The sequence below is a fragment of the Budorcas taxicolor genome, chromosome 21, assembly GCF_023091745.1.
Source record: "Budorcas taxicolor isolate Tak-1 chromosome 21, Takin1.1, whole genome shotgun sequence".
Classification (NCBI taxonomy): Eukaryota; Metazoa; Chordata; class Mammalia; order Artiodactyla; family Bovidae; genus Budorcas; species Budorcas taxicolor.
Window position 1 is genome coordinate 52,369,710 of NC_068930.1, and position 72,089 is coordinate 52,441,798.

The following is a 72,089-nucleotide window of genomic DNA, read 5'->3' on the forward strand; positions in this document are numbered from 1 at the left end:
ACTCTAGCTCAAGCTCGTAGAATCCCAAAGTCTGAAAACACACGCTAGCCTACCTTGTTTAACCTTCCCTGTGAGTCACTGGTCCCTTCAACGCTGTGCCTGGTAAGGTACATTCTGTCTTCTATGTGAATGCTACTGTGACTTTGTCATCCAGGTGCTAGTTGACAAGAAATGCTTTTAAATAAAATAATCTTCAGTTGCATCAGTGAAAATAGAGCACTCAGACAAGGAGATAATGGTGCGGTTGTTCTCACCCCTGTTACAACATTTACCACGTTGTATTTTTGACAGTCATTTATTTCCTTTTTTAATGTCTCTATTACACTGTGGACAATTCTTTGAGGATACAGTCTCTGCCCTGTCAACTTTTATATCCCAGTATCTAGAGTAATGTACTCAATGATCAAACATTGAAAGAAAAACTGATGGCACTATACCTGTGGCAAGCACAGAGGATCACGTCAGAGAGTACAGGCTCGCAAGTCAGGCTTGAGTTAGAATATCATCCCTAACAGCTCCTAGCTGAGTGACCTCTGGCATATCCTCTAACCGCTATGGAGCAGTGGTAAAGACCCATATGCCAATGCAGGAGACACAAGAGACACAGGTTCGATCCCTGCATCTGGAAGATCCCCTGGAGTAGGAAATGGCAACCCACTCCAGTGTTCTTGCTTGGAAAATTTCACAGTCAGAAAAGGCCGGTGGGCAACAGTCCAAGGGGCTGCAGAGTTGGACACGACCGAGCACGCAGCGCAGCTAACCTCTCAAAGCCTTGGTTTTTTTGTCTGAGATAATGATAGGTGTTTTGAAGATTAAATGACAAAATAAACGTAAGCACACAGCACTGTCATTCTTCCAGAAATAACACTGACAAACCAAAGAGGCTTTAGAATGGTAGAGAAACATAAATCCATGTTGTACAGAGAAACAGCTGTGGATACCTGGCATGTTTGCCCTAAAGAAGGGGAGACTTGGGAATACAAGTTGAAGAACTATTAATGCAAATAATGACCTACGTGCATGGCAATTTATATTTCAGAAAGAAATACTTGCCACAGGCTATTTTTTATTTTCACAATACCTGCTTAACTCAGGGAGGGAGAGTAGGCATGCATTGCTATTCTTAATCTACCGATGAAGAAACTGAGGCAGAGTTGATGAATGTGATACAATCGGGGCCGACCTCAGGTGTGCAGGTCTGTGGTCCCTTTTTCTTTCTACTAGAGCTCAAAGCCTCTGCAGAGGCTTAATGCATGACCGGGAAAGCCAAAGTTAAGGTTAATGAGAGAGAAGTCATAAAGAGGTAGGTGATGTCTCAGTGGAGAGAGGAGATTTTTGGAGCAACTATCATCAACCCAAATCACAAGCGAATGAAGAGCCTTGTGAAGAAATGAGTTTCCTGTTACTTTTCATATTTAAGTAGAGAATGAATGCCTACCTACTGGAGAGACTGAGGGGGAACATTGGGCACAATGTCATCTAAGTGTCCTTTGAACACTAGCTCTGATTCTAAGTCACCTATCCATAAAATAATGAATTCTACACATTTAAAGAGCTTCCCAGGTGGTGCTAGTGGTAAAGAACCCACCTGCCATTGCAGGAGACATAAGAGACGCAGGTTCAGTCCTTGAATTGAGAACATCCCCTGGAAAAGGGCATGGCAACCCACTCCAGTATTCTTGCCTGGAGAATCCTCATGGACAGAGGGTCCTGACAGGCCATAAGTTTGCAGAGTCGGACATGACCGAACGACTTTCACACAATGACGACACATTTACAATTTCTCTACCTACGCCCCACAAGAATATTATTGAAACAACAGCAATGGCAAGTCTTTAGAGTTCTTGCAAAGGAAAATGTCATGTTAATTCAAAGTGACTTTATATTTATCAGGAAAAAACTTTACTATCAACATATCTAAGAGGTGATTCTTTGCTACTAATAACCCAGGAAAATTTCTTAACCTTCATATTGTTTATTGATATTCTTATACATTTCCTCTCTAAATAAGGCTAATCTCAAAACACTGTCTATGTAACAAGTCCCATTATAGCCTAAAATTTCTGGAATTATGGATATTACTTTAAATATGTGTTATGCAATCCCAGTTGAGATCCTCTCAACAGTGTTTATAGGCAACATACAAATTAGGCATAATTAAAGACGATGCTTCACATGTTTTAATTACTGTTCTCTTATGCAGTAGCTTGACTAAATGTGAAAATTATTTCAGGGCACAGTATTCCAAGAGAGGCACAATAATAAAACAAGTTCTGCCATTTTAATTTGCTCAACTATGTGAATGTCATTCATTTCTTTCTGGACTAAATATAATTTTTTTAAAATTCATTTTATGTAAAGTTATCAAGAGGAAAATTCATAAGGTAGAAAGAAAGATAGATTTGGATTCCCAGCAGCATGAAATGTAACTCCCAATGAAAGAAGTTTACTATTATTCCTTTCTAAGAGATTTTAAAAATCATTCCTTAATCTTCCTGCAGTTAAGTTTTTAAACTAAGAAAAACATGCCAAGTAAGAATATATTACATTAATTTAACTAACATATGATAGTGTAAGTACAAAAGAGAGTAACACATTTTCTAATTTTTATATGTGTATTTGAACACAAAGATTACAGAACTGGTAAGAGATTATCTAAATCACTCTCTAAAATTATTTCAGGCAATTCTCCAGTGGTCCAGTGGGTTAGGACACTCTGTGCTTCCACTGCAGGGGACATGAGTTCCAACCCTGGTCAGGAAACTAAGATCCTAAAAGTCTCATAACATGGCCAAATAAATAAATAAAATTATTCCCCCGATACTAAAACATCAATTTAAGTCCCACATCACTTAATTTTTGAAAACATATATGCTGATATATCTAAGAATGTATCAAACCTTGATTATTGGTGAAAATCAATCATTGAATATTTAAATGTTTAAATAGTCAAAGCTAAGTCCTTTGTATTCAAGGTAAGTTAAATGCTCTTCAACTTTTATTTAATCTTTAATAAGTGAATGTTCTCTTGAACAGGAATAGATTTCATTTTAAACTACATTTCATTCATTTATGTGCTGAATATAGAATGAAAAGTTTAAGTGATAAACCATACTGCCAAATGAAACAAAAAAGGTAGCAGTAATCTATGTCAGTTTTCACTGATTATCTGGCAAAACTCAGTCACAGATTTTGTGCTTTGAAGATGGAACAGCTATTTAAAAGGTAATTATTATATTTATAGATTTTTCATAATGCTTTGAAAGCACAAAAGCAAATAATAAAGACCTTTCTCCTGAATTACCTTAGCTCAGATATAAGCTCAAGAGCTGAGTTTTCTGATTGTACAATGAAATGTATTCTGTAATTGCCTTTTGTAAAGCTTAAGATATTTAAACTCACAGTTGGATGATCTGATTTAGAGGAAAAGTAATTGAACACACTTAAAAAATAATAGTGACAAAAATTATGCAATCCTGTGAAATAAGGGATTTGGGGTGGTTAAGGGAAGTTTCAGGGGGGTGGGAAGGGAACATATTTTGCTATTAAGAGCATCATAGAGGCCAATAGAAGAAATTTCTGCCCTTATGGTGATTGAAATGGACACATTTGGAGAAATAGTTCTGATCTTTAAAAAGTCAGCTCATTTTATTATCTATTTCACCAATACAAAGTTTCAGCAACTGTTTCTTCCATCAGAGAAAGGGTTCAAAATATTCTTGTCACTGAGAGTATCTTCCTTCAATAAGGCTATTTCTAATGATATTGAACCAAAAATATAGTTTACTAGAGTATCTGTTTCTGAGATTTCCTAGAAGATCATTTAGATGGAGCAGTGCATGTTATGCCTGATATGTATATATATATAAATTTCTAAGCACTTTCAAAGACACTGTATAATTTTATCCTTTCCAAGGAAAACAGTTTATGGCTACTTGTTACATTCTCTTCTCTGAGATGACTATGAGACTGGCCTACTGCAGAGGACGAGACACTGTGCTCTTTAGGGATTTAGTTTCACTCTTTTATTTTAAGAACAGTACATTATAGTAACTGTATTATGTTCAAGTTGACTTTTGTTTTAAATATAGCAAATGTGATCATTATATCAGATGTGAAGTACTGAGATAAATACAAACATATTTGGGTTTACCTCAGGTGGAGGAGGAAATGGCAACCCACTCCAGTGTTCTTGCCTGGAGAATCCCAGGGACGGCGGAGCGAAATGACTGGACACGACTGGACACGACTGAAGCGACTTAGCAGCAGCAGCAGGTGAAGACAGTTTGCAAAAATTTTATTTTTCTCAAGAAGAATGAGTCATACAAGTTAGAAACCTTGACACTGCACAAACGGGTAGATTATATGAATTAACTGAATTGAGAAGTAGAAGAATGATATACAGTGAAATATAATACACTCTTTCCCTCTGTGTCTGTCTGTCTCTGTCGCTTCTCCTTTCTTTTTGCTTTCAGCTGCTAAGGAAGTTCTTTCCCAGTTCTAAATTATTTTAATTTTTAAGTGCTAAATGATTATTAAATCTAGTCATTTAATATTTAAAATGGCATAAGTCCCAGAAAGAAGAAATCATGGTGGCTTTAAATGCACATATCTGTAAATTTTGCAAAGTAAATGTGGATATAGCAGGCAGAAAGGGCTTGAGGATATATGTGTGTGTGTGTGTCTGTGTGTGTAAAAATATATTTATATAATTGCAAATACATTACAAGAAGTAGCAAAACATTCTTTTTTCAAATCCATACTATGTTTTACAGGCTTGGTTTTGCTTTGGCTATTATTAATAAATATTTCTGACTCCCAAAGGCCACTGCTCTGGTACTACTGAGGGATGAAATCCCATCTGAAGAGTTCAGCATTGCCAGTTAGACCACCTGGGATCTGGAGTCCTTTATGTGAAGGTAAGTAAAGCTGCCATGTGAACACATCATGCTAACGTTCAGGGGACTAGGGTGCGGAGGAGAGTTCAAGAGACCATAGGAAAGTGGTTGGTCAAGGAATGTAAGAATATTGAAGTGCTGTGGATCTTTTATTCTTTCCTGATATTTAAAAACAAAAACAAGTTTTGGAATATACTCAACTCAACCTGGTAGGGAACTCCTAGAAATTTCATTGGGTACACATGGTTCAGAAAAGTAATGTGAAAATTCAAGATAAAGGTTATCTACGCGAGTGAGCCAGAGGGAAGGAAAAAGAATATAATGCATTCGTAGACACATAATCATTATATTGTTCTGGTCCTTTGGTCTGGACGGTGTGTCTGTGAGTAAATATTTTTATTACTGTACTTTATAATTCATGAGAGAGTGTGTGTGTGTGTGTGTGTGTGTGTGTGTGTGTAGACACAAAAAATTCTTTTGAATGTAATAACTATTATATTCCAAAAAGAAAATAATATTTAAAAATGAGTTTTATAAAATGTAATAAATACAGTTATCACTTGGAGGGTATTATACATGTTTCACAAAGATTCAAGAACTTTTCTTTCTGGGGAAATGCAAGATTAAACTCTCCACAATTGCTAATATTTTTAATTGCTTTCACTAATAATAAGGTTTTGTGTTCTGGTTTGTTTTCACTTTTCTCCTTTTTTAATGTGTCCTCCATTCTTATCAGGCTTTCAACAGCAATTTGCAGCTTACCTGCTCTCTTTGACCACTCCTCAAGTCTACCCACTAAGACTTCTGCACTCTCGTCCTTGCCTATAGGACTCCGTGATCTTCTTTGCCTGTATAAACACTGCTGAGTGCATGTCCTTCTCACTAAAATAGTAAACAAGACTCCCATTTCCCCTCCATCCTTCCCTCCCCGTCACTGTGCCTCTCTGGTGTTACTCTGAGTCTCTGCCTCTATCCTACTTCACCTGATCCTTTCCTTCACCTTTCCTTTCAAGTGGATATTGGAGGACATTTTGACCCTTTTGACATTTTCCTTCTGCACAGATAAGTTGATTTGCTACCTGCCTTTGGCCTTGAGAGAATGAAAGCTTTTGGGTGGTCTCTGTATCCGCAGTCAGCTGCTTGCAATGTTTATCATCTTTTATTTCTTGTCCCGTCTATGTGTTGTTGATTTGTCAATGGTTTCTTTTCAATTTGTTCTTCTTTGCCTCTGCAACTTCTGTTTCCCCAGGACTGTTTCTTAAGTTGTGCTGAACTGTGCATACTATATTCTTCTGTTAAAAAAACAGTCTGTCCCTTCTCTTTCTTTCACACACGTGTATTTTACAATAGTGTCCGAGATGTAGAATAGTCTTTTTAGGTTTTGTTCATTACACTTGCAAGTGTCTCCCTTGAAGACTGTGTCTGTCCTACAGTTGGAAGGGTCGGATCACCCAGGAAGACTTCTGCAACATGGTTTTATAGTCTACAAAGATGGATTACATGGTTTTGTATCTCACAGAAAAATACAATAGAATGTGTACGTCTTACACACACAGATCCATGTCTGCTGCTTTTGAATGAACTAAATAATTAGGAGGTTTCAGAAGCTGACATGCAATCTCTTACTCTTAAAAAAGTGAAAACTGAAATCGATGGCGTGGTAAAAATGCCTTTATTATATGCTGAAGAGCTCTTCATTTGCTTGACCTATGTATCATATCTGAGAGGGATTTCTGTTAAAATGAACTTCAGGAGATGATACTGTCTTCTGTGTTCCTTGCATGACTAAGTTAGCCACTGTCACAATAATCCTGTAATAAATCACCCTCACAGTATAGTGACAGACAACAAGAAACAAATACCATCACAGGGGCCGGTCTGCAGACCCCTGAGGCACTTGCACATCACATTCTCTTATTGCTCTGAGACCAGTAGACTGCCTGAGACCTTTTCTCATGGCAATGGCAGAAGTGGCAAATGGGTGAACAGAAATACCGTGCTGCTTCTTAAGACCAAGATCAGAACCGTCACACTGGCATTCCCACCTACAGTATACTGCTCAAAGTAATTCACAACTTCAGTGGGATGGGAAATACACTCCACTCCTACTAGGTGAAACCTCGACGTCAAAGGGTAAAGGGTGAGATTATAGGAAAAGATGAAGGGTTAGGAACAAATATGACATCTATCATTCTCTCCAATCCAAGAAGCTTGACACATGAAGCTCTGGGTCCTCACTTAAATATTTCCCAGAAAGGTATTTATAGGTATTTTTGAGTTTCTCTGGTGGCTCAGACCATAAAGAATCTTCCTGCAATGCAGGAGACATGGGTTAGATCCCTGGGTCAGGAAGATCCCCAAGAATACCCACTCCAGTATTCTTGCCTGGAGAATTCCATGGACAGAGGAGCCTGACAAGGCTACAGTCTGTGGTTGCAAAGACTTAGACACGACTGAACAACTAACACTTTTCTTACTTTGAGAAAACTTTAAGAAAGATATGTGTGTATGTGTTTGTTTGTTTTTGTATTTAAAAGAAACACAATGTTTAGCAAGAAATGTCAGTTAATTGAATGGAATACTTTTGGAATAAAGCATATTTCCTTTACCAAGTAAAGAGAATTCTTCTAAGTAACCATAACCTATATATGAATTATGGCTTTAAATAGGACCTTGTGTATGGCTCATAAATCATTAATATCCCTAGGGATGTTTGCTATTATGCTCTTTTCTGTTTTCTTTTCTCCAAGAGTTACATCTTCCATGAGTCTCAATTTCCTTTATGAAGAAGCACCTCACTGGAGGAAAGAAAAATTCAGCATGTAGAGAGATCATAATAATTGGAGGGTACTTTAGGTTCATTTATAAAGAATAGACACCTTTTACACGTCTTGCCTCATTAAGAAGGAAACAGATATTAAAAAGTCAATTCCCTAACCAGTAATAAAGCAGATTTATGGGCCTGTATATAGTTCCAAGGTAGACATTCAATATGTACTTGTTGAATTAAAAACTAAATATAAGAAAATCTTGGTTATTGTTAGAGTGCAAAAGGAAATAATTAACAATAAATGAATAATTAAATAGATTGGTGAATCAGATACAACTTGGTCTTCTTAACTAATAGACCTAGATTCTTAATTTTTAGGATATATACCAATTCTACACAATGGTTTAGAAACCACTGTATTAAAACTGGAAAGTCATTAGAGATTATAACTCACATTATAGGGAATGGAAGACTTATCAATGTTTTTTCATGTAGACTACAAATTAGTAAATTCTCTGATATCAGAACTTCAAAAAAGTGAAAATAGTGTCATCTAAGCTTATCCTTTTTATAGATGGTAAAAGTAACCCTCCCCCAAAGTTTGAAGTTTCACAAGCTGGTTTTTGAAGCTTAGAAATGAGGTCCCTGGATTTTGGGGCAGTATTGTTCCTGTGGAAATATATCAAAACCTGCATTTGACCATGATTATATTCACCTTAGTTTGCTTCATATGATATCTGTGAAATTCATCTATGGGGATATGTGTATCAGAGGTTTGTTCCTTTTAATTGCTGAGTAATATTCCATTGTGTGAATATACCATGTCTTGCCCATCCATTCTACTTCTGACAAGCAACGGAGTTTCAGTAGTCCTGGGCTATTGTGAATATAGTTTCTACTAACACTCACATCCTACAATCTTTGGGCAGGGGCATATGCTTTCACTTCCCTTGGAGGAGAACATGGCAACCCACTTGAGTATTCTTGCCTGGAGAATTCCCATGGACAGAAGGGCCTGGCAGGCTACAGTCCATGGGGTCACAAAGAGTCAGGCACAACTGAATGACTAAGCACAGCACATGTTTTCATTTTACCTGAGTAAATGCCTAGAAGTGGAATTTCTGGGTTAATTGTCTGATTACTGTATCCTGAAATTTATAAGAATCTAACAGTTCCCTAACGGAGAAGGCAATGGCACCCCACTCCAGTACTCTTGCCTGGAAAATCCCATGGACGGAGCAGTCTGGTAGGCTGCAGTCCATGGGACACGACTGAGCAACTTCACTTTCATGCATTGGAGAAGGAAATGGCAACCCACTCCAGTGTTCTTGCCTGGAGAATCCCAGGGACGGGGGAGCCTGGTGGGCTGCTGTCTCTGGGGTTGCACAGAGTCAGACATGACTGAAGCGACTTAGCAGCAGCAGCAACGTTCCCTAAAGGCATCAGAGCAGTGCCTATAAAAGTGCTCAAAGAAAGAGAGTAAAATGAGATTTATGTGTCCAGACAAAATGTAGATCAGGTATAAAGGCAGAAGATAAACTTTCTAAAACATGCAATGAATATACATTCCCTGAGATTCTTGAAAATGTGAAGAGAGTAAGTTTTAGTTTTTTATGGTAAAAGGCATGGCTGTGATCATTAAATTCAGTTAATTTCAGGACTTGAGGAACAAACAGTAAGTTTTATAATTGCAGACTGAAATGTAAATGTCTCAATCCCTAACACTACAAACAGTAAAAATCACAACTGTTAGCAAGAGAAGGGAGAGTTAAGGACAGTCAGTGTAAGTCAGCTGATCTTTCATAGCCAAGCAGTTAAAAGATATTAACTAGAGAAAGCAAGAAGTAAAAGTATATACATGAAGGAAATGGCAATCCACTCCAGGATTCTTGCCTGGAGAATTCCACGGACAGAGGAGCCTGCCAGGCTATAGTCCATGGGATCATAAAGAGCCAGACACGACAGAGACTAACACACCCCCCACACACACATACATATATTTAAAATGTAAGAATAACCACTAATAAAAATCTATAATCAATGTAAATTCAGGTAGTAGAGGGAAGAGAGAAGATAGCAAGCATGTACATGGCTTAAATTGATTCTTGCTCATAATAAGGAATCAACATATGAGGCAAAAATATGGAGGATTAAGTATACTGCACAGAGTCAATCATTAGGAAAAAAGGAAAGTAAAATAATTTATACACAATAAAAACAGAAGCATAACCTAAAATACAATGATGGAACTAAGAACAAACATCTCTGTCAGGTCAACAAGGTCTGCCTTTTCCAATGAGAAGAAAAAGACTCCTACTGAACCTCAAAGCCAAACATAACCACACACTTTCTACAAGAGAGACACACTAAGAACAAAAGGCCAGTGTCCTGAGAGAACCACACTAAAGAATCAGATGCAGAGTGAAAGTTCAGTCCATACCCTCCAAGGGTGACTGAAGTGAGGAAAAGGGCCTGGCTGCACAACATACACGTGACCTGGGCTGGATGAACTTTTCATTAATAAGCTGTGCTATTCAAATACATCCATCAAAGCTTGTGTTCTATCTGTTCTTTCCTTCTTCTCCCCTAGCCATCTTTTTGGAAATTCAGACCTCCTTTTCCCTGACAAAGAGCCAGTAGTGAAGACCAGTGAGGGGACATTGTCTGTGTACCTTCCTGCTCACCAGGGTTCTGAGCTGCTTCTAGATTCGAAAGACAAACCATGCTGGTGGTTAGCTGAGAACAACAGAAGACTAATGGGGATCTGCCAGTGACCAAACGATTCCTCCTTTCCTGGGCAGCAGCAGCTCCATCTGTCTTGAGCCCTCTGTGGATGAGCTACTTATGCTCTTAAGAACAAGAAGGGCAAGGTGGGCCGGGCGAGCAGCGGTGGAACTCAGCCTCCTGTAGAAGGATAGGACTAAAGGTGAACTGCATTGATATGAACAAAATATGGAGTTTAATTTGTCCGATTGTATCTTTCATTAAACACATGATATGTTCCAGCAGAGAGTTCTGCCTCCAGGGCATTTATCTTACTATTACTGTGGGGAGTATTTATGTTTTACAGCCTTTCGGTTGTTAGATCTTCCCCCCCCCCCCCCTCAGTTACACATATTAGAAAACTGATGATACATTCAATATGTGGCAAGCAGGGCTTTACTGAAAACACATTTTAGATATTTGGATTATCTTTGAAATGAAGAGCATAAGGCAGTAAAATGCAAAATACTCATCTTTCCTCTGAGCTCATTTGAATATTCCTTGACCAGAAAAAGAATCATGTAAGATTCAGTGTGGGATTTCTGCCTCCCCAAGGTGAATTTTATTTTATTTTTTCCTAAGGAGACTTACAGACTCTGAAAGAGTGAAGCATCTGAAATAAAAATACCCTGTGGAAATGATGAGGAATGAATGTTAAAATAAAACTGGTCTCAGTTTCTTCCTTCTTCAGTATAGAGACAGAATTCTGTAGGGTCTGGTGTCCGCACATTATAACTTATTACACAAAGACACAGCACAATAACATAAATTAAAACTATTCCTGCCAGATGCCTGGTCTGTCTTATCTGCTATCACAGATGTATCTCTGAAATAAGTGATCCTTAATTTAAAAAACATAAGAATTAGCATTTACTTGTGTGAATGGCAATGATTAGATAATTTTTTGTGGAGTCCTTACAATTAACTTTCATGAGCATCACCTTTCTTCAATCCCCTGTTCCATCAACACAGTACACTTTTAATAGTTAACATGGAATAGTGGGGGGAAAATTTAAGTGAAAATTCATCAATCCCTCCCAATTCTTTTGAAGGAGCTGTGACTCCTTCTTAGGACCAGAACTCAAGCAAATGTTGAGCTTTCTTCCACTGACTATGCGACATTTTGGTGGGGGTGACTCATGGCCAAGGGTCTACTATTTCTGAATATGTCTCAGGGAAGAGTGTCAGTACCACAGGCAGCCTGCCAGCTGGCTACCAGTCCCAATATGAAGCCAGTCTTGTGCCCCTGAGGCCTACATCAAAGGAAGCTTCTTTCAGGTCTTAAATGAAGAGTGAATCAGTGTGCTTCTCTTAAAGTGTCCACCACAGGTTCCTGAACTGTGGGACACCTGGCTTGACTGCATTCTGCCATCTGCCAGGGGTTCTAGAAAGCCCATGGATCTGGGGTAACCTCCACTTCTATACTTCTCTAGCCTCATGTCTTCTCTTTTCCTGGTCCTACTCTTCATTTTAGCGCACTATCCATCTGTGGCTCTCTGTCTGATCCCTGGGAACCTCAGCTTCTGATCTCAGTATTACTCTAACGTGTTACCTCACCAAACCCTGCAAGTACAAACCTTAGCACCATCTCCACTTCCAGCAGAGATCCAGATACCAATCCTATGCAACACACAAACTTCCAGCACTCCTCTATCTCAGAAGCAATACTCACAAAGCACTTTGAATGGCCAGGAAGAAAGAACACACCATGAAGATATGCACACCTGATGTTCTATGCTCAGTGGCTACATCAGAAACAGAAGATAAGCCCCTCTTCTTCACGTCCACAAAATGGCAGCCTTTGGTAATGGATCAATGGAGAGGAATGAACTTAGGCACAAGGGAGAGAAAAATCAAGAAAGAGTCAACTAGAGGATGAAGAAAGAAAATAACATGGAGAGATCAGAGAGCCAGAAGGGTGATAAAAGGAGCAGTGGTGGTGATGATTACAACTCAGATGGGAAAAAAATCTTCCTCTAATAAAAGTCAACTAGTAGAAACATGAGCTTCCCAGGTGACGCTAGTGGTAAAGGACCTTCCTGCCAGTGCAGGAGACCATAAGAGTGATGGGTTCAATCCCTGGGTTGGGAAGATCCCCTGGAGGAGGGCATGGCAACCCACTCTAGTATTATTGCCTGAAGAATCCCATGGACAGAGGAGCCTGGCAGGCTACAGTCCATAGGGTCACTAAGAGTCAGACATGACTGAAGCAACTTAGCACACAGTACAAACATAGGTAGGCAATGATCATCTAAAGAGAAAAGACACACATTTACGACTGGATAAGGCTGATCATGGGAAAAGATTAGCAGAGTCACAATATTCTTCCACACAGTGTATAAAGTATCAGGTAGCAGGATGGCCGATATTTAAAGGCTTAATAGATTTTCAGTCTTTTGAAGTGTGAAGTGAGCAGTGCCCCAGGATACACTCGCATAAATAAATTAGGGAAACTATATGGTGTTCTTAGTGAGTGGTTCTCAGTAAAAAGATAGAAAGATGTCCTTGTCTCCAACCCAGTGCTCTTTGAAAAGGCAAAAGAGTTTTATGAGCAAATGTAAATGACTGATTCATGTGTATTTTTGGAGGAGTATCTTTGGCATTTTAAAAAGACCCTTGGTATTAAGAAGGCTAGATATAATATGAAAAATAGTTAGCAAGTGACCACGCTGAAGCAGAATGCTATGGCATTTTCAGAGAGCTCATTTCTTAGAACAATCTCGTCTCTGTGCATTTCTATGAAGCTGCTGAAATCAAGCCCCTCTGGGATTCAATGGAAGGACTATTTTTACACGTGCAAATCGAACATGCTCTCTGAAATAAACTGGCTGGCTAGAAACTCCATTATCCTACAACTTCCAAAACCAAAGAACATCTTCACTTGCTTCTCACAGATTGCCAGTCATTGTGGGGATGAACAAATGCATTTGTTTTGCCTTGATATTCAAAATAGCTCAGACATATATTTATAGCCCTAGAAAGAAAACCACTTCCGAGCCATTTGTCGTCCAGGATTATGAAGTTACTCTACCGACTTAGGCAGCAGGATCAGTTTGGGGAACAGTTTTTCTATGTGTCTGTGTGCTAAGTCACTTCCAGTCATGTCCAACTCTTTGTGACCCCGTGGATTGGAGCTCGCTAGTCTCCTCTGTCCATAGGATTCTCCAGGCAAGAATATTGGGAGTGCATTGCCATGCCCTCCTCCAGGGGATCTTTCCAACCCAGGGATCAAACCCACATCTCTTAACATCTCCTGCATTGGCAGGCAGGTTCTTTATTGCTAGTGCCACCTGGGAAGCCCATTTTTCCTACATTCCTAAGCAAAAATGTCCCTTATTTACTTGACTCGTCATTTGGGAATCATTCAGAATAGCAAATAATTCTAATAACTGCTAACATTTACTTAGTTCAGGCAGGTTTAAGCATTTTACAAGAGTGTACCCATGTAATCCACTCATGTAGGGTGTTTCTACCTGGCATGATTAAGGTGAGTTCTTTAACTCTGACAACTGCTTTGAATTTTGATAGTTATAGCTTCCTGCTCTGATTATCAGAAATGAGGCAACAGTGATAAATTCACCTGTCAAGTCAGAAGGTCAGAATACATCTAGCCTTGAGCCTTGAACCAATGACTGAGTAATTAAGATGTTTGAGGCTGACAAGTGACTCTCATTGAGCCTGGTCTTCTTGGGAAGAGTGATATTTATTCTAAAGGCTATAATATTGGTCTCAATGCATGGGTTCTATACAGTATAATCTGCCCGCTGGTGCCACAGGATCAAGGGAATGATGAACCTTCTTCCTTCCTTCCTCGTGATATTTATTTTACTTGATATAATTTCTTAGCTCCATATGGGTGACACGCTCCACAGCTTAAAGAATATCTTCCCACATGGCAGAAGTGATTGTCTTAATGAAAAGTTTGTCTTAAAAGATTTATCCTTCCAGATTGGTTTGAGGTCATCAAAGAGTTGTTTTTTGTTTTTCTTGTATTTACATAACAAAATACTCTGCCAAATGTCTCCCGTCCCCGCACTTCTTAAAAATACATTTTGAATATTCTCCCCTTATGCCAGGGGACAAGGGTGGGGGATAGTGAGGGGTAGTTTGGGATGGACCTGTACACACTGCTATGTTTAAAATGGATAGCCAGCAAAGTCATACTGTACAGCACATGGAACTCTGCTCAATATTATGTGGCAGCCTGGATGGAAGGGGAGTTTGGGGAGAGTGGATACGTGTGTATGTATGGCTGAGTCTCTTTGCTGTCCATCTAAATCTATCAGAAAATTGCTAATGGCTCTCAGATCAGTTCAGTTCAGTTGCTCAGTCATGTCCGACTCTTTGTGACCCCATGAATGGCAGCACGCCAGGCCTCCCTGTCCATCACCAATACCCAGAGTTCACTCAGACTCACGTCCATCGAGTTGGTGACGCTATCCAGCCATCTCATCCTCTGTCGTCCCCTTCTCCTCCTGCCCCCAATCCCTCCCAGCATCACAGTCTTTTCCAATGAGTCAACTCTTAGCATGAGGTGGCCAAAGTACTGGAGTTTCAGCTTTAGCATCATTCCTTCCAAAGAACACCCAGGACTAATCTCCTTTAGAATGGACTGGTTGGATCTCCTTGTAGTCCAAGGGACTCTCAAGAGTCTTCTCCAACACCACAGTTCAAAAGCATCAATTCTTCGGCACTCAGCTTTCTTCACAGTCCAACCCTCACATCCATACATGACCACAGGAAAAACCATAGCCTTGACTAGATGGACCTTTGCTGAAAAGTAATGTCTCTGCTTTTGAATATGCCATCTAGGTTGGTCATAACTTTTCCTCCAAGGAGTAAGCATCTTTTAATTTCATGGCTGCAATCACCATCTGCAGTGATTTTGGAGTCCAAATAATAAAGTCTGACACTGTTTCCTCTGTTTCCCCATCTATTTGCCATGAAGTGATGAGTCCAGATGCCATGATCTTCGTTTTCTGCATGTTGAGCTTTAAGCCAACTTTTTCACTCTCCTCTTTCACTTTCATCAAGAGGCTTTTGAGTTCCTCTTCACTTTCTGCCATAAGGGTGGTGTCATCTGCATATCTGAGGTTATTGATATTTCTCCCAGCAATCTTGATTCCAGCTTGTGCTTTCTTCCAGCCCAGCTATACTTCAATAGAAAAAAATATTAAGAAAAATATTTACTCTGAACTGCAGAGGAAAGGATAGAGTGTATCTGGCATATCCAAAAGATTAAAAAAAAAAATAGTTTGAATTAACTCTGAGTTGAATGGTGTGTCAATTACTTCCTTCAAAAATCTCCCAATATCATCCACTCAGGGGTCAGATTTATATGGGAAAAAAACCATTTATAGCAGCTCTCCAGCACTTCATCATTTACAACTTTCACTGTGGCCACTGGGAAGCCAGTGGTAAAAGAGCAAGACCGTGCTCCCACAACCACAGTCTCAGGAGGGCTAGAGGGCTGGGGCTAGTCGCTCTCTGGGCACCAGGGGCAGGGAGTGTCCACCCTTCTGGGGTTTCTAACAGCCCTCCTCACACCAGCACCAGGCAATCAGATGGAATGCATTTTTTAAGTTGCTCCAATATATGAGAACGTAATTGGATTGAAGATATTTTAAATTTGTCCGAGGAAAAATTACTCAGTTTCATTTTTATTCTTGTTCAGATCAGTGATAATTAAATGGTATAAAAATCACTTCACGTTAATTTATTTTTCTAAGCCCTCTAAATGACCTTCAGGAAGAAGCAGCTTTCTTCCTTTCAAGTAAATCATATAATGCTTTCGCTTTATGACAGATTGCAAGAAATGGGAATAAATTTTACTGGTGCAACATATTAGAAAGTCACAACTAAAACAGGAGAGAAAAGAATGTTTCCTTCTCTCTTTCCAATACTCTAAGTCATAAAGTAAACCAAGTAGAGTATAAATAAGTACAAGTTACCTGAAGCATTGAATTAAACCTAGATGCCTTTCGACTATGCTATAAAACATTGCCTTTTAGAAAAGTCATTTTCATGGTTATCATTGTAGGTGCTTAGAGTAGCAATTTATTGAAAAAATGTATAGTCTTCAGCTTAAGGAATCAAAACTTAACATAGATACAACTAACCATGATTATACATGGAATGAGTCTAAAGTGGGAGATTCAAACAGAAACAGGTGTGCAGAGAATTATGTTCTGATTTTTTTTAGGTAAAGTTCCCTAGCTAACCCTGATGCTCTGAATGTCTTTAACTCAGACTTGAGCAGAGTTGTCCACTGAAATACTGAAAAAATATGAAAAGGAAACAAGCTACCTGTGAAGGATACATTAGAGTTTATTTACACCTTGGAATATTACTATGGTAGCTAGAAATGTGCCAGTATTTTTAAATTTCAAAAATATAATGTCAAGTAAAAAAAATCAAGGAAACTGCAAAAGAGATACATATAGAATTATATACGTGTGAGTACATATATATATATATATATATATATACACACCATATATAAATATACACAGATATATAATATAGTAATGTGTGTTTAGTCGTGTCTGACTCTGTGCAGCGCTAGGGACTGTAGCCTGCCAGGCTCCATGGGGATACTCCAGGTAAGAATACTGGAGTGGGCTTCCATGCCCTTCCCCAGGGAATCTTCCCAACCCAGGAATTGAACCTTGGTCTCTCACATTGCAGGCCAATTCTTTACTGTTTGAGCCACCAAGGAACCCCAATATAGCAACAGTATATATTATTTATGAATATGGTCAGAAATAGAAAAAGCACTAAAACATGCCTGGGAATGTCTCCCACCTTCTGGATAGTGATTCTTTGGGGAGGAAGAAAATGGATAAATGAATTAGAATTTAGGTACATTCATAAAATTTTATTTGAGAGAGAGTGAAGTGAAGTCGCTCAGTCATGTCCGACTCTTTGCGACCGCATGGACTGTAGCCTACCAGGCTCCTCCTTCCATGGGATTTTCCAGGCAAGAATACTGGAGTGGGTTGCCACTTCCTTCTCCAGGGGATCTTCCCGACCCAGGGATCGAACCCAGGTCTCCCGCATTCCAGGCAGACACTTAGAGATCAGAAACAAATAGGACAAAATATTAAAATCTGTTAAATTTGAGAAACAGATGAATGGGTGGGTATTAATTTTTCTAGTTGGAAATATTAAAAATAAATGGAATAAGAAATAAAATTCCTCCACATATATTTTATCACATTAGCTGAGTATACTGTATTCTTATGATTAGAATCTTATTATTATTAGAGTAATGTGCTTGTTGTTAGCACCTTAACCACTGAGTTACAACACTGCAAAGCATTTGTGACATTATCAACCCGTCTAAAAAATGTAAGGAGCAAATTCTTAGTTAATATCAGATTTTCCCAGTGTCTTCTTTTTTACCAGCATTTAAATTAGTAACCGATAGCGCAAGTGTCATGAATTATACCCACATGGTCTAAAATAAATTTTCAAATATGCTTTACATTCAAAGAGGAAGAAACTTAAACATCACAAAACTGATAAATGATGCACATAATTATAACAACTTATATAGGGAAATTCATAATTAAATCTGTCTTAGGTGAACGAGTTCTAAATGAATCAGCCTTGTATCAATGTAAATATTTATACTGGTGAGCTAATAGCTTACCCAACAGAATGATCAACTGCAACAAAAACTGAATATTAAATTAGTGTATAGAAGTGGCAAAATGGTCATTAGTACACTAAGAAAAAAGTATATTTTATGATAAGGTCACATCCATGCAATGCTAAAGGGCACAGTGTTAAAATTCACACATTTAAAATGGGAACATTAACTTTATTTGCCATTGTTTCACAAAATTTGGCAAACCCTGCAGAGGAAATTATTCTGGGAACAATATTAAATTGTGTTTTGCTTATTGTGGTAATTATAAGGGAAAAATCTTTGTTTCCAAGCAAATGGAATAGAAATGAGAGTCATCATTTATGGAGGAAGATTCTGTGATATTTAGGTTCAAACTTTCTGAGATAATCTACAGGAAACAAAAAAATTAGAAGCGAAAAGTAAGGGGCATTATCATTGCGCTTGTTGGTTCTGAGTAAGATGGCAGAAAATTTGATATGAGCCCATACATACCTGACTATATTACTTGAACCCACTGAATACACTGAATGCTTGAAAGTTACAAACTATCTGTCTGCCATTTAGTTGAACCATTTTCCAAAACATAAATGAATGAAGAAAGTGTAAAAACAAGTGGAACAAACTATTTTGAAAGATTTAGCCTTGTGGAGGTGTTAAATAGTGAAGCTCAGGAAACTCAGCCATGTGTTTTGTCCCTTATCAGCTCTGAACAAATAATGCAGCCTGTGTGCCAAATTAAGAGTCTCACAATAAGTTGTTCAGATGGTGTTCTTAGTGAGAGACGGATTGGGCTGTGCTCTCCAGGAGGAAGTGGGTAGATGACATTGGCAGATAAGGAAAACGCACATTAGTGGCAAGAACACAAAATTAAAAATGACAGAGTAAGTATGAGATAGGAACGGAGGGGATGAAAGGGTTTTAGAGAGACAAAGACGATTCTCTTAATTAAATGTGATTAAGCATCTGTTATTTCTTTAAAAAAGAAAATCAGAGTGGTATCAGGACATATTTTTCTGACTTTTATGATTAAGCAGCAAGCTGCCACAATCACCCTTCATCTCTTTTAAACTTTTATTTTTGGTTAAGTGAATTTTAAAGTAGGTGTCAGATATGAGTAATTTCAACCAACGAGCTATAAGAAATGCAGAGAACTTTGGAATGAAGGTTGTAAAGTCAGTCACTGAGCCTTTTCCAAGCAAAAAGAGCATGTTGTTTTATTAAATGTTGGTAGATTCCCCTCCCCCATTTTTTTAATCATCATGCATAACTCTCACCGAGACAGGGACTTTGCAGACTAAATTATTCTAAATAGCTATTTATTAATGCCAAAAACACAGAATAAGATTTCAACCTGCAGAGGACTCTTACATATTAAAAAAACAAATTAAAGCAACTGAAAAATCACATGATTATTTTTGCAGTAGCAACTATATTTGAATACTACTAATGGTGCTATTCATTAGATTGTTCTTCAGCTCAGTTCAGTTCAGTCACTCAGTCATGTCCGACTCTTTGTGACCCTAAGAATCGTGGCACGCCAGGCCTCCCTGTCCATCACCAACTCCCGGAGTTCACTCAGACTCACGTCAATTGAGTCAGTAATGCCATCTAGCCATCTCATCTTCTGTCGTTCCCTTCTCCTCCTGCCCCCAATCCCTCCCAGCATCACAGTCTTTTCCAATGAGTCAACGCTTCACATGAGGTGGCCAAAGTACTGGAGTTTCAGCTTTAGCATCATTCCTTCCAAAGAAATCAGAGGGCTGATCTCCTTTAGAATGGACTGGTTGGATCTCCTTGTAGTCCAAGGGACTCTCAAGAGTCTTCTCCAACACCACAGTTCAAAAGCATCAATTCTTCAGCACTCAGCTTTCTTCACAGTCCAACTCTCACATCCATACATGACCACAGGAAAAACCATAGCCTTGACTAGATGGACTTTTGTTGAAAAGTAATGTCTCTGTTTTTCAATATGCCATCTAGGTTGGTCATAACTTTTCTTCCAAGGAGTAAGAGTCTTTTAATTTCACGGTTGCAGTCACCATCTGCAGTGATTTTGGAGCCCAAAATAATAAAGTCTGATACTGTTTCCACTGTTTCCCCATCTATTTCCCATGAAGTGTTGGGACCAGATGCCATGATCTTAGTTTTCTGCATGTTGAGCTTTAAGCCAACTTTTTCACTCTCCTTCAGGGGGTGGCTTTAAACTGATCACTTGGGTTTCGTATATCACTGTCACTACTGAATTACTAATTCAAAGAGTGACTATTGAACAATTGATGCATACAAGATAATGAGAGAGTCATTTCCTAAGCAGGTTGATAAGCAGTCTAGGGGTCCCCAAAGAGAGAGGGGTCTGGAATTCTCAAGGAGGAAGAAATGACAAACCTTTTTTTTCCTGTACATTTCTTAGGATTATATAACAATAATGTCTCCTGCCTGAGGACAGTCTCTGGATTAAACCTTCTGGCTAATTCTGTTATTTTCCAGTAGTCATGAATGGATGTGAGAGTTGGACTGTGAAGAAAGCTGAGTGCCAAAGAATTGATGCTTTTGAACTGTGGTGTTGGAGAAGACTCTTGAGAGGGCCGACTCATGTGAATAGTGACTCATTGGAAAAGACTCTGATGCTGGGAGGGATTGGGGGCAGGAGGAGAAGGGGACGAGAGAGGATGAGATGGCTGGATGGCATCACCGACTTGATGGACGTGAGTTTGAGTGAACTCCGGGAGTTGGTGATGGACAAGGAGGCCTGGTGTGGTGCAACTCATGGGATTGCAAAGAGTCGGCCATGACTGAGCGACTGAACTGAATTCTCTTATCTTAAATGCAAATTACAGGAGTAGGTCTGGTCTTTAGAAGGATTATATAACAATAATGTGGTCCACTGGAGAAGGGAATGAAACCAATTCAGTATTCTTGCCTTGAGAACCCCATGAACAGTATGAAAAGGCTAAATGATAGGATACTGAAAGAGGAACTCCCCAGGTCAGTAGGTGCCCAATACGCTACTGGAGATCAGAGGAGAAATAACTACAGAAAGAATGAAGGGATGGGGCCAAAGCAAAAACAATACCCAGCTGTGGATGTGACTGGTGATAGAAGCAAGGTCCAATTCTGTAAAGAGCAATATTGCATAGGAACCTGGAATGTCAGGTCCATGAATCAAGGCAAATTGGAAGTAGTCAAACAAGAGATGGCAAGAGTGAACATCGACCTTCTAGGAATCAGCAAACTAAAATGGACTGGAATGGGTGAATTTAACTCAGATGACTATTATATCTACTACTGTGGACAGGAATCTCTTAGAAGAAAGGGAGTAGCCATCATGGTCAGCAAAAGAGTCTAAAATGCAGTACTTGGATGTAATCTCCAAAATGACGGAATGATCTCTGTTTGTTTCCAAGGCAAACCATTCAATATCACAGTAATCCCAGTCTATGCCCCAACCAGTAACGCTGAAGAAGCTGAAGTTGAACGGTTCTATGAAGACATACAAGACCTTTTAGAACTAACACCCAAAAAAGATGTCCTTTTCATTATAGGGGACTGGAATGCAAAAGTAGGAAGTCAAGAAACACCTGGAGTAACAGGCAAATTTGGCCTTGGAATACAGAATGAAGCAAGACAAAGACTAATAGAGTTTTGCCAAGAAAATGCACTGGTCATAACAAACACCCTCTTCCAACAACACAAGAGAAGACTCTACACATGAACGTCACCAGATGGTCAACACTGAAATCAGATCAATTATATTCTTTGCAGCCAAAGATGAAGAAGCTCTATACAGTCAACAAAAACAAGGCCAGGAGCTGATTGTGGCTCAGATCATGAACTCCTTACTGCCAAATTCAGACTTAAATTGAAGAAAGTAGGGAAAACCACTAAACCATTCAGTTCAGTTCGTTCAGTTCAGTTGCTCAGTCATGTCCGACTCTTTGAGACCCCATGAATTGCAGCACGCCAAGCCTCCCTGTTCATCACCAACTCCTGGAGTTCACTCAGACTCACGTCCATCAAGCCAGTGATGCCATCCAGCCATCTCATCCTCGGTCGTCCCCTTCTTCTCCTGCCGCCAATCCCTCCCAGCATCAAAGTCTTTTCCAATGAGTCAACTCTTTGCATGAGGTGGCCAAAGTACTGGAGTTTCAGCTTTAGCATCAATCCTTCCAGAGAAATCCCAGGGTTGATCTCCTTCAGAATGGACTGGTTGGATCTCCTTGCAGTCCAAGGGACTCTCAAGAGTCTTCTCCATTCAGGTATGACCTAAATCAAATCCCTTATGATTATACAGCAGAAGTGAGAAATAGATTTAAGGGACTAGATATGATAGACAGAGTGCCTGATGAACTATGGAGGTTCATGACACTGTACAGGAGACAGGGATCAAGACCATCCCCATGGAAAAGAAATGCAAAAAAGCAAAATGTCTGTCTGGGGAGGCCTTACAAATAGCTGTGAAAAGAAGAGTAGTGAAAAGCAAAGGAGAAAAGGAAAGATATAAGCATCTGAATGCAGAGTTCCAAAGAATAGCAAGAAGAGATGAGAAAGCCTTCCTCCGTGATCAATGTAAAGAAATAGAGGAAAATAACAGAATGGGAAAGACTAGAGATCTCTTCAAGAAAATTAGAGATACCAAGGGAACATTTCATGCAAAGATGGGCTCGATAAAGGACAGAAATGGTATGGACCTAACAAAAGCAGAAAATAGTAAGAAGAGGTGGCAAGAATACACGGAAGAACTGTACAAAAAAGATCTTCATGACCTAGATAATCACGATGGTGTGATCATTCATCTAGAGACAGACATCCTGGGATGTGAAGTCAAGTGGGCCTGAGGAAGCATCACTATGGACAGAGCTAGTGGAGGTGATGGAATTCCAGTTGAGTTATTTCAAATCCTGAAAGATGGTGCTGTGAAAGTGCTGCACTCAATATACCAGCAAATTTGGAAAACTCAGCAGTGGCCACAGGACTGGAAAAGGTCAGTTTTCATTCCAATCCCAAAGAAAGGCAATGCCAAAGAATGCTCAAACTACTGCACAGTTGCACTCATCTCACACGCTAGTAAAGTTATGCTGAAAATTCTCCAAGCCAGGCTTCAGCAATACATGAACCGTGAACTTCCAGATGTTCAAGCTGGTTTTAGAAAAAGCAGAGGAACCAGAGATCAAATTGCCAACATCCGCTGCATCATGGAAAAAGCAAGAGAGTTCCAGAAAAACATCTATTTCTGCTTTATTGACTATGCCAAAGTCTTTGACTGTGTGGATCACAATAAACTGTGGAAAATTCTGAAAGAGATGGGAATAACAGACCACCTGACCTGCCTCTTGAGAAACCTGTATGCAGGTCAGGAAGCAACAGTTAGAGCTGGACATGGAACAACAGACTGGTTCCAAATAGGAAAAGGAGTATGTCAAGGCTGTATATTGTCACCCTGCTTATTTAACTTCTATGCAGAGTACATCATGAGAATCGCTGGGCTGGAGGAAGCAGAAGCTGGAATCAAGATTGCCGGGAGAAATATCAATAACCTCAGATATGCAGATGACACCACCCTTATGGCAGAAAGTGAAGAGGAACTCAAAAGCCTCTTGAAGAAAGTGAAAGTGGAGAGTGAGAAAGTTGGCTCAAAGCTCAACATTCAGAAAGCTAGGATCATGGCATCTGGATTCATCACCTCATGGCAAATAGATGCAGAAACAGTGGAAACAGTGTCAGACTTTATTTTGGGGGGTTCCAAAACACTGCAGATGGTGATTGCAGCCATGAAATTAAAAGATGTTTACTCCTTGGAAGAAAAGTTATGACCAACCGAAATAGCATATTCAAAAGCAGAGACATTACTTTGCTGACAAAGTCCGTCTAGTCAAGGCTATGGTTTTTCCAGTGGTCATGTATGGATGTGAGAGTTGGACTGTGAAGAAAGCTGAGTGTGGAAGAATTGATGCTTTAGAACTGTGGTGTTGGAGAAGACTCTTGAGAGTCCCTTGGACTGCAAGGAGATCCAACCAGTCCATTCTGAAGGAGATTAGTCCTGGGTGTTCTTTGGAAGGAATGATTCTAAAGCTGAAACTCTAATACTTTGGCCACCTCATGTGAAGCGTTGACTCATTGGAAAAGAGTGTGATGCTGGGAGGGATTGGGGGCAGGAGGAGAAGGGGACGACAGAGGATGAGATGGCTGGATGGCATCACTGACTCGATGGACATGAGTCTGAGTGAACTCTGGAAGCTGGTGATGGACAGGGAGGCCTAGCGTGCTGCGATTCATGGGGTCGCAAAGAGTGGGACATGACTGAGCAACTGAACTGAACAGGACTGAACTGAGTGTATCCTGCCTGAGGACAGTCTCTGGATTAAACCTTCTGGCTAATTCTGTTATCTTAAAACATAAATTATAGGAGTAGGTCTGGTGAGGTCTTTACAATCTCCAGACATCATATCGATTCATTGGAGAGTATATAACTCCATTGCTAACACTAAGCAAGCAGGTACTCTTTCTACCCACTTCTGATGTCTACATCAGAAGCTTTCTCTATCTCCTTTATACTTTAATAAAACTTTATTACACAAAAGCTCTGAGCGATTAAGCCTTGTCTCTGGCCCTGGATTGAATTCTTCTCCTCCGGAGGCCAAGGATCCCTGCGTCTTTATGTGGTTCAGCAACAACCTTTCAATAATATGATAGATGTGGCAGTGGGGAATGAAAAGAAATTTATAGCTCAGCCCTTATTTTTAAGAAGCTTAACATCTAAATAAGATGTAGTCAGGAAAGTATGATCAGAAAAGACTATGGAAAAAGTAGAGTTTGAGCTGCACTTTAGAGGCGTCTTCACAATTTAAGAGCCAGGACTGTAAAAAAAGTGTCTAGGTAACACGAATCAGCTATTTCAGCTGAGCAAAACAATGGTTCCTGCCCAGCTACAAAACAAGAGGAAATTTAGTGCTAAAAATGAGTTTATAGCTAAGAGATATGTATGAATTAATTAAACCAAGATACTTGGTTTAAGAATATGCAGAAAGTTCTAAAATAAATTAGCAATTCACAGTCTGAGAATTTCTGACAACTAGAGGAATCACTGAAAAATTGCAAGCAACCTATGAATGGAATTTGAGTCCAGGCAACAGATTTAATAAAGAATATCACCGGAAAATATTAACCACTGTCTTTCAAAAGCTGTTTTGAGTGATAAAGAATATATCCACTTAATAGCACTAGTGAACTGAAAGAATAGCTGCTGAAATGTCACGTCACTTCTTTGCTTTACTCGGATTAAAGAAACCATGTATACATATGCATTAGACTACCTTTCCATTTTTGTCTATGTTTTTAGTTAATATATTATGACTATATTTTTATGTGAACAAATAAATATACAAGTTATAAACTGGTATTGGTATTTTATTCTGTTCTATAATTAATTTAAGCACTCCCCTACTGTGTAAGATTTAAGTTGTTCTATATTAAATGTTAATGATGCTATTAACAAACATTTTTGCTATAGCTAAATATTACATACATCCTTAAATTTTTTAGGCTAAATCTCTACATATGAAATCACTAAGTCAAAAGTATGCACTTTTAAGGATTTCAATATATCTGTATATTGAATATGTATAGTCAATATATGTATGGGGCTTCCCTGGTGGCTCAGCTGGTTAAGAATTGGCCTGCAATGCAGGAGACCTGGGTTTGATACCTGGGTTGGGAAGATCCCCTGGAGAAGGGAAAGGCTAACCGTTCTAGTATTCTGGCCTGGAGAATTCCATGGACTGTATAGTCCATGGGGTCGCAAAGAGTAGGACATGACTGAGCAATTTTCACTTCACTATGTGTATATATTGAATATATACATATATATATCATATTTCAATATGCTAAGTCGTCTTCTTAATGATTTTATCATTATGTGCTCCTTCCAGTAGGTTATAAGATCACTAATTTTCTTGCTAATATGCAACAATATTATATATTACAAAGAGGATATTCATAGTCAAATAGGTTAGAAACTTCTAAGATACAGCCATATGGCATGTGAAGTACACATGGAATCAAAACATATGTAAGTGTCTTGTGGATGCTTTTCAGGTTAGCAGACAGATCTACGACAGCTACCAAGAACTGTGTAGTGTTTCCTATCATCAACCACTCATACACTTTTCTAAGAGATATTCATCCTGTCAAAGGTTCTTTTCTGTAACTTCAGGGAATTACAACCCAAGATAAGCTGAAAAAGGAATGAAGACAGTAAGAAAAATCCTGGTTTCCCAATATGCAGAAACATGTGAGAAAGACTTTCCCTTGAAGAGGATCTTGTTACTTCGACAAAGTAGGAAATGAGAACAATGAAAATGTGATCTCTGTGAATGAGGTGGGGTTTCCCTGATAGCTCAGCTGGTAAAGAATCCACCTGCAATGCAGGAGACATGAGTTCGATCCCTGGGTCAGGAAGATTCCCTGGAGGAGGGCATGGCAACCGACTCCAGTATTCTTGCCTGGAAAGTCCCATGGACAGAAGAGCCTGGTGGGCTACAGCCTGTGGTAGCATCCATCCAATTCATCCAGAAAAAGAAGAAAGTAATAGAAATCCAATTTTTACCAGTTTGGGAAAATTAGAAAATGTGCCTTCTATACACACATTTACTGTTTTTTGTGTGTGTGCATGGCAGGAAAAGAAACTGATTTGCTGGATCTGATTACAGTGATTAAAAAAATAAAAAAGCTTTTCCTCTGTTAGAGTTCTTTAAGTGATATCTATTCCATTTGGGGATGACTGGAAACAATCCTTTGAAAAAAGAAATGTAGGGTTCAGGAGCCTGTAGGAGTAGTTTCTATCAACTATACTTTGAGATCTCTGACTATCCACACATTTCAATAGCATTCATTCACTTATGCCTTCAAAACAAGAATAAGAAATCTTCCTTCTAAGAAACAGAAAACGATGATGTTAAACAGTCAGAGGAGACATTGAGATTTCAAAAACTTGAAGTCCTTCAGAGTACTTAGATTCTATTTAGTTCTATTCCTATGTCTTCATCGTTGATTTGGTACTTGATTCTGTTTTCTCTCAAATATCCTGTCATCCTATGCTGATGCTGCCTTGTTTATTAGAGCTCTAGTTTACCCTACAAATTCACAAAGTTTGATCAGTATCTGGGGTTTTTTTTTTTTTTTGGACACCAGAGAAAGGAAGATAAAAAATTCCATTCAAGGATCCAAAGTCACACTATCCAAATAAACCTCCAAAGACACTGACCCTAGGAAAGGATTTGCCATTCTAAACCATTATTGAATTCTATCAAGGGTATGAGCAAATCAGGAGAGCAAGGGGGTTGAAACTAAGGCTCAAGGAAGAAGACGTGAACTAGTTAAAACTCAGCAAGTGTTATCTGGGCTTGAAAGTAACAGAGCAGCTAAGGGGATTTATGGGAATTCACAACAGAGTGAGATGTAGGAAAGAAAAATATCAGTAAAACTCCTTAAAATGAAATAATCTAGACAGATAACAGAAGTTGCTACCCTAAAATACCACTTACCAACAAATATGACATGAAATACAAACACGCATTGTTTAGCAGATTTCCCATCAGAATGAAGTAGATGCCAAACCTGTGCAGTACAGAGAGGTTGACAGCTGAGCTCTGTTGGGAAACTAGGAGGAAAACCACATGGCTGTTTTTCTACAAAATTTACAGAAAATCTCCAAAGATGGTACAGAGAATTCCCCGTGGCTCTTACCAAGCTGACATCTTATATTCTCAGAGTATATTTTTCAATTCCAAGAAACCAACACTGATTAACTAAACTTGATAATTTATTCAGAGTTTGCTAGTTTTCCCCTAAAATCCTCTTTCTTTTCCAGGGTCCCATCAGGAATACCACATTGCACTTGGTCATCACGCATCCTTAGACTCCTCCTGGCTGTGACAGTTTCTCAGAATTTCCTTGTCCTTGATGACCTTGACAGTTTTGAGGAGCACTGGTTAGGTTTTTCCTTTTATTTTTTTTTCTGAATGTCCCTAATTTAGGTTTGTTTGCAGTTTTTCTAATGGTTAGACCAGGGTCAGGGTTTTTGGTGAACAATATCCAGAGAAGTGAAATAGCATTCTCAGAACACTCATTTACTTTATTTAAAAGATAAAATTAATAGATTGCCCTAAGGCTTTTGAAAACATTTTCCCTATGATTCCACCTCCTAATTAACTGAAAATCTAAATAATAATAAAATGACATCACAAGGATGCCATGACCTTTTCCATCAAGAACCGGAACCTTGAAGTTGTGACTTTTCCTTAGCCATGATATTCTCTTTCTGAAGGGCAAATATATTGATACCATTCAGTGTATAAGTCAAAACTCAGCTATGTGAGTACAGCTGAAAGAAAGTAAGTTTATAATGACTGGATGATACAGCAGACACCACCCTGGCTGACCTCCTAGCATCCACTGCCAATCCTCCTTGCCCACCTCCTACCTTAAGGTCAAAAGGTCAGCTGCTCACCTTCCCAGCCTCCCTTGTATTTGACCCAGAGCTGGCCTACAAGGTGAGGTGAAGGTAAAGGTGAAGATGAAGGTGAAGTCGCTCAGTCGTGTCCGACTCTTTGTGACCCGTGGACTGTAGCCCACCAAGCTCCTCTGTCCATGGGATTCTCCAGGCAAGAATACTGGAGTGAGTTGCCATTTCCTTCTCCAGGGGATCTTCCTGACCCAGGGATCGAACCCAGGTCTCCCACATTGCAGGCAGACACTTTAACCTCTGCACCACCAGGGAAGCCCCTGGTGAGGGCTAAGTGTTTGGTGGGGGTGGGGGGCTCTAGGGGGATACTTCTTCTCTGATAGAGGGAGAGGGGGACACGGTAGGAAATCTTTCTCACCTGTTCTGATGTGGATGTGTGAAGATGAAATGCTAAGCGGTGTTTCAGCCGTGAGGCAGCAAATCAAAGGATAAAAAGCCAAATGCTGAGAATGGAAGAACAGAGGACAAAAACAGCCTGACTTCCAGAAAACACTACAGAGCCATAGAACCAACCCTAGGACTGCTAGGGGAACTAGTAAAAGTCTCATTGGGTTTGAAGCTCAAAGCATCCTTACTGATACATAACAGCAATATTTGACATCCCTCATGATAACTCAGAGGGGATAAGTTGGCAACACAGAGATATGTTTTATGTTCTTTACACACTGTTAAAAATGTAGTTACTCTCTCTTTAAAAATCAGTTGATTTCACAAGGCAAAAAAAACCTCACTTCTGCTGAAAAAATCAACAGACCTGTCAGCACTTGGCCCACAAGTCACCTGGAAATGGGCAGCGGCCACTTTCAGTTGAGACCTGTGTTCCATCAGCACAGTCCCCACCCTGGTCAGCTTCATCTATTTACATTATCTCTCTGAAACTTGTAGCATCAGTGAAAAACCCTTCACAGCTGGGTCTCCTCTAGGGAAAGATTTCTGGATGCCCCTTTTGATTTTTTTTTTTCAGTTTTGCCTAAGAGGAGAGGCCCTTAAGTTTGGAAGAATATGTTCAATGAAAATCATAGAAATAGGGCTCTGACAAACTTTGCAACCTCTTGGTAATACCACACCTTCTTTTCTTCTCTCTCTTTCCTCCTCACCCACTGGCTTTCCACAGCACTACTGAGGAAAAATGAGTTAAGATTAGCTTTCCAACTAACACATCCCAGATGCTTTATTTAGCCTGGAAGTTCCTACAGTGAGTCAGGAAGAAAGTTAAACCTCTCATACATCTGTTTCCCTTCCATAGAAACACACCTAACTTACCCTTTGGATAAAGCCTAGCAAGGTTTTATCAGTGCCACATTCTGAGTTTGTAGTTCAAGGATCCTAACTAAAGAAATGCAATGCATACCCCATGAACCACTCTCCTATGCTGAATGCACACATATGACCCATGGATCACTGCTTGTCGCAGCTACCAAAGAATGGCACAGGGGAAATCCCTTTCCAGAAAAATGGACTCAGCCATCAGTAGCATTTGCATGATTGGAAAGGTAAATATGATGTTTGCTTAGATAAGGCAACTCGATAGGAGAAAAACAAAGTTTGTCATTACTTCTGTAGAGGGTCAGCATGAGGTTTCACTGGAGAAAGAGTTGAGATTTGCCTCAAGATTTCAGAACCACCACCTTCAAGGTCATCCCCTGCCCTAAGCAGTAGTCTCACTACAACAAACCTAGGAATAATACGCCCCTCTGTGCATCACCTGTGGAAGTCCCAAGCACAGTGCCACAGGAAATGTGGATAAGTGAGGTAGGCTGGAAATCAGTGCATCAGCAAGCATTGTGTGGATGGTGGAATCTGAAGTATGTGACCCCAGGTCTTGTTCAAAGGGGCACTGCCAAACGTTGTTTTACTCCTATCGAGTTGCCTTATCTAAGCAAATGTCGTATTTACCTTTCCAGTCATGCAAATGCCACTGATGGCTGAGTCCATTTCTCTGGAAAGGGATTTCCCCTCTGCCATTCTTTTGTAGCTGCGACAAGCAGTAATCCACAGGTCAGCTGTGTGTAGCCTCATTCCTAGCAGGTCTGGGAGCTTGGTTGTAATTTAAAATAACTGTAACAAGTTTCTAGGCTCACCTGATTTTCTGATGACAAATATTTATAACCTTAACCATCTAACCTGATGTGTGGTGCATTGTAAGAAACAGAGAGGGAAAAGGCAGGACTTTGATACAAAATTATCTCTTAAGTGTACAACAGCAGCCATGAAACAGGTTGCTTCATTATTTTGGTTCAAATGTCAGTATTCAATGTTTTCAAAAGTGTGTTAGTCGTTCAGTCGTGTCTGACTCTTTGTGACCCCATGGACTGTAGCCCACCTGGTTCCTCTCTTCATGGAATTCTCCTGGAAGGAATACTAGAGTGGGTTGCCATTCCCTTCTCTAGGGGATCTTCCCAACCCAGGGATCGAACCTAGATCTCAACTAGATCTCCTGCATTGCAAGCAGATTCTTTACCACCTGAGCTACCAAGGAAATCCCTTGCTATGTTTTATTTAATTTTATTCTGCTTTTAATGACTAATAATTAAAAAGAATCAATTCCTACTTTTAGTGCAAATATTTTTTGAAAGGATTCCATATTTTCAACACAGTGTCTGGAAAATTACAACATAGGGCAGGTTGCCCTGAAGTGGATCATAAGAATAATGTTATAATGAGGAGGAAGATATGCCATCCAATGAATCTTAGTAATAACAAAACATTTATAGTGATACACAAAACAAAATACTACTATATGCATTTTTATGGTAAAATTATACTTCCAGTCACTTAAATTGGGCATAAAAGTAATATACGATGGTTTTATATATATACATATATATGACAATCATCAAAAGAGCTTCAATATATTTTAATCTATATATATTTACCTAAACAAATAAACCATATCATAAAACTGACCTAATATAAAATATCTATATTAAACATTAATTAATAATTCAATATTTTTGTTTAACTTCTTAGCATTTAGAAGAGATTTGGGAGAGATATAATTTGAATAACTTATAAATCATCTCAAGCAATATCTGTCACAAAGGTATGAATTTATACATTGTTTTTCCTTTGAAAATTTTCCATTTAGTTCGTGGAAACATTTTCCATTATTTTTCACCTCATTGCTTTCTTAAAGGACTGCATGGCTGTGGAGTTCCTGAATGTTTTCCTTATTGTTATATTTCTTGTTATTCATAATGATGATGATGCAAATAACTTTCATTCTATGTCCTTGGTTTGGGTTTTCAGAAGACTTTCAGGAAAAAAAAACCTTTAAAAATCTACAGGTAATCCCAACATTTAAAAAAACATGCCAAACTATTTAGTAGAAATGTAATTTTATAAGCTGAAGCTTTAAGAACGTTACTTATCACAGACTGATTGAGGGGGTATGCAGGATGTATTTGTATATGCTCAGTTACGAAGTCATGTCCAACTCTCTGCGATCCAATGGTCTGTAGCCCGCCAGGCTTCTCTGTTTATGGGATTTTCCAGGCAAGAATACTAGAGTGGGTTGCCATTTCCTTCTCCAGGGGATCTTCCTGACCCAGAGATCAGACCTGCACCTGCTGCATTGGCAGGCGGATTCTTTACCCTCTGAGCCACTTGGGAAGCCACTAGATGTATTTAGTTGAATGCAAAAATATGAAAACAGGAGCAGTTGATAATAGTTTCACTTTTATAACAACTTCGGCATCTAATTTGTTCCTGTGTTTCTGTGACCCATTCCAGCTGCATAGTATTATGAAAATACAATATGTAGGGACGTAAACGCCAATAGTTAAAGTGATAGATCATAATTTCAGGATTTTTAAAACTGTAGTTATCCAAAATAAAGAAGGCTGAGCACTGAAGAACTGATGATTTCAAATTGTGGTGTTGGAGAAGACTCTTGAGAATCCCTTGGACTGCAAGGAGATAGAATCAGTTAATCCTAATGGAAATCAATGCTGAATATTCATTAGAAGAACTGATGTTAATCTGAAGCTCCAATACTTTGGCCACCTAATGTGAAGAGCTAACTCACTGAAAAAGGCCCTGATGCTGGAAAAGATTGAAGGCAAAAGGAGAAGGGAGCTTCAGAAGATGAGATGGTTAGATAGCATCACCAACTCAATGGACATGAATTTGAGCAAACTCTGGGAGATACTGAAGGACAGGGAAGCCTGGCGTGGTACAGTCCAAGGGATTGCAGAGTCAGACCCGACTCAGTGACTGAACAACAACAAAAAGCTTGCAGGAAGACTAATAAGAATCTTTCTGTTAAAAATAATTTAAAATAGGTAATAAGTCAAATTTAAGTTATAATAAGCACTTATATGGTATTTCCTAGTAGCTTAGGTGGTGAAGAATCCACCTCCAATGCAGGAGACCTGGGTTTGATCCCTGGGTTGGGAAGATCCCCTGGAGGAGGGCATGGCAACCCACCCCAGGATTCTTACCTGGAGAATCCCCATGGACAGAGGAGCCTGGTGGGCTACAGTCCATGGGGTCGCAAAGAGTCAGACACGACTGAGCAATTAAGCATAACACAACCACTTATATATTAATTGACACATTGCAAATAATACTACACATGTGTATTCCTATATTCAGTGAGGTATTATGACTACACCACATGAGAGCTTGCATACTGTAAACATCAACCAAGCAAAGGCTGGTGTTTTGCCCATTTCATGCATACTATGGCAGTGTATTTTCTTTATTATTACACAAAAATTGCAGAGCTGGAAAATGCCTTTATTTATTAGTTATATCTAACACCTAGCACAGAGCTAGACCATAATAGGCATTCTTGTTGAATGAAATGAATAGTTATTAAAGCTTTGATGAGACCTCTCAGAGCATTTCATAAATGTGATAATCCACCACACCAATTACCAAGTCATTGTAAAATTGTAAAAAATACCAAGAACCAGGGTAAAATTAATAAAACATTATGTAGAGTTAAAATGCATAATACATACACGTTTGCATAAATTTGTTTTCTGTTAAAACCTTGCAAAAAGGGACACAAGTGGTGAAAATGGCCATTAACTCAGCTGCACCAAGAGATTAAGTTGCAATGCATGAAGGAGCAGATGAAAGAATTTCTTGTCTTTCACTTACATTGTGGGTTTAACAGGATTTTTGTGCTCTAACCTGAATCATTAATACAAAAATATGCATTCAATAAATGTTTTATAATGGTTCTGTTGATTAGTAACATTGTTTATGTGTGAAAATGTGCTGATGAGAATCAAAGAAGGGATTTACACATACGTTTTTGCAATTAAGCCTATTTGTAACTTGAGAAATTTCCTTACCAACCTGAGTTTTGTAGCTACTTTAAAATATCGCTTCACAGAACTAAATTATTTCACATTTGTTTAAAGTTTTTGAGTTTTACTATTAATAATTTTGATTATGGCAATGAGTTAAAAAGCTAATGAACACTAGTTAATAATCATGGATTTAAAACGATGTTAAATGCCAAAAATTTTATCCACACATTAAATGCTGTCTCATTTAGACCTACAAATTGCCTCGTTATTACTGTCATTTCACAAATTAGGAAATGGAGGTTCAGGGAAATGAAGCCATTTTTCAAGGTCGCAATGCTGTTCAGTGGGTAAGCCATGATTTAGACCCAGAGGTGATCACTCCAAGACACCGCCATTTCACTTTGCAACTTCCCCACAAAGGCAAACAAAGATTATGAAATGAGAACATTGTGACACTTTGATCTAATGATTATTTTCTAGGTAATGTCTCTGGAGGGTCTTAAAATATGGCTTGGAACTGAGACACTGAGGGGGCTTCCCTGCTCTTCAATCCTCCAAACAGGACATGATAGCCTCTATGTGGTCTCTATATTCTCTGAATTTACTTTTAATATATTATACTTTGTTCTCCATTAGACTATGAGTAATTTAAAGGTAGAAATATGGTGTCATTTATCTTTATAATGCAAATGCTTAGCCCAAGCCTATCAACATGCAATGCAATGCTTGCTTGATGTTTAATAACTGAAATGAATGAATGAATGAAAAGTCAGAAATCATTTATCTTAATTCTAAATCACTCCCTGCCTAAACAAACACGATAAAATGCAGAAAACCTGCATCACTTATTATTTAGTCTTTTAAAAGACACCAAATTTTGCTGCTGTTTTTTCCCTGTAGATCACTGATTACCTTTGTCTAAGGATTTCATGAAAACTAGTACAATAAATACATTGGGAAAAAAAATCTCAGAAAAAAAGGTAAGTTATTATGGTTCTTATTTCATGCAAATAGTTTTCTTAAGTTTTCAATTTATTAAAATATGGATGGTTTATTCCTTCTGGATAAAAAAGCAACAATAACTAAAACAATTCAATTATTCTCAGGATCACACAAACATATTTTCTTTTTTTTTCAACTATTTAAAACCATCACCATGTAATGTATTTAAATGAAAGGAAATTCTTCTAGTAATGTAAGAAGGTATTCCTTCTGCTTCCCAGGTAGCTCAAACAGTAAAGAATCTACCTGCAATGCGGGAGACCTGGGTTCTATCCCTGGGTCAGGAAGATCCCCTGGAGAAGGAAATGGCAACTCACTCCAGTACTCGTGCCTGGAGAATCCCCATGGACAGAGGAGTCTTGCGGGCTACAGTCCATGAGGTCACAGAGTCAGACACGACTGAGCAACTAACACAAAATTAAAACCTTTTTGCCAAAACATTACTAATCAGTTTCTCACCATGTGCAAGTGCAATAAAAGTCACAAAAATAAAAACACTTTTGAACAACAGAGCTATAAAAATACAGTGTTATTTTAGATGGCTAGTTTTCTGAACTCTTCTTCCCTTACACTATTCATCTATCTCCCACCTATAGAATTTTACTAATGGCTCTTTTTAGATTTTGTTAATTGCGAGCCTCAGTAGAAAGTGACCCTTTTCATTCTAGATTTTGTGCTAAGAAAGTGCTATTTAAAGATGCTCAACTTAAACTTTTCACCTTGTATCCCCCACGAATGCGGGAACATAAAGATACACAGAATACAACATCCACCTACGTATTTTTTACTTTGTGGTCTTTGAAATATGTTAAGAACATACTCAAGTATAAACAATTTAATTAAATTGGAATATTTAATTAAAATCAAATTTATTAGGTACTCATTTTTATTCTAATCGCTTATGAAATACAATACCAATCATTTTTATGATAGTTAATGTACCCTTTGGTTGATCTATTTCAAGTACAGCTGTGTGAGAATTTCCCAGGGAAATTGTAAACCAACAGCATCTTCCAATACTGTAATGTGAAGAATCATTTTCTAAAGAGCAACATGATATGAGTGAGGGAAAGCACTGATCTCAAAAGAAGTCAGCACATTTATGTTCCACTCTTGGGTCTCTTATAAACTAGTTACATACCCTTGAACAAGTCATTTAAGTACTCCTGACCTTGGCTTATTGACCTATGAAATGATGGTATGAGGCCTGATAAGTTCTAAGATTCCTTCCCAATGTACAATTCAGTTAAAAAAATCAAGATTCAGAAAATATTTAAATTTATATAAAAAACTGGATGTTAACTAAACTTATTGGGGTAATTATTTTATAATATATATGTCAAATCATTATACTGTATATTTTTTCTTTTTTTAGTTTATTTATTTTTAATTGAAGGATAATTGCTTTACAATATTGCATTGGCCTCTGCCATATATCAGAATCATTACACTGTATACTTTAGAATTATACAGTGCTATATGTCAATTACATCTCAATAAAGCTATGAAAAAACATACAGAAAATAATAAATACATGTACCATAAAGGGATTATCCTTATGAATATAACTTCTCATTCTGTATAGGTTAAGAACTGATTAAAAAGAGATCTGTTTAGTAAGACTTAAGCTTTAAAGTTATAAAAACTAATATTTGTAAAGACCATAAAATTAAAGTCTTTTATTATTTATTTAAAATATAAAGCCATTTATCCACTTAATAAAAAGTAGTTTAGTCAATGAGTGTGATAATTAAGACGCTCTACTCAATGATGGTACATGGCTCAACTCTGTGGTTTTAACATAACTTTTCTTAACATTGGACAACATTTTCAGAATTTTCTTTGCATTACTGTAGCAACTAGGCTGACATGGAAAACTACCTCTCCCATCTCATGTATGCATAAATCTAGATCAATTTAAGCATATCCCCATTTCTACACATTTTAAAAATATGTAAACTAATAATAGTATATACATGCAAAAGTTTTAAGTTGGACTTCTACCTCATAGCATATACAAAAATTAACTAAAAATGGTCCATGTACCTAAGTATGAGAGTTGACACCTTAAAATCTTTGACAAAAATGCAGGATCAAAACTTCCATAACTCTGCTGCTGCTGCTGCTGCTAAGTCGCTTTATGCCAGAGTCCAGCCCCCGCAGGATCCAGGGGAACCTGAAGGAGAAATGGCATCGGTGAATGTTTAGAGAGAGATAAGGAAAGAATGTTGTAGATAAGAAAATAGAGGAGAGAAAGAAAGAAAGAAAAAGACATGGGGTGACCAAGCTTCTTGGAGCAAGGCCTGTTACTTTATTTTCAAAAGGGACTTTTATACCTTAATTTGTACATAGAGGGAAATGAAAGATACAAGGTCATACAGAGTCAGCCCAAACATTCGAGCAGTTTTGCCCTTATCGAAACCAGGATTTTTTTTTCTGCCTATCTTTCTCACAAACGATGTTGTGTACATTATCTTCTGGCCTTGGAGGCCTGTGAACATTTTATGACCCTCTTTTGATAAAGGCTGTTCAACCAGAAAACTTATTTTCCCTCAAAGTGTTTTTTCTTTATATTTCTAATCTATGTCAGCCTCAGAAAATGCTAAACAGTGTTACATTTCTCACAGAGCAAAGATGCAGTGAGTGACAAGAAAGAACCAATTAGCTCAAAGGTCTGATGTGGTTAATCTCAAGGCTACACTTGTTTTTCTTACATTCCAAATATGTTAACTAATGCACTCCCAGGTGCACAGTGGATAAGAGATATGGGAACTTAGCAACAGGCATTGGCCCAATAATGAAATCCTACACCAGCACTACTCTAATAACTTTTAACTCTTTGAAAGGCTCTATGTTTTAGGCTTCCCGTGCCTCTCACAGTTGGGAGGCTGTGAATAATCACATGTGTAGCTGCAAGAGTCTGGATAAACCTGCCAAGCAAGCTAGAATGCTAACAGAAGGGGTTTGATTTGAAATATTCCTCTCATGTCCAAGAGACTTATGAGCTAGAGCCCTAAGTTGATTTTTCCAGAGAAAGGTGGTCAGGGATAGCCCCCTGTATGTCAGGAGAGCTGGTGAAAGGCACAAAATAGTAAGACAGACAGATTCTGGTTTTGGGGTACATGCTCGAGCAGGTCCGGGGGGGGGGGTCCCTCGAGGCCTGAAGCCTTGCTTATCAGATCTCTTCTACATGACCTTGTCATGGGTGGGATCTCCCACGCTGGCTCCTGGCAGCTTTAGTCATGTCCAACTCTCAGAGACCCCATGGACAGCAGCACCAGGCTTCCCTGTCCACAGAATTCTCTAGACAAGAGTACTTGAGTGGGTTGCCATTTCCTTCTCCATTCATAACTCTAGATTAGGCAACAATTTCTCAGATATCATACCAAAAGCATAAGTAACAAAGGAGAAAATAGATAAATTGGAATTCATTCATATTAAAAACTTTGGTGCTTCAAAGGATACCATCAAGAAAGTGAAAAGATAACCAAAAGAATTGGAGATATATTTTCAAATTATGTATCTAATTAAGATTCTTTTTATCCAGAAAATATAAAGAACTACTCACGACTTAACAATAAAAAGAAAAATTATGCAATTAAGAAGGGCAAATGATTTGAACAGACACTGCTCCAAGGAACATAAACAAATGAGCAACTGGCACAAGAAATTATGCTCAAAACTCAATCACTGGAGAAATCCAAAACAAAACTACAATGAAATATCACTTCACACACACATGCGCGCGTGCACGCGCGCACACACACACACACACACACACACACACACACACACACACACACCAGCATGACTATAAGCAAAAGGACAACAATAAGTACTGACCACTGAGAAAATGGAAACCTCACACATTACAAATACAAATTTAACACTGTGGGAGCCACTTACAGGAAACAGTTTGGCAATTCCTCCAAATAGTGAACATAGACTTTCCTCATAACAAAGCAGTTCTACTCTTTGATATAGCCAAAAGAAGCGAAAACATACATCCACATGAAAACTTGTCCACTAATGTTTATAGCAGCAGTGTTTAGGTAGCCAAAAAATGCAAACAACCCACCTGCCCATTGCCTGGTAAATTGTATGAACAAAAAGTAGCATATTTACACAATGGAATGTACTTTGACATTGAGTTCAGTGCAGTCGCTCAGTCCTGCCCGACTCTTTGTGACCCCATGGGCTGCAGCACACCAGGTTTCCCTGTCCATCACGAACTTCCGGAATTTACTCAAACTCATGTCCATCGAGTTGGTGATGCCATCCAAACATCTCATCCTCTGTCATCGCCTTCTCCTACCCTCAATCTTTCCCAGCATCAGTGTCCTTTCCAATGAATCAGTTCTTCACATCAGGTGGCCAAAGTATCAGAGTCGCAGCTTCAGCATCAGTCCTTCCAATGAATATTCAGGACTGATTTCCTTTAGGATGGACTGGTTGGATCTCCTTGCTATCCAAGGGACTCTCGAGTCTTCTCCAATACCACAGTTCAAAAGCATCAGTTCTTCGGTGCTCAGCTTTCTTTATAGTCCAACTCTCACATCCATACATGACTACTGGAAAAACCATAACTTTGACTAGAAGGACCTTTGCTGGCAAAGTAATGTGTCTGCTTTTTAATATGATGTCTAGGTTGGTCATAACTTTCCTTCCAAGGAGTAAGTGTCTTTTAATTTCATGGCTGCAGTCACCATCTGCAGTGATTTTGGGGCCCCAAAAAATAAAGTCTCTCACTGTTTCCATTGTTTCCCCATCGATTTGCCATGAAATGATGGGACCAGATGCCATGATATTAGTTTTCTGAATGTTGAGCTTTAAGCCAACTTTTGCACTCTCCTCTTTCACTTTCATCAAGAGGCTTTTGAGTTCCTCTTCACTTTCTGCCATAAGGGTGGTGTCATCTGCATATCTGAGTTTATTGATATTTCTCCTGGCATTCTTGATTCCAGCTTGTGTTTCTTCCAGCCCAGCGTTTCTCATGATGTACTCTGCATATGCGGTAAATAAGAAGGGTGATAATTTGAAGCCAATTTGAAACCAAATGAAACAATCTGAAACCAATTTGGAACCAGTCTGTTGTTCCATGTCCAGCTCTAACTGTTGCTTCCTGACCTGCATACAAATTTCTCAGGAGGCAGGTCAGGTGGTCTGGTATTCCCATCTCTTTCAGAATTTTCCACAGCTTATTGTGATCCACACAGTCAAAGGCTTTGGCGTAGTCAATAAAGCAGAAGTAGATATTTTTCTGGAACTCTTGCTTTTTCGATGATCCAGCAGATGTTGGCAATTTATCTCTGGTTCCTCTGTCTTTTCTAAAACCAGCTTGAACATCTGAAAGTTTATGGTTCACATATTTTTAAAGCCTGGCTTTGAAAATTTTGAGCATTACTTTGCTAGCATGTGAGATGAATGCAATTTTGCAGTAGTTTGAACATTCTTTGGCATTGCCTTTCTTTGGGATTGGAATGAAAACTGACCTTTTCCAGTCCTGTGGCCACTGCTGAGGTTTCCAAATTTGCTGGTATATTGAGTGCAGCACTTCCACAGCATCATCTTTTAGGATTTGAAATAGCTCAACTGGAATTCCTTTACCTCCACCAGCTTTGTTCATAGTGATGATTCCTAAGGTCCACTTGACTTCGCATTCCAGGATGTCTGGCTCTAGGTGAGTGATCACACCATTGTGATTATCTGGGCCTTGAAAATCTTTTTTGTATAGTTCTTCTGTGTATTCTTGCCACCTCTTCTTAGTATCTCCTGCTTCTGTTAGGTCCATACCATTTCTGTCCTTTATTGTGCCCATCTTTGCATGAAATTTCCCTTGGTATATCTAATTTTCTTGAATATTATGAAATTCAAAATAAGGTAGAACTAAATATTAGACAGGGCTTCAGGTACTACAGGTGGTACCAGTAGTAAAGTACTCTCCTGCCAATGCAGGAGACCTAAGAGCCTCGTGCTCCATCCCTGCTCAGGAAGATCCCCTGGAGGAGGGCATGGCAACCCACTCCAATATTCTTGCCTGGAGAATCTTATGGAGAGAGGAGCCTGGCGGGCTACAGTCCATAGGGTCACAAAGAGTCAGACATGACAGAAAAGACTTAGCACACACACATGCACATACTAGACAGCAATAACCCAGAATATAGATCAGTGCTAAAGTAATCCAAAGCCATCATATTGTTCAAGAAACAGTTAAAAATACTGATTATCTTTACATCTTGTTTAATTTAAACATATATGGATATATATTTAAATTTTAAGAAATGCTTTCAACAAAATAGGAATAGAATGTATAATTTTTAAACTCAGAGGAGGAAAAATACAATAGAGACATATATTCATCCAGAATTGGAAATAAAAAAGGTTAAGAACAGGTAGATATGGTTAAGAACAGGTAATATGATAGAAAACATGAAATAAGTTAGAATAAGTGTGTTAAGTGTAAGTCACTTAGTCGTGTCCAACTCTTTGTGATCCCACGTACTGTCACCCCCTAGGCTCTTCTGTCCATTGAATTCTCCAGGCAAGAATACTGGAATGGGCAGCCATTCCCTTCTCCAGGAGATCTCCCTTACCCAGGGATCGAACCCAGGTCTCCTGCATTGCAGGCAAATAAATTCCTTATCATCTGAGTCACCAGGGAAGCCCAAAGTTAGAATGCTGCTGCTAAGTCGCTTCAGTCGTGTCCAACTCTGTGTGACCCCTTAGACGGCAGCCTACCAGGCTTCCCTGTCTCTGGGATTCTCCAGGCAAGAACACTGGAATGGGTTTTCATTTCCTTCTCCATTGCATGAAAGTGAAAAGTGAAAGGGAAGTCGCTCAGTCGTGTCCGACTCTTAACGACCCCATGGACTGCAGCCTACCAGGCTCCTCTATCCATGGGATTTTCCAGGCAAGAGTACTGGAGTGGGGTTCCATTGCCTTCTCCAAAAGTTAGAATAAATTAGTCCAAATATTTTAGCAGTTGCAAGAAGTGCTTTAAATTTATCTATTAAAAAACAGAAAATATTAGCATGGATTTTATAATTTAGCAACATATGCTTAAAAGAGATACAATAAATTCAAATAAAAGTCATAAATATATTGAAAATAAAATAATACAATAATGAGTACTAACCAGAGTTGTATTAATATTAAAACTAGACAAAATCAAATTTTAAATTAATTACAAAAGTAAGAAGTAACACCATGAAATTACACAGTGATAAAAGAAACATCAAACAGAGTGTCAGAAAAACAGCAAACGTATTTATTTACACAAAAAACCTTGGCCTCAATATACAGAAAGCAAAAATAACAGAATTGGAAAAACTAAATCCACAATTAGAATAAGGTGCTTTAGTATACCTTTCTCCAAAACCAAGAGATGAACTAGATCAAACAAACAAAACCTAGGATATAGAAAATTTGGATAATCTCAATATTTAGCCCCTATTTAACAAACTACTGAACTCTGCCCTTGTAGTGCTAAAGCTGTCACAGACATTACATAATAAATAGTATGCCTGCATTCCAATAAAACTTTCTTTATGAACATTGAAATTTGAATTCCATATCATTAACACATGTTTTAAAACATTATTCTGCTTCTGATTTTTTTAACCACTTAAAAATGTAAATAATATTCTTAGCTTATAGGATGTATAATAATAGCCATGAACAGAATCTGGCCTGCTAGCTGCAGTTTGCCTGTAGAACACCACACATTAATTCTTACAAATTCCAAATACAACACAGTTGTTTTTCATTAAAATATATTATTTCTGTTAGCACAGAACTAGTTTATCATTGTTATTTTGATATGACATTCTTTTAATTTGTGAGTTTAACACAATAAATATTAGTAGATAAAACTGACATTAAAAATACTCTTTAGGGCTCTGAGTATTATTTAAGTTTAACAACTAGAGTACAAATACACTGTTTTTTGTAATAACGGAAAAAAGTGGAAAAGCCCTAAATGTTCAGTATGGTAATAAATTAGAGTAGATTTATCCAAAATCACTGCAGATGGAGACAGCAGCCATGAAATTAAAAGATGCTTACTCCTTGGAAGGGAAGTTATCACCAACCTAGATAGCATATTAAAAAGCAGAGACATCACTTTGGCAACAAAGGTCCATCTAGTCAAGGGTATGGTTTTTCCAGTGGTCATGTATGGATGTGAGAGTTGGACTGTGAAGAAAGCTGAGTGCTGAAGAATTGATGCTTTTGAACTGTGGTGTTGGAGAAGATCTTGAGAGTCCCTTGGACTGCAAGGAGATCCAACCAGTCCATCCTAAAGGAGATCAGTCCTGGGTGTTATTGGAAGGACTGATGTTGAAGCTGAAACTCCAATACTTTGGCCACCTGATGCGAAGAGCTGACTTATTGGAAGACTCTGATGCTGGGAAAGATCGAGGGCAGGAGAAGGGGACAACACAGGATGAGATGGTTGGATGGCATCACCAACTAAATGGACATTGGTTTTGGTCGACTTCAGGAGTTGGTGATGGACAGGGAGGCCTGGCATGCTGCGGTTCATGGGGTCACAAAGAGTCGGACACAACTGAGCGACAGAGCTGATTGACTATTTAATAAGTAATAGTTGTTGAATAAACAAGACTACTGGAAACATAAATATATCTCAATACATATTTGGCATATAATAAAATACTTTATAGTTATTTTGGCATTGATTTTTTAAAAATATAGGTAAATGCTATCTGTTTCAAAGATATATGCCACTATATATGCTATTTGCATAAAATATATATTTATTTTCATAATATAAATATGAAAAGTAAGCCAGAAAGGTACTCACAAAATTCTTCATACTGGTTGCTTGTAGAGACAGAATAATAAACCTAGAAAGTAAGAATAAAGTGGATTTCAACTCCTTACTGAAAATATATAATACACATGACAAATTTGATCAAATGCTAACATCTGTTAATTTGCTGTTCTATATGGTGAGTACACAGGCAAATTTATCCTTTTCTCTAATGAGGATAAATCATCAATGCAAATCATGCATTAAAGTTACAAAATGAACTACAAATACCATTTAAAAATTGTAAAACTTGAACAAGGGAGAGGAAGGAGGGCCTGAGGATTCATTTAGTACAGGACTAACTCTGAGGTGTGTGACTATTCATAGCCTTCTTCAAATGCATTGTTAGTAAAAACATAAGATACAGCCAAATGATGGGAGATGCAGGTCTTTGAGACACAGTCAGTTTCACAAGGTGACACACTTCAACTGATGGAGGAAAATGCCATTATTATCATTATCATGTTTCCAGATGCTCCTGTATGTGGCTCATTCATGCTGTCCAGCCATTCTGGGATCCCAGGACTATGGAAAGTCATCAGGTTTTCAATTATGTCAGGGTCTGACAAAACACTTAATTTCTATGCCTTACATTCCTTTTCTACAGATGTGACAGCTGGACCACAAAGAAGGCTAAGTGCTGGAGAATTGTTGCTTTTGAATTGTGATGGCAGAGGAGACTACTGGGCACATATCCTGAGGAAACCATAATTGTAAAAGATACAAGTACCCCAGTGTTCACTGCAACACTGTTTACAATAGCTAGGACATGGAAGCAACCTAGATGCCCATGAGCTGATGAATGGATAGTAAGTTATGGTTACATATACACAATGGAATATTACTCATCTGTAAAAAGGAACACATTTCAGTCAGTTCTAATGAGGTGGATGAACCTAGAGCCTATTACACAGAGTGAAGTAAGTCAGAAAGAGTAAGACAAATACCATATATTAATGTATATATATGGAATCTAGAAAGGGTACTGATGATCCTAAGTACAGGGACACAAAGAAAACATAGACATAAAGAACGGACTTTTGGACACAGTGAAGGAGAGAGTGAAATGATTTGAGAGAATAGCATTGAAACATATACATTATCATATGTAAAATAGATAACCACTGGGAGTTTGATGTATGATGCAGGGAACCCAAAGCCAGTCCTCTGTGACAAACTGGAGGGCTAGGGTGGGGAGGGAGGGGATACATGTATGTCTATGACCGATTGATGCTGATGGCAGAGGCCATCACAATACTGTAATTATCCTCCAATTAAAATATATAAATAAATTTAAAAAATTTTTAAATTTGATTAAGTAATTCTACTTCCAGACATCTGTCCTAAGGAGAGATTCAGAATTGTGAATCAAAATATATGTACAACCCAGTGTTTCCAATTTTTCACTATTATAAATATTTCCATTGGTTAACAATAGAATATGATTAAATGAAGTGCAGTTCATACAAATAATGAAGTTTCATGCAGACATTTAAAATTATGCTTTCAAATAGTTTCAATGACATGACAACATATAATTAAAACATTAAGACAAACAAAGCAATACACAAACACAGTGCTTACCCAATTTGTTGAATACAGGTATAATGCAGAAAAGTAATGCAACAAAATGTAAAAGCTTATTTGTGTTTTTAAATTTTTTATTATACAGCTAGTTCATATTTGTTTAGTAATGAGAAGAAAACTAAGATCATGGCAACTGGTCCCATCAATTCATGGCAAATAGATGTGGAAACAGTGGAAACAGTGTCAGACTTCATTTTGGGGGGCTTCAAAATCGCTGCAGATGGTGACTGCAGCCATGAAATTAAGAGACACTTACTCCTTGGAAGGAAAGTTATGACCAACCTAGAAAGCATATTCAAAAGCAGAGACATTATTTTGCCAGCAAAAGTCCGTCTAGTCAAGGCTATGGTTTTTCCAGTAGTCATGTATGGATGAGAGAGTTGGACTGTGAAGAAAGCTGAGTGCCGAAGAATTGATGCTTTTGAACTGTGGTGTTGGAGAAAACTCTTGAGAGTCCCTTGGACTGCAAGGAGATCCAACCAGTCCATCCTAAAGGAGATCAGTCCTGGGTGTTCTTTGGAAGGAATGATGCTAAAGCTGAAACTCCAGTACTTTGGCCACCTCATGCGAAAAGTTAACTCATTGGAAAAGACTCTGATGCTGGGAGGGATTAGGGGCAGGAGGAGAAGGGGGCGACAGAGGATGAGATGGCTGGATGGCATCACCGACTCGATGGATGTGAGTTTGAGTGAACTCTGGGATTTGGTGATGGACAGGGAGGCCTGGTGTGCTGCAATTCATGGGATCACAAACAGTTGGACATGACTGAGTAACTGAACTGAACTGAAGAAGAAAACACAGGAAAGCTACAAACACATACACACACACACACACACACACACACACACACACACATATAATCAGTGAGTGTTAATTTGGGCTTCCCTTGTGGCTCAGCTGGTAAAGAATCCACCTGCAGCATGGAAGACCTAGGTTTGATCCCTGGGTTGGGAAGATCCCCTGGAGAAGGGAATGGCAACCAACTTTAGTATTCTCGTCTGGAGAATGTGGGTGGGCCTCATCTAAACAGTTGAAGGTTTGCATAGAACAAAAAAGTTGTCGTTGCTCCAAATAAGACAGAACTTGTCCTATTTAACTCTCTTCAGGATGGAACTGCAACATCAAGCTAGAACTGGTATTTTCCTGCCTTCAGACCTGAACTGAAACATGAGCTCTTCCTGAGCCTCAAAAATGCCAGACTTTGGACTAGAACTACACCATTAGTTCTCCTAAGTCTGCAGCTTGCCAACCGCATATCTTTGGCCTTGTTGTTGTTGTTATTCCATTACTAAGTTGTGTCTAACTTTTGCCACCCCATGGACTGCAGCGCACCAGGCCTCTGTGTCCCTCACTATCTCTTGGCCTTGTAGGCACCTATAACCTCATGAGCCAACTCTTTAAAATATATAGATAGATATTATTTATCTTTACCACTGTTGTTACGTTCCAAATATAATAGCCAGTGTTTTATCTTTTTTGGAATAAATTCTTTCCATAAATTTTAAACTTCTAGTTATGTCCCAGGGACGGGGGAGCCTCTATGGGGTTGCACAGAGTCAGACACGACTGAAGTGACTTAGCAGTAGCAGCAGCAGTTATGTCAAATCACAGACCCCTACTACAGTTCCTGTTTCCTTCCACTGTCTGAAGAGATCATTTTCTTTTATTTTGTTTTGGTCTGGTTACTGGATACACTATATGGGATGGGGGAGTCCTCTCTATTTTAACAGTATTTCTAAGTTACATCTCTAGAGAGTCCCAAGTCAGTAACCCTAGAGCTAAAGGCCTCTCCCAGGATGAATGTTTGCTTTATGGGTTTAGGCACCTTGAGATTAAGTTGGGTTTGAATTAACCACATGATGTTCGTGGTTCAGTACTCAATGAACCCACAGTATTTGTCAGTTTCTTTTACAGTTATCCAGTAGAATGATGGTGTCCTCTGGTCCATGCTATGGGGTGCCATGGGAATTTATACCTCATAAGGATCAAGATCTTTATAGCAATAGAGGCATGGGCAGCAGCAAAAGAGACGTTTTAAGGCATTTATGAGTCCTAGTGAGGACTCATAATTTAGGAGTCTCTGAATTTAGGAAAATAGACCTGGGTGTGCAACATGGTGACTATTCTTTCTCATACAACAATCAACATGGCTCTTGCATGGCCTAGGGCATCAACCCCTGCTTGAGACATGCAACCAATGGTCATAGAGAATGAGTTGCTCCCCTGAGTGTAGAGTCAGCCATAGCTTATGCTGGAAATGAGACACAGGGAGGTCCAGGTTAAAATCTACAACCCAGGGCCAGTTTAAGGACCTCAAACCCCATACTCCTGTTTCTTATTACTGAAACTTCTGACTTGATTAGTTAAATCTGTAAGAGATGTCTGGTAGGACTCAGCAAATACATCAAAACACAACACAACTCAAAATCAACAAAACAGTATACAGCAACACAACCAAAAATACATGCTCTCCGGTAGGCAGTTGAGGCAATTAACAAGTCTTAATTAAGCAAGAGAAAGCAGGCTTCCCAGCTGGCACCATAGTAAAGAATCCACCTGCATTTGCAGAAGACACAACACAGTTCAATTCCCGGGTTAGGAAGATCCTCTAGCATAGGAAATGGCAACCTACTCTAGTACTCTCGCCTGGAGAATTCCATGGACAGAGGAGCCCAGTGGGTTACAGTCCATGGAGTTGGATACGACTGAGCACGTACCTTTACCTTTTAGCTTTAAGCAAGAGAAGACCCTCAGGTCTCACAATGCCAACTGTTTTGTAGTTGCCCTGCAGAGGGTAGGATCAATTACCTACCTAAAATTTGTTCAGATATCAAAAGACTGATGATGCTACATGCGCAGTAAGAGGGCATGAAAAGATTTATTATTCACATCAAAGGGTTTCTGGGGAGAGCAAGGCAGGCCCCAGGGCCAGTCCAAAATGACTTGAGTGAAGAAAGGCACAAGTGTTCTGCTTTTTACTGTGTTTAGAGAGTGGGGACTGGGTCAGGGTGCCTGAACACAGGGTTCACAGGGCTTGGACTTTGGCTCCAGGGGAAGGAACACTCGGGGTTTGTTATCAGCTTGCCCAGATATGACCCAAGAGGGGAGTCGCAGTCTTTACCATTTTTCTTTTTGTTCCATCACTGTTAGATTTTGGTATCAGTGTTGTAAAAAATGAATAAAGATGATCTTGGAAGTTTCTATTGCAGCATTATTTAACAAGTATGTGAACTATTTATACAAAAAGATCTCATAGAGCTCTTAAAGACCTGTTAGAGCTAGTTCTCTGACAATTTAATTTTTCCTATGGTTATTGATAGTCTTGACTTCTGTTTCCACTTAGGTCAATTTTTATTATGTTATATATTCCAGAGTATTCTATTTAGGTTACTGATATTTTTGAAAAATAATATAAAATTTCCTTTCTATTATTTTTTACTTTCTAAGTTTCTTTTTGTGTTTGTGGGTGAAAGTACTTCAGGTTCAAAATATTGAGTTAATCATAACCTAATTTCATGGTGTATTATAGTTATTGGCCCATTCCTTTAATTTATTGATTTATTTAATCCATTGCATTCATTCACTTCCTTCCCATTTCTCTCTCTCTCGTAGAAAAATGTTTGATGTATATCCTTCCTATGTATATATTATTGTGGGTCTTCTTTTGTTATATGCATGTATTTTAATTTATATAATAGCATCATTCTGTAGATAACATTCTGAGAATTACTTTTGAACTCAGCCCAACATTTTTAAGGGGCTTATCAGGTGGTGCTAGTGGTAAAGTAACTGCCTGCCAATACCTGAGACATAAGAGACACGGGTTCAGTCCCTGGGTCAAGATGATTCCCCTGGAGGAAGGCATGGCAACCCACTCCAGTATTCTTGCCTGGAGGATCCCATGGACAGAGAAGCCTGGCAGGCTACAGTCCATAGGGTCACAAACAGTTGGACATAACTGAAGTGACTTAGCACGCATCCATGCACTACATTTTTAAAGATATTCATATTTCTGGACATCTATCCATTGCTCCTGAATGCTGCATAATAGCCTATAATGTACCTGTACATTATGCTGCTACCGATCCATTCCCCTAGTGATGGACAACTACCTGGCCTCTAGCTCCTTATCACAAATAAGACTGTGATAAAGATTCTACTACATGCCCCATCGTGGGCCTGTGTGATAATGTCCCTATGATGCGTAACCAGGTAATAGGGTGTTAAGGCCTACAGTAACATCTACTCATCTGACTAAGTATCCCCAAATGCTTTTCTAGATCAGGTGTAGCAGTGTAAGATAACTAAAGGAGGAAAATAATTACTCCTTGTGGAAAAAAAGGGTTTCGATTATAAAAATAATAAGCATAAAGTTAACCTTAAAAATGCATCCCAATATACATTGCTGCTAAGTCACTTCAGTCATGTCCAACTCTGTGCAACCCCATGGACGGCAGCCCACCAGGCTCCCCCGTCCCTGGGATTCTCCAGGCAAGAACACTGGAGTGGGTTGCCATTTCCTTCTCCAATGCATGACAGTGAAAAGTGAAAGTGAAGTCGCTCAGTCGTGTCCGACCCTCAGCGACCCCATGGACTACAGCCTATCAGGCTCCTCCATCCATGGGATTTTCCAGGCAGGAGTACTGGAGTGGGGTGCCATTGCCTTCTCCTCCAATATACATTAGGTGCAGACAAACACTGTTTGATTCTACTTATACGAGTCAAATTCAGAGTTAAAAAGTACATCGGTAGATGCCAGAGGGCAGAAGGGGGTGGGCCGGGAAGTGAGAATGGGGACTTGGCATTGAATGGGGATAGAGTTTCTATTTAGGAAAATGAAAAAATTGGGAGATGGATGATGGTGAGAATTGTACAACAATGTGAATAGAATTAGTGTCACTGAACTGTACAGTTAAAGATGGTTAAAATAAGTATGTTTTATATTATATGACTTTTACCACAACAAAAAAACAGTAAACAATACATATTTTCCTAAAAAAATAATAATAAATTCTTCAAAGTAATGGAAGTAAAATACTAATGAGAAGGGCACACCTTCCTTACTCAATCATTCATTCACCACACATTTAATAAGAACTTATCAGTGTCATGAGTAAGACAGCATGTGTGAGGTTACAGAGATGTCCAGACAGTTTCTAGTCTAAAGGTACTTAGAGTCAAGTAGAGGCTATAGACATGAAACCTACTGTAACAGCTGTTAGCATATATATTTGCATAAGATTTATAAGTTGGAACATCAAAAAAGATGTTACCATTTCTATAAGTCATCAAGAAGAAGGTCAGACAATGGTAGGCAATGAAAGACATGGAGGCAATTTCCATGCACAAAGACTGGCACGAGATAGAGAATGAAACTGCGTGGTACATTCAGGATCTGCAAGAAACTAAATGCAGCTGGAGCATAGGACAGAAATGAGAGATGAGACTGGAACATTAGGAAATAACAAATAATGAATGGATAGTCTTGTAAGTGCTAAAGAATTTGAATGTGAGCGGACTTATGCTATAGGAAAATCTCTGATATCACCGGGAAGTATATATTAACATAACCATGGAGATAAGTCTTATACACACACATACACATATACATACATAGTTGTGCTCAAGGGTTTGAATGAAATTGTACATTATATAAAATGTAATACTTAACAAACGGTTGTATACGGAAGACAAAATATAGTAGAAATAATTCTGTAGAGGCAAGAAGACTCTGAAAAGACATTTAAATTATAATATTTTAACTTGTATTTGTACCTTAAACTGTTTCAGTTTATAATTAAATTATAAACTTAATTTGCACTATACTCTCGTATGTGTTCACATGTAGCTTTGATAGTTTGTCTTGTTCGAAAGTTTTACTACCACTAATTAGACTGTCATCTCTTGAAGAAGTTTACAATAACTATTAACTAAATCTTAAAATTAAAAGTGTAACGTATATATAAAGTAGCTCTGATAATCTTATTTCTTTGTTTTATATCCATAAATATCTGGTTGGGAGTAATTAAATATGGGCTACTAAATAGTGACATGAATCAGGCACTGAGAATCCTAAGAATCTCATCTGATTAAGTCAGATCTATCCAGGACAATCTTCTTTTGGATTAACTCGACTGATTTAGGACCTTAACCAAATCTGAAAAATCCTTTTATGTTTTCCATATTCTATTGGCTAGAAGTAAATCACAAGTTCTGTGTATACTCAAGGGGAGGAAATTACGCAAGAATATGACTCACTGGAGATTAGGGTATATCTACTGCCCATTCCTTTGTTCAATGAATATTTTTTGAGTGCCCATTCTGTCCCAGGTGATTGAGGCAGAACAAAATCCTTGATCACACATAGATTATGTTCAGTTATGGGAGATAAATAAAGGGTGAATAATATACATATACATTTATATAATATTTATACTATATGTATTTATAGCATATTTATATGTTTATGCAATATATTATCAAGATGTAATACCTGCTATGAAGGAAGTATAGTAATACAAGAAAGGATGGGAGTATATATAGAGAGAGTTGGGCCACATATTCCAATGAAAGATGTTTTGATTGAGTTCAGACTTAAAGGGAGATTCACTTTTTCCAATCACAATTACACTTAAAGCATGATGAAGTTGTATGTCTGCTCCTTTCATTACTATCCCTAGTTGGTAGTTATGACTCCAAACCAAGAAAAGACCCATTGAAAACATGTCTTCCTTCTAAAGACAGAAGACTGAGAAATAAAAACTGGTCTCAGTCTCTAGAACTCTGCTTGACTAGGCTGACCATACAAGTATATTTTGGGGTAAGCATTTTCTCAAAATAAGAATTACCCACTTCTCCTTGGGAATAGAGGAAGAAAAGGAATGTAATCACTAACAAGCTGACATTCAGAAAAGGATTTCCATCCCTAGAAAATAAGGTCCAGTTGGAGTATCTTGATACTCCTTTTCCTTTGAGAGTATCATGAGAATAAAGTTTGAGATAATCCTGGAGTAAAAACTCAAAGTAACAACAGAAACAATTCAACAGAAAAAATTTTAAATTACTGTAATGGTAGTCATTTATCTTTCAATATTCAGCAATATTGGTATGAAACTGTAAGACCCATGAGTTGTAAATAATGTCAGTCTTTATTAGATGAGTTAATACCAATCAAAATAAGTTAAGGTCCACTACCCTCAGAAGTTACTTAAATATGTGCATGTTTTAAAATGCTGCCTTGATCCAATTGACTGATAAACATTTCACGGCCCTTAGTGAGTAATTGATAAAGTTATGGAACTTTAAATTTGCAATCTTACTTTGGTTCAATCCACTATTTATTGATAGGAAAGAAAATAAGTATTAATAAAAGGATATTGCTGAGGAATAAAACACTTCAGCATAGATTTTTAAAATAATATTTTCACTTTTATCTGCAATGAATTGAGCATTAAAAGTATTTCATGAAGTTTATGAGCAGAATTATACAACACAGTAATGAAATGCAAATATCTCTGTTCATTAAGGCTCAACTATTTCATCAATTTTGCATACATAGTTCAGTGGGAACTGATAATTATATTTCAATATGAAAAAATGTTTATTAACTATCAGTAGGAGGCACCTAGGTGTATCCAATTATACCCATATAATGCAATTTCATAAAGTGGTTTGATTTTTATTTATTACTTCACGGCCTTAATTTTACTGGATTTGATGGAGTTTGGCATATTTTCAAAGTGAATTACAAGTTATAAAAACACTTAAATAAACATACAGTTCAGTTCAGTTGAGTCACTCAGTCGTGTTCGACTCTTTGCGACCCCATGAATTGCAGCACGCCAGGCCTCCCTGTCCACCACCAACTCCCAGAGTTCACTCAAACTCATGTCCATCGAGTCGGTGATGCCATCCAGCCATCTCATCCTCTGTCGTCCCCTTCCCCTCCTGCCCCCAATCCCTCCCAGCATCAGAGTCTTTTCCAATGAGTCAACTCTTCACATGAGGTGGCCAAAGTATTGGAGTTTCAGCTTCAACATCAGTCCTTCCAATGAATATTCAGGACTGATTTTCTTTAGGATGGATTAGTTGGATCTCCTTGCAGTCCAAGGGACTCTCAAGAGTCTTCTCCAACACCACAGTTCAAAAGCATCAATTCTTTAGCACTCAGCTTTCTATGGTCCAACACTCACATTCACACATGACTACTGAAGAAATCATAGCTTTGACTAGATGGACCTTTGTTGGTAAAGTAATGGCTCTGCTTTTTAATATGCTGTCTAGATTTGTCATAGCTTTTCTTCTGAGGAGCAAGTGTCTTTTAATTTCATGGCTGCAGTCACCATCTGCAGTGATTTTGGAGCCCAAGAAAATAAGGTTTGACACTGTTTCCATTGTTTCCCCATCTATTTGCCATGAAGTGATGAGACTGGATGCCATGATCTTCATTTTTTGAATACTGAGTTCTAAGCCAGTTGTCACTCTCCTCTTTCACTTTCATCAAGGGGCTCTTTAGTTCTTCTTCGCTTCCTGCCATAAGGGCAGTGACATCTGAATAGCTGAGGTTATTGATATTTCTTCTGGCAATCTTAATTCCAGTTTGTGCTTCATCTAGTCATCCAGTCATTAAAACTGGGAGTCTGATTTTAATGGTACTGTGTGTTTGTATGCAACACAACACTCTTTAAGATAAAAAAGAAATATTGCTGAATTTTTAAGGTGTGTGTACATACTCTATTTGTTCATTTTATTATTTTTGTAAATTTAAAATAGCTTAGAGTTTCAATCTTAATATTAAAAATTTATTTTATAAATTAGTTAAGCCAGATACCCTTTTCAACTTCATTATATCAATTCTATTATCAGTTCAGTTCAGTTGCTCAGTACTGTCTGAGTTTTTGTGACCCCCTTGAACCACAGCATGCCAGGCCTCCCTGTCCATCACCAAATCCTAGAGTACACCCAAACTCATGTCTATCGAGTCAGTGATGCCATCCAACCATCTCATCCTCTGTCGTTCCCTTCTCCTCCCACCCTCAATCTTTCCCAGCATCAGGGTCTTTTCAAATGAATCAGCTCTTCACATCAGGTGGCCATAGTATTGGAGTTTCAGCCTCATTATCAGTCCTTCCAATGAACACCCAGGACCGATCTCCTATAGAATGGACTGGTTGGATCTCCTTGCAGTCCAAGGGACTCTCAAGAGTCTTCTCCAACACCACAGTTCAAAAGCATCAATTCTTCTGTGCTCAGCTTTCTTTATAGTCCAACTCTCACATCCATACATGACTACTGGAAAAACCATAGCCTTGACTAGATGGACCTTAGTTGGCAAAGTAATGTCTCTGCTTTTCAATATGCTATCTAGGTTGGTCATAACTTTCCTTCCAAGGAGTAAGCGTCTTTTAATTTCATGGCTGCAGTCACCATCTGCAGTGATTTTGGAGCCCCCCAAAATAAAGTCAGACACTGTTTCCATTGTTTCCCTATCTATTTCCCATGAAGTGATGGGACCAGATGCCATGATCTTCGTTTTCTGAATGTTGAGCTTTAAGCCAACTTGTTCACTCTCCTCTTTCACTTTCATCAAGAGGCTTTTGAGTTCCTCTTCACTTTCTGCCATAAGGGTGGTGTCATCTGTATATCTGAGTTTATTGATATTTCTCCCGGCAATCTTCATTCCAGCTTGTGCTTTCTCCAGCCCAGCATTTCTCATGATGTACCCTGCATAGAAGTTAAATAAGCAGGGTGATGATATACAGCCTCGACGTACTCCTTTTCCTATTTGGAACCAGTCTGTTGTTCCATGTCCAGTTCTAACTGTTGCTTCCTGACCTGCATCAGGTTTCTCAGGAGGCAGGTCAGGTGGTCTGGTATTCCCATCTCTTTCAGAATTTTCCACAGTTTATTGTGATCCACACAATCAAAGGCTTTGGCATAGTCAATAAAGCATAAATAGATGTTTTCCTGGAACTCTTTTGCTTTTCGATGATCAAGCGGATGTTGGCAATTTTATTTCTAGTTCCTCTGCCTTTTCTAAAACCAGTTTAAACATCTGAAAGTTCATGGTTCACGTATTGCTGAAGCCTGGCTTGGAGAATTTTGAGCTTTGCTTTACTAGTGTGTGAGATGAGTGCAATTGTGTGGTAGTCTGAGCATTACTAACAGGAAAATTTGTGGTATTATGATGGATCTTCCAATATGTGGGGTTTGCCCTATAACACAATAATGATATTGTTTACAGAAATTTGTAATTTGATGTGCTAGTCAACCACATTCATCATCATAGTTGTCAAATGCAAACCAATTATTTAAGGAATGTCTTTTGTCTTGGGAACTGTCTTGGGAATGCATCATATTCTTTAACAACCATACCTAGCCCAGTTTTTACTAACTTGCTCCTAAAGTTACAGAGATTTTCCTCTTTCCTTCAACCTCCAAATCAACTCTCCTACACAGATTCAAACAAAACCAGCAGATGATTTCATCACCATGGATATATTTGGCCTTCTTTAAAATAACTTCTTATCTGAATTCACCTTGCCTTTCTTTCTGATTATACTACTCTTTTGTTTTTGGAGGTATATATCTTTCTGATCTAGCTTATCTTGTCCCATAGATTCTCCATCTTTTATTCACATCTTCAATCTTTTACATTCATTTAATTGCCATTTTTCTTAAACATACATAACACTTTGCATTAAAGACAATCAGAAATAAAACCCCCATTTTATTCTATTATTCCCTTCACTACATATTACTTTTGTCTTTTCCTCTACACCAACTCTCCTTGAGTTTCTAAATAAACAGCTTCACCTCCTTAACCCCTCTTTTCTGCTTAAAAATCTGGACTTTATTTTTCAATCTAATGCTCCACTGAAGCTGCTACTTGGAGGTCATCTCTTACCTCCTAGTTAAATGTAAACCCATTTTCTCAATCTTCATCGCAATCTTGTTTCTTTCTCTGGTCCAATCAATCGGTCCCTTTTCTTCTACCCTCTCTTAATTTCTGTGATATGTTGTTCTTCTGATTTTACGTCCAGAAGAACTGGTTTTACGTCCTCTTTCAATCACTTTAACGTTTACTGAAGTATAACAAAAATAAGCAAAAGACAGAAAGCATAATTGTTTAGTTTCAGATTGTTAATGGAATATTGCCTATCATATCAGTAATCACAGGATGTCACAGTCATCAGGGACTGCAGTCCTCCAACATGAGCCAGTGAGCCCAGTGAAACTCAGGAAGAAAAGAATACCTGCCATCTAGCACCCATCTGACTGCAAGCCTCTCCCTAAGGTGAGCCCTGAGGAAACTCAAGATGTGAAAATTCAATGAGCCCAGAGTTGTGCATCTTCCCATATAGAAAAGCACTAAATTCTTTAATTTGGGATATCTGACTTTCTTTCATTAACAGTAATCTTTGATGTTCCTGATTACCTATCTTTTGTTGCAAAACTTTTATATGTCCTAGCTCCCTGTGTACCTCCTTGGAGCAGTTCTCAGTTCTCGCAGGGTTATTTGAGAGGCTGCCTCCCAGGCTTGAAGTCCTAAAAATTTCCACCAAACAAAACAACTCTCAACTTATAGGTTATGAATATATATATATATATATCTTTTAGTTGACAATACATTTTTCACAAATTATTCCTCCAGTGAAATTAGCAATCAGATCAAGAACCAATATTGATACCATCTCAGAGGCCAGTCACTACTTTATGTCCAGCTATTCCAATAGCCAGTCCTTAACCTTTCATTCTTCTCTTTCAACAAGTAACTTTTATCAATTCGTCTTTCATGTCCATATTGATGAACGGATCCCACATTGCTATTTCAAGGACTGATGCATTGTTTGAAATCTTTGGCTCCTCCCTTTCCTACCCACTCTTATTCAAGCAGATTTGAGAATATAATGTTTTTTCAACACCCAAATTGTTTCCTTCTTTTCATTTCCATGTCACCAGTGTGGTTTAGGGGCTTCTCTGGTAGCTCAGCTGGTAAAGAATCTGCCTGCAATGCAAGAGACCCCAGTTTGATTCCTGGGTGGGGAAGATTCCCTGGAGAAGGGATAGGCTACCCACTCCAGTATTCCTGGGCTTCCCTGGTGACTCAGTTGACAAAGAATCTGCCTGCAATACAGGAGACCTGGGTTCAGTCACTGGGTCAGGAAGATCCCCTGGAGGAGGGCATGGCAACCCACTTCAGTATTCTTGCTTGGAGAATCCCCATGGACAGAAGAGCCTGACAGGCTGCAGTCCATGGGGTCGCAGAGCCAGACACAGGGAGTAACTAAGCAATACAGCACAGCACTGTGGTTTAGATAGAAGTCAGTAAATATAGCCCTCTGCCAGTTTTGTTTTTTTTTCCTAAACAAGTTTTGTTGGAATACAGTCATGCTCATTTATTAACATATTATGTCGAACAGTTGCCACTGAGACCATATGATCTAAAGAGTCTAAAATGTTTACTATCTTACCCTTTACGGAAAAAGTTTACCATCCCTGGTTTATGTCTTCAGTACTTTGCACTAGACTGCTGCAGTAACTTCCTACTTGGTCGTAGTAATTCTAGGTCCTCTCTCCTGCACCTTTGGGTAACTGCCTTGTTATGCATCCTCAAACACATTTCATTTTCCTCATGAATTCCTTTGCTCGGTATCAAATCAAAGCCCTTTCCCTGTAAATCAAAGTCTCTATGACAACAAAAAAGTGAAGGACAGGCATCAAAGAAGGGAGAAGTGATGTGTGGCCTTGAAGCCACACACCACCACTTCCTTCCTCAATGCTTCTACTTCTAAACCCCTCTATGTTAATCCCCTTTACACACACCTTACTCAGAGCTATACTTTGCTGTAACTGAGCTGCTCCTCTCCTCAGTCCCTGTAAGCATTTCCTTCTTCCATTTTATCCAGCCCTTCATGGATTATACAATCTTCACAGCTGCCGAGTTCTACCTCCTCCTCCTCCAACTCCAAAGCCACAATCTTCTTTTCTGCATCCTTACAGGTTTTAACCCAGAACTACCTCTTGATTCTCTATCCTCTTAAAATTTTCATCATTGACCTGAAGTTCCCCCAAAGCACATTACTTCTGCTTTCTAGAAACCTGTGGCTACACAGTGAAAACACATACTGGTAGCTTTGATTTCTCGGCTTCATGAGTAAATAATTACCAACAATCATAATCCTTGCTCATGAAACAGTGACGTAGTCTCTGTTACCATGGCAGACTACATTTTTGATTATGTCCCCAAAGCCTTAGCATGGATTAGAATCTAGAGATTTAGGTGACTGAGAACAGCTGATGAAGAAGAATATTCTAAAGAAGGTCATAGCTCAAAAAGTCTTCATTTTCATACCTTAAATCACCTCTAATTTGTCATTCTAGGTACAGTAACTTAGTAATGAAATATTTCACATTCAGTTAGTTTCATCATTGATATAATGTTCATTTTCTTAACACTTATTCAATGTCTCAAAAATCACATTCAGAGTTTTTTAATCATATTTTTTCTGGTCTCCAAATCTTAAAAAAAGACTTTATTGCAAACAACCACAAAAGTAATTTAGATGAAGCTGAATTAAAATGAAATATAAAATCTCAAGGCAATACATATACACACATTTGGAAATAGTTATCAAAAAAAGAATAAAGAACAGGTAGGAGTTAAGAGTCTGGAAACTTTAAAATAGCATAAGGATAAAAATATTCATTAGGATGAAAATTCCATAAGCACTGTCTTATTTAAAAAAGGCCACTGTGAACAACTTTATAAGTTTCTTCATCTCAATTGTATGAAAAGATTTCACTTGCAATGAGTCTAAAGGCTTAGTTTGAAGTTTCCAGGACTCTAAATTGCATGGCAACCCTTCAGAGGGAAGGCAAACTCCCCATGCCAGTCTAAGAATAATGCAGTAAGGCAGAGGAAATAGCAGACCATAAGGATACATCAAACTACACTACTTGTCTACAGTTGTTATACAAAAGAAAATATTCCGAAAGATACACCGTGACCTAAAGATACTGACTGCAGTCCAGTAACATTATCAACTACAAGTCCAAATAACAGTAATAATCATAATAATACCAATAACAGTAGCAGCAGTAACTGAGGATCCGAGATAGTGGGCACAGAGCATCCAGCGTCTATATGAGAGCTCTTTCTACTCTGTGCCTCTTGCAGCAAAATTAACACAGATATACCCAAAATATGTCATTTAAAAATCCTAAATTACAAATAACATTTATTTTCCAAGTTCATTTATTCTTTCCTGCCATCTCATGTTTTCTTTTGGAGTCTTCTGGAACAGGAAACTAAAAACCATAATGAAAAACTCCCAAGTCTTCAAGGTATAGGGATTAGGATGAAGCAAACGTTTATGGATATTTAAAGGGCCTCTGGGACAGACTAGTTTACTGTGATTTCTTGTTGTTGATGGCAAGGTATTGCAATTTGTTTCTCGCTCCATGATTACTTCGAATGCTCTGCCTAATCTCTCTCGCGCACTCTCAAGGCTCAGGAGTGACCCCTTCTCAAGGGCTTTTGAGGCCTCTGTTCACTGACTGTGTGGAGGAAACAGGACATCAATGTAATGCCCCAGAGCAAATGTAAATTTTACCTGGGTTCTGCTCTAACAGACTTCTTGTCACTTAGCAGCACTATGAATTTTAATATGATTCTTATTGCAAGTCAGTGGCTTACTTATAATCTTCAATCTTCGGAGAGTATTGATCATATTCATCAGGTCACAGAGGTGCCCTTGCTGCAGGCATCAAGGCTTTGGTAGAGTAGCATATTCAGTTTCTGCCTAAATTCTAAGTTATTTTATTGCTTTCTCTTGGAAAATTGCTTCCTGGTTTTAATTTTCAGCTTTCGGGGGGATTTCATTTTGATTGTTACTAGCCTGAAATTAACTTCAAAAAAGTATTGTCCCCTATAATATCTGATCAAATTAAACACTGATATAACCAATATGTATCCAAATATTCCATTCAGAAGCATTCGTTCAAGTCACATACATTAAGTAACTACTGCATACACAGACAATGAGGTCAGCGCTGGGAACACCTTGATAAATAAAACTAAATATAACATCTGTCAATGTAGTTCACGGCTTAGTGGAGAGATATAAGCCCTAATCAAATAATCAGAATGTAAGGTATAGTTCGGGCCGAGGCAGAAAATAAGGAGAGATGACCTCGATGGAGGTAGGTTACCTTTATCCAGGCAAGGAGGGGCAACAGTCGGCCTAAAGACCAGGCTGAGCGCAGAGAGATCAGGGAGGCTTCATATTTAAAGGGAGGTTTGTGGAAGCGATAAGTCAGGTGGGATGTTTTGGGTAATCTTTAGTTGAGATGGCATTTGTAGTTGAACAGGGGGTGGGAGGTTTTGAGCAGGGGGTGATAAGTGCTCTGGACAGGGGGTGATAAGTCCCAGGTAGATGCAACAGGCCCGGAATATCAGGGCGGGACTTAAAGTTCGGTTTTGTTTTCTCCGAAGTTAGATGATTCAGCAAGGACCTTTGAGACCATTGTTTTCTTTTCTAGGCCCAAAGACTCCTTCACATAAAACAAATGTGAAATTTCTATTCCATCAGGCAAAAGAGGCATATAATGTTGTGAGCACCCATCATAATTCTTTTTGAAAGATCAGATCATTCTTCCCTATGGAATTGATGTTGGAATTTAAGTCTGAAGGATGATGAAGAGTTTAAGCAAAGAATGGAGAAATGAGCATACTAGGTATAACAAAGGGCATGATGAAGACCCTGTGGTAGGGGCTGCATGGTAAGCACACGGATCAAAAGAAAGGAAGTGTAGCTGAAGCAGAGAGAGAGCAAGAGGGATTTCAGTTTAAGAAGCTAAGTCCTGTTGATTCTACCCTCAGATTCTCTCTTGACTGTGTTTACCTCCCTTGGTCCTCACTCCTTCCAACCTAGGATTCTCTTACAAGAATGCATCTGTCTACTATCTGCTATTATTATTTCCTTCTTGCCTCCTACAATTGATTCTCTGCATCCTAGTCAGTGATCTTTCCCAAATGCAACTTACATATGTCACTTCTCTATTTAATACCAATTAATGACATTTCACTTTTCACAGAGCAATTAAACTACCAGACTTACCTGAATAGTCTGGCCCTATCCACTTCTCCAATCTCATTGCCCACTGTTCTACCATATGCCTTCAAAGCTTCTGACACTCTGGCCTTCTCTCTGTTCCTACAGAGAATATTTATGCAAACTGTTACCTCTGCATGAGAGCTTCTTCACCTCTTTATCTGACAAATGACTTTCTTAAAGAAAACTTGGTAAAGAAAACCCTACCCCAACTTGATTAGCCCTCCTTCCACTTATATACAGTATCGTATACTTTTCCTTCCTGATTTATATGATTGATTGCATTTTGGACTCCAATTTTTCACTCTTTCCTATGTCCACTTTGCCATGTAACTTTGTATCTCTTGCTATAGAAGAATGTGTACTTCTCTACTGCCTTTAGGCTTAACTATGTAATTTGTTTTGGCCGTTGAGATAGTAACAGACTGCCAGAAGGCTGGGACTTGAAAACGTCTTTTGTGGTTAACAATGCCCCAACTGTGAAAAGAACATATCCTGGCTAGCCCACTGGTCCATGAAGGATGGGACATGTGAGGCAGACGCAACCTGCAGCTTAACCCTCTACAGCTGAGCCCAATGGAGATCAGCAGAGCCACCCAACCATGCCAAAGCCACATGAAAATTAATGGTTTTTGTTGCACATGTCAGAGATTTTTGTAATTATCTGTTAGCAGTAAGTGCCTGATACAACTTATAACAAGTATGAACTCTTTTATGGGAAACATAAGGCATGTCATATTATTTTTACAGATAATAATTTTAACTACCTGGAAGATGTTAACTGATCACCAGAAAAATAGCTTACTGTCACTAACTATCCTGGATGACCATGAACTAGTCACAACTCCCCATGTCCTCCCGGTACTGTGTTTATCCATCTTTAAAAGGAGGGGAATGGACTCAGCAAGGGTAGTAAATAGGTTTGTCTTGAGAACTGACTCTGATTGATTGCTGTGACTTTCTGTAATGCCATGCTAACAACAGTCCTAAGGCCAAATTTAAGTTCAGTTGGTTGAGTGCCATGATCAACGAGCAGTGTCTTTCCTAGACAAGAGAGGAGGGTTTTGTTGCAATAAAGCCACATATTTGATGCCCTTGGATTAGAGAATTTCTAATCTTCATTCCATATTTGACACTTCATCACTCAAGGAATCAATAAATTGACAGAGACAATGGAAGTGAGATCTAACTACAGTCTTGGCTAGATAAGAATTATCTATTTTCTTTATTTTTCTTTTCCATGTTTCTCAGAAAAGTGCTAGTTACACAGAATAGTTTGACAAAGAACTCCATAGTCTGGAAGTTCAGTTAGTGGGCCCATAAACCAGAAGACTCTTGGATGCAAGTGATAACACACTTACCCTAAACTAACTTACTACAGAGGGAAAAAAGGTGAAACTTACTGACTTACAGGACTAAGAAGGCCAGGAGTTGTTGGCTTCTTGTGTGGCTAGATTTGGGGCTCAAAATCATGTCACAGGACTTAGGACTTTTCTACCCATTACTCAGTTTAGGACACCTTGGGGATGCTACTTGGTAATTCTGGCAGTTCTAGATTCCTATCACAGTTTTTTGGAGAAAAATGAAGACTGAGTCTCACTGGACCTAATTTACCAGTCTTAAGTCACTTACTTACTCCTGAAGCAACCAGTTTTCCCAGGGGGAATGTGGTATTGCATGGACTGTGCCAAGGACACAGATGTTCCTGTCTGGGAGACTGCAGTTGATTTTTATTTTCTTCTCTGTACTTTTCCTATATATCCTGAATTTACTATAATAACTATGTGATACCTTTATAATCATAAAAATATAGATGTTATTCATAAAAAGAGAACTAACAAGAAGAAGCAAAAGTTCTGAATGGTTCTTCTTTTGGGCAGTATATTACATTACCATCTTTGAATCTGTCTGTTACACTCAGTTCTGGCGAAATGACATCTTAGATCTACCTCAGTTTTACCAGCATTATGCTACAAATTAAGATTTGATTTGACCTAGGCCATTCTTTGTCCTGCTAAAAATAATTTTTGCCTGAAAGCTACTAGACAGTCTGACATGAAACAACTTGCTTTAAAATGTTTTTGATGTGCGAACAAAAGATCCTAGACAGAGTGGTATATTTCTTTGTTGTACAGAGATGGTGTGGTTATTTCTTGAGTTTTTACATGCCACAGTTATTTGTAGGATTAAATGATGCTTCTAAATATAGACCTTCCACATAAACTTTAAGACAAACAAAAGGGTAAAATTAATGATAAATTTGGGAAAAATCTGGTGTATCCAAAGCAAATCTATGATGTAATGAGTCCACGATAACAATACTAACTTTGAATATGTATTGTTGATCCAATGCCACATACTGTATGCGATTTCCCCCAAGACCAAAGTGCATTGTTCAGCTCTTAAAAGGAATTCTTAAGATTTCTCATTATATAAGAACCATGAAATAAGACTCCTGTTAATGTGCAATAGATTTGCAACTAATAGTATAATTAACAATGCTGATTATCTTTATTTTTAGGCCACAATGCACTGAACAAGCAGATCTGCATTTTGCTTATCCTGGATACTAGAATACCTCTTTCTTGACTTCCTTCCTTCAGTCAAATTCTAACGCTTCACTCCTGACCCCCACTCCACTCTGCCTTCAGGCACTTCAGTTTCAAATCCTGCTTCTGAAAAGGATCAGATAAAATCAATGATGCTAAGGTTAAAATAAATAATTCAAAAATATTGTTCATCTTGCCTCGATATATTTTTGGTTTTTTGCAACAGTTTTTTTTTTTTTCTTTTAGAGAAGGCAGTTCTTTTATTTGTCTGAGTCGGTATCTTAACCAAATGAAATGGATGAAAATTTTGTCACCTTAGCAGACTAGTAAGCAAAATCATACATACATAAAATGTGGATTTCAGAATGTTTAAATCACATATAAAGCCAACAGCTTAAGATACATGCATATTACTAAAAACTGCTTCCTTGGAGTAAATTTGACTCAAATATCTACACAGATATATACTTGGTTTTATTCTACAGAAACAATAAAAACTGAATCTAAGAAATTATTTTGTTTCAGAAATAGCAAAAATTTAAAATTTTTCATTAAAACTTACCTCCAGTATTATTTCTCTTTTCAAAAGTAAAAAAAAAAAAAATTTTCCATGGAATACAAAATTGAATATAAAAGGAGACCTATCCTGTAAAGATTAATTCTAACCATTCGTCCAATGGTCTTTCTTATCTGTATCTGTAACTGAAAAGTGTTACTTTTCGGTTAGACATTGGAGTCGCTCTACTCTGTCACACTGAAACAATGATATCTTTGATGCAAGACTGCTGCATGTCTGTAGGTTAGATACAAGTTAAAATACTTAATTTAAAATGACATAATTTGGAGATAATAAATTTCTTACAAAGCAAGATGGCTTTAGTAAATTATAGTAAGCACCCTAATAGTACATTATGCAACCATTTAAAAGGGCATTTAAAAAGGTATTTAGAAATAATAAAAATGTTTCTGAAATGATTTTATGCATAAAAAAGCTGAGTTAGAAAATGTGTTACAACTATAAATACAAATGGTTAAAGATAAGGTTTTGAAAGCAACTTGCAAAAAGATGAAAAGTGATTGAATACTGGGATTAGAGGTGATATTTTAATATCTTCTTCAAAGTTGGTAATAATGATTTCAATTAAAATGAACAAAATTAACATCTTCATATTTAGCTATGATTGTCACCATTGTTAACACATATTCATGGATGTGCTTTCAATCAAATTGAAGAAGGTCATAATAGCAACTGTCTTTTATTTCTTAAACACCAAATTGTGGAACATAAATCCCCCTGTTAAACATCCTCTGTTTAAGATTTCTCATCTGATTTCCTTATTTTCTCTTAATCAGTGAATGCTATCAGCTGATGAGTTTGATTTATTTTCCTTCTGTGAAGAGCCAATATTTTCATTATTCAAATTATGGTTTGCACATCACGCTACTAATTACATATTCAATACAAAGCATGGTTCCTTCACAATCTTATGCACATCTTCACCAAGAATTTCAAGTTAATGCAGCTTAAAAAACATCAGTCTAAATAGAAATATGCATATGTTGACTTGACTTTGATTTTGTAACAACAAAAGAAAGTAAAAGGACAGCTGGGAAATGTTAATGATCCATATACATAAAATGAATTTCAGACTTACGAAACATTTCTATATATACATGCATTCTGTTCTGTTAAGTCACTCAGTCGTGTCCGACTCTTTGCGACACCATGAACTGCAGTATGCCAGGCCTCCCTGTCCATCACCAACTCCCAGAGTCCACCCAAACCCATGTCCATTGAGTCGGTGATGCCATCCAACCATCTCATCCTCTGTCGTCCCCTTCTCCTCCTGCCCTCAATCTTTCCCAGCATCAGGGTCTTTTCCAATGAGTCAGCTCTTCACATCAGGTGGCCAAAGTATTGGAGTTTCAGCCTCAGCATCAGTCCTTCCAATGAACACCCAGGACTGGTTTCCTTTAGGATGAACTAGTTGGATCTCCTTGCAGTCCAAGGGACTCTCAAGAGTCTTCTCCAACACTACAGTTCTAAAGCATCAATCCTTTGGTGCTCAGCTTTCTTCACAGTCCAACTCTAACATCCATACATGACCACTGGAAAAACCATAGCCTTGACTAGACAGACCTTTGTTGACAAAGTAATGTTTGTTTGTTGACAAAGATAGCTTTTTAATATGGTATCTAGATTGGTCATAACTTTCCTTCCAAGGAGTAAGCGTCTTTTAATTTCATGGCTGCAGTCACCATCTGCAGTGATTTTGGAGCCCCCCAAAATAAAGTCAGCCACTGTTTCCACTGTTTCCCCATCTATTTCCCATGAAGTGATGGGACCAGATGCCATGATCTTCATTTTCTGAAAGTTGAGCTTTAAGCCAACTTTTTCACTCTCCTCTTTCACTTTCATCAAGAGGCTTTTGAGTTCTTCTTCACTTTCTGCCATAAGGGTGGTGTCATCTGTATATCTGAGGTTATTGATATTTCTCCTGGCAATCTTCAGTCCAGCTTGTGCTTCCTCCAGCCCAGCGATTCTCATGATGTACTCTGCATGTAAGTTAAATAAGCAAGGTGACAATATACAGCCTTGAAGTACTCCTTTTCTTATTTGGAAGCAGTCTGTTGTTCCATGTCCAGTTCTAACTGTTGCTTCCTGACCTGCATACAGGTTTCTCAAGAGGCAGGTCAGGTGGTCTGGTATTCCCATCTCTTTCAGAATTTTCCACAGTTTATTGTGATCCACACAGTCCAAGGCTTTGGCATAATCAATAAAGCAGGAATAGATAAATGTTTTTCTGGAACTCTCTCGCTTTTTCTATGATCCAACGGATGCTGGCAATTTGATCTCTGGTTCCTCTGCCTTTTCTAAAACCAGCTTGAACTTCTGGAAGTTCACGGTTCACATATTGCTAAAGCCTGGCTTGGAGAATTTTGAGCATTACTTTACTAGCGTGTGAGATGAGTGCAATTGTGCAGTAGTTTGAGCATTCTTTGGCATTGCCTTTCTTTGTGATTGGAGTGAAATTGCCTTTTTCCAGTCCTGTGGCCACTACTGAGTTTTCCAAATATGCTGGCATATTGAGTGCAGGACTTTCACAGCATCATCTTCCAGGATTTGAAATAGCTCAACTGGAATTCCATCACCTCCACTAACTTTGTTCATAGTGATGCTTCCTAAGGCCCATTTGACTTCACATTCCAGGATGTCTGGCTCTAGGTGAGTGATCACACCATCGTGATTATCTGGGTCGTGAAGGTCTTTTTTGTACAGTTCTTCTGTGTATTCTTACTATCTCATCTTAATATCTTCCCAACCCAGGGATAGAACCCAGGTCTCCTGCACTGCAGGCAGATTCTTTAACCACTGAGCCATCTGGGAAGTTCAACTGACCATGCATTTGTGGACTATTCCTGAACTTTCTATTCATGTTTGTCCCTATCCTCCTGAGAATACTCCAATGTCTTAAATGCTGTAGTTTACAGTAGACTTTATATCAGAAAATGTAAGACCTCTAAATCCATCCTTTAAAAAATTATTTTGACCACTCTGTCGTCTAAATTGTCATATAAACTTTATAATCAGTATATCAATTTTCAAAAATATTGCTATATTTTGTTGAAATTACAGAGAATTTATAGATCAATAGGAAGAATTGGTATTTTAACAATCTGAAGTTTTTTAGTCCATGAGCATTGTAGTTCCATTTGGTTAAGGTTTCTATAATTTCTCTGAGCAATATTTTCTGAGTTTTAATGTAAAGATCATAAATAAATTTCTAAATTTCTTTAACAATGAATATTTCTCCTCAGGCCTAACTGAATAAAAAGCTTCTTGATGAAAGTGAAAGAGGAGAGTGAAAAAGTTGGCTTAAAACTCAACATTCAGAAAACTAAGATCATGGCATCTGATCCCATCACTTCATGCGAAATAGATGGGGAAACAGTGTCAGACTTTATTTTTTGGGGCTCCAAAGTCACTGCAGATGGTGATATAAGCCATGAAATTAAAAGACGCTTACTCCTTGGAAGAAAAGTTATGACCAACCTAGATAGCATATTAAAAAGCAGAAATTACTTTGCCAACAAAGGTCCATCTAGTCAAGGCTATGGTTTTTGCAGTGGTCATGTATGGATGTGAGAGATGGACTGTGAAGAAAGCTGAGTGCCAAAGAATTGATGCTTTTGAACTGTGGTGTTGGAGAAGACTCTTGAGAGTCCCTTGGACTGCAAGGAGATCCAACCAGTCCATCCTAAGGAGACCAGTCCTGGGTGTTCATTGGAAGGACTGATGCTGAGGCTAAAACGCCAATACTTTGGCCACCTCATGTGAAGAGCTGACTCATTGAAAAAGACCCTGATGCTGGGAGCGACTGAGGGCAGGAGGAGTACGGGATGACGGAGGATGAGATGGTTGGATGGCATCACCGACTCGATGCACATGAGTTTGGGTGGACTCTGGGAGTTGGTGATGGATAGGGAGGCCTGGCGTGCTGCGATTCATGGAGTCGCAAGGAGTTGGACACAACTGAGTGACTGAACTGAACTGAATAATGAATAATTAATCCAATTTCAATAATCTCATTTTCCAATTATTTCCAATTGTTTGCTGTCAGTAATAAAAATTGTTTATTCTATAAATTTGATAACATCATTTATTATCTTTAATAACTGTTTTATGGATTTTAAAGAATTTTCTGCATGCCATCTAAAAATCACAGCAATTTTTCTTTCTTCATTCCTAAGTTTATGCCTTTTTAAAAACTGCCTTATCGTAATGGCCAGAACCTCCAATACAATGTTGAAACAAATAGTATGAGTAGACATACTCACCTTGTTACTGATTTTAAGGGGAAAACATTTAATATTCACCCATTTCATGTGACATTAGCCATAAGTTTTCCATAGATACTTTTTTAAGACTGAAGTAGTTCCCTGGTGTTGCAGTTTTATAATAGTTAAATCATGAGTAAGGGTTAAATTTTGTATAGTGTTTGCTCTTCACCTATCAAAATAGCACATGAATTTCCTTCTTTTATATTAACATTTCCTTGAATAAACCCCACTTGTCATGTAGTATCTTTTTTATATATAACCAGATTCCATAAGAATTTCTGTGTATGTGCTCATGAGGGCTACCTTCCTAGTTTTTTGTTTAACACCAATGCCTGCTTTCAGTATTATACTAATGCTGATCTCATATAATTAGTTGGTAAATGTTCCCTCCTCTGATGCTTTTGCAACCTTTTTTGATGCTGCGCTCTTCTTTCTTCTTTAAATGTTTAGTAGAATTTTGAATTTAGCAGTGAAGGAATCTGGCTGAGAGTGTTCTACATGGGAAAATTTTAATAAAAGTTTAATTTCTTTATTATATACTGGTTCTTTCTTGATATCTGTTTCTTCATGAGTGAGTTTTGGGAGTTTGTGATGTTGGGGATTTTTTTGTTTTGTTTTGTCTTCATGGTTAATATTGTGATTATTATATATTTTCTCTTTTTGTCTTGGTAATTCCTATTAGGGATATTTCAATTTTTTTTTAATTAGTAGACTTCATTTTTGAAAGCAGTTTCAGGTTAGCTTTGGGGCTTCCCTGGTGGCTAAGATGGTAAAGAGTTTGCTTCGATTTAGGAGACCTGGGTTTGATCCCTGGGTTGGGACGATCCCCTGGAGAAGGGAATGGCTACCCACTCCAGTATTCTTGCCTGGAGAATCCCATGGACAAAGGAGCCTGGCAGGCTACAGTTCATCGGGTCACAAAGTGTCATATATGACTAAACGACTGACACTTTCATTTTTTCTTAGTTTAAGTTCACAGAAAACAGGAGGAAATACAGTTTCCATATACCCCCATCTCTAGTTTCCCCTATTATTAACACCTTCTATTAATGTGGTATTTTTGTTGCAGTTGATAAACTAATATAAATACATTATTATTGACTAAAGCCCATAGCTTATGCTATGGCTCATTCTTTGTGTTGTACAGTCCATGGGTTTGATAGTGACATGTACCCCCCGTGAGTGTATCACACAGAATAGATTCAACGCAGTAAATTTCTCCTGTGCTCTACATATTCATCCCCCTTCTCTCATCCTAAACTGCTATAATCACTGATCCTTTGTGCTGTCCCTATAGTTTTTGCCTTTTCCAAAATATACAGTATGTAACCTTTTCAGACAGGTTTCTTTTACCTAGCAATATGCATTAAAGTGCCTCCATGTGTTTTCATCAGTTAATAGCTCACTTCTTTTTACTGCTCCTTAATGTTCCATTTTATTTATGTTACCCAGTTTACCTATTCACCTACTAAAGAACATCTTGGTTGCTTCTACAGTTTAGGTAATTATGAATAAAATTGAAATAAAAATTCATGCACAAGTTTTTGTGTCAATGTAAGTTTTCAACTCACTTGTGTTAATGCTAGTAAGGACCACAACTGCAGGATCATCTTGTAAGAGTTCATTTACTACTGTAAGAGACTACCAACTGTCTTCTAAGGTGGCTGAGCCATTTGCATCCCTACCAACAATGATACTGACGATTTCTATATGCATATTTGTCATATGCTTATCTTCTTTTGGGTTGTTCATAGCCTCATTGTTGAGTTTTACGAGTTCTCGGTGTTTTTTGCATACCAGTCCTTTATCACATATGTCTCTTGCAAAGATTTTCTAGCTGTCTTCGATTTGCCTTTTCATTATCATAACAGTGTTTTATTGCAGGTAAAATATTTTCTTATTTTAATGAAGTCCAGCTTATCAATTCTTTCTTTCACAGATCATGCTTCTGCTACTGTATCAAATAGGTCATTCATTGCCAGACCTAAGGACACCTAGACTTTTCTCCTATGTTATCTTGCAGGAATTTTACACTCCTGCATTTTACATTTAAGTCTACAATTTGTTCTGAGTTAAATCTTGTGGAAAATGTAAGGTCTGTGTCTAGATTCAGTTTCTAGCACGTGTATAACTAGTTGTTCCAGCTCCATTTGTTAAGAAGACTGTCCTTTTTCCACTGAATTGTCTTTGCCTCTTTGTCAGAGATCAGTTGACTCTATATGTCAGGGTGTATTTCTGTGTTTTCTGCCCTGTTTCACTCATACATTTGTCTATTCTTTCACCAGAACTACCCTATCTTGATTACTGTTGCTTTACAGTGTGTCTCAAAGACAAGCATGGTCAGTTCTCTGACTTTGACCTTTCCGTTCAGTGTGTATTGGGTATTCTGGTTCTTTTGCCTTTCAATACAAACTTGAGAATCAGGTTGTTGATATCCACAAATGACTTACTGGGATTTTGATTGGAATTGTAGGGAAGTGAATAATCAATTCAGGAAGAACTGACATCCGAACAATATAGAGTCTTCCTATCCATGTGTACGAAATATCTCTCCATTCATTTAGATCCTCTTTAATTTCTTTCATCAGAGTTTTGTACTTTTCCTCATACAGATTTTGTACATACTCCTGGTAGCTCAGACGGTAAAGAATCTGCATGCAGCACAGAACACCTTGGTTTGATCCCTGGGTCAGAAGATCCCCTGGAAAAGAGAAAGACTACCCACTCCAGTATTATTGCCTGGAGAATTCCATGGACAGAGGAGTCTAGCAGGCTACAATCCAAGGGGTTGCAAAGAGGTGGACATGACTGAATAACACTATTAATTTTCATACTTAAGTATTTCATTTTGGGGGGTTCTAAGAACCAATAACTTCCAGATGTTCAAGCTGGATTTAGAAAATGCAGAGGAACCAGAAATCAAATTGCCAACATCCATTGGATCATAGAAAAAGCAAGAGAATTCCAGAAAAACATCTAGTTCTGCTTTATTGATTATGCCAAAGCCTTTGATTTTGTAGATCACAAGAAACTGTGGAAAATTCTTCAAAAGATGGGAATACCAGACCACCTAACCTGCCTCCTAAGAAACCTGTATGCAGGTCAAGACACAACAGTTAGAACTGGACATGGAACAACAGACTGGTTCCAAATCGGGAAAGGAGTATGTCAAGGCTGTATATTGTCACTCTGCTTACTTATCTTATATGCAGAGTACATCATGCAAAATGCCAGGCTAGATGAAGCACAAACTGGAACCAAGATTGCATGGGGCAATATCAATAGCCTCAGATATGCAGATGACACCACCCTTATGG